A 71,835-nucleotide genomic window follows, 5' to 3' on the forward strand; every position below is an offset into this window, starting at 1 on the left:
CCATACAGTTTAACAGCACAGTTTCCACTCAGAACAAACCTCAACATGGTCGACCAAAGAAGTTGAGTGCACATGCTCAGCGTCATATCCAAAGGTAGTCTTTTGAAAATAGATGTATGAGTGCTACCAGCATTGCTGCAGAGGTTGAAGGCGTGGAGGGTCAGCCTGTCAGTCCTCAGACCATACACACTGCATCAAATGGCTATCGTCCCAGAAGGAATCTTTTTCTAAAGATAAGGCACAAGAAAGCCCGCAAACAGTTTGCTGAAGACAAAACGACTAAGGACATGGATTATTTGTGGCCTTATGAGACCAAGACAAACTAATATTATTCATATGGTGTCAAGGATGTGTGGCGGCAACCAGGTGAGGAGTACAAAGACAAGTGTGTCTTGCCTACAGTCAAACATGGTAGTGGAATGTCATTGTTTGGGGCTGCATGACTGCTGCTGGCACTGGGGAACTACAGTTAATTGAGGTAACCATGAATGCCAACATGTACTGTGATATACTCCAGCAGAGCATGATCCCCTTCCTTCAGAAACTGGGCCACACGACAGTATTCCAACATGATAACAATCCCAAACACACCTCCAAAAAGACCAGTGCCTTGCTAAATAAACTGAGGGTAAAGGTATTTGACTGGCCTGGCATCTGTGGGGCATCCTCAAATGGAAGGTGGAGGAGCTCAAGGTCTCTAACATCCACCAGCTCCATGATGTCATGAACTCCATGCCCCACAGAGTTAAGGTAGTGTTGGAAGATAATGGTGGCCAATGAAAATATTGACACTTTGGGCACAATTTGGACATTCTGACCTAGGGGTGTACTCACTTTTATGAGATACTCTGCGTGTATATACATATACGTATATATGTTTTTTTTTAAATGTGAATATTGTGCTGAAATAAAATATTCATAATCACCTTTGACATTTAATAGAAAACTGACAGCATATAAAAAGATCAGATTTTATCTACAACCAGCCAAAGCAGTACCCAAACTGTTTGGCTTTTTTTTTTTTAAATCTGATTTTGCACTTAAAACATTGGATTTTTTGTGTCAATTCTAACTTTATCAACATATGATTAAGTTTGAAACATATTTTACACCTGCACAAAAAAAAAACAGCTCAAAAAATGTCCATATTTATCCAAATAAAACGTTCAAGTCTATGCATCCATTAGTCACTGAGCTCCTCCTCATCACTGAAGTATGCGCTCTTTTTGATCCGTGGCTTCTTGGAGTCTGACGACGTTGAAGCGTGAGCATTATCCTCTGCCAGCTTCTTCTGTTTTTTCTGTTCTTCCTCAATACAGGCTTGCTGGAGGGCAACAAATAGACAACAAATATGTCAGTGCTGACAGTTTTTCATTTATTTTGAGTCAGACTTTCCATAATGTAACTTTGCAACTCATAATGCAATCCTCTGAATCAAAACTTCTAGATATGTTTAGGTAGATATTTCTTGTCTCTGCATCCTTACCTGAAAAGCTATGGCTTGGCTTAGGCTATCTAGAGCCGGGTCTTCTCCCTCTTCCTCACTTTCTTCTTCTTCTTCTTCTTCACTAAAAGTAAAATAAATAAATAAATAAAAATGTAGATGTACTGTGATATATTCTGTTGCACAAATATATATGTCACAAATTACATACGTTTGCTCGGGCTGTTGAGCCTTTTTCTTCTTTTTCTTTTCTTTCTTCTTCGGAGGTTCCCTCTCTCCCAGCATGTTTTTGGGACATGCGTAGCTCAAATGTCCGGAATCCTGACATGTGCCATTGTGAAAACACAGGAAAACTATCACAATTGCATTTCTAACTTTAGTTAGAAATGTAGTTAGCCACACAGGACCCCCCCAAAAAAGTAGATATTTACTGACCCCACATTCGTAGCATCTACTTTTGTCTGTGTAGTTCCGTCTCCTTATAAATTCTGCTGCTCGTCCATTATCTATGGCAATGCTGGCTTTAACCGTTCTGCCAAATAACTGGGAGGCAAAAATATTTCACTCGCTTGCATCCATTACAGAAACATCGCTGGCAGAAAGCCTCTGGGTTACGCTTAGTGAAAAATCAGTATATAACCTTGCACAGGCTCACCTGTTTGTTGTTCACTGCTCTTGCACAGTTATGAGCCGACTCTCTATCCAGGAAGAGAACAAACGCCACTCCTTTACTCTGCCGAGTGTTTTTATCCTTAACCACCGTGACCCTGAGAGAAACCATCATATTTATTAATACCGGTGAGGAAACGACTGAGGCAGTAAGTGTTACATCGCTTCGAAGCTACCAAATTATTGCATTCTGTTGCATCATTCATTGCTTTAAATGTATAAAATAAAATAAAAAAATACTTACTTTACAACTTTGCCATATTTGCTGAATAGCTGAAATGACACACAGTGATTTGTTTCAGTGAGAGGTTCTTGGATTCAGAGACTGCTGGGGAATTTCACTCTTTTCATGCATAATAAACATATAGCAAGGTCCAAATATACTTAGAAACTGAAGGAGCTGTCACTTTAGCTCACTTTACAGTTATATAATGACTGTAGGCTTAAGGTGCAAACAGCCAGCTGTAATATCAGGGTGTTCACATAGAAAAACTGGTGTGCTAGGTAACATAAAAACACCTGGATGACAACATCGGGGAATAATCATATGACCATTTCTATGATAAAGTAATACCTGTTTAACACATCTACACATCAGACATAGCATTATGTTTGCCTCCCTAATATCGCCTGGTCCTCCTTTTTTGCCAAAACAGCCATGGTGACTTATCAAGCCATGGACTCCACTAGATCCCTGAAGGCGTGCTGTGGTATCTAGCACCAAGATGTTAGCAACAGAACCTTTAAGTCCTGTAAGTTGCGATGTGGCGCCTCCATGGATCAGATTTGTTTGTCCAGCAGATCCCACTTGACACTTGATTAGATTGAGATCTGGGGAATTTGGAGGCCAACTCCTCAAAGCATTCCTTAATCATTTTTGCTTTATGGCAGAGCGCATTATCCTGCTGAAAGAGGCCACAGCTATGAAGGAATACAATTTCCACGAAAGGGTGCACATGATCTGCAACAATGCTTAGGTAGGTGTCAAAGGAACATCCACGTAGATGGTAAGACCCAAGAGTTCCCAGCAGAAATCTCTGTCAGCTTGGCTTCTTTTCATAGTGCATCCTGATGCCAGGTGTTTCCCTGGTAACAAACACAGACCAGACCATCTTCTTCCATTGCTCCATGGTCCAGTTCTGATGCTCACGTCGCCATTGTTGGCGCTTTCTGTGATAAACAGGTCAGCCTGGACACCCTGACTGGTCTGGGGCTGTGCAGCCCCATAGGCAACAAAGTGTGATGCTCTGTGTATTCTGACACCTTTCTATCAGAACCAGCATGAACCGTTTTGGCAGTTTGAGCCACAGCGGCTCATCTGTTAGATCAGGCTTCACTCTTCACGTCCATCAGTGAGCCTTGGCCACCCATGACCCCGTCACTGGTTCACCACTGTTCCTTTCTTGAACTACTTTTGATAGATTATCCAAGTCTAGGATTCACTACAGAATCTAATGAAGATGTTCCCAAACTAAAGCTCAGAATTCACAGCACGCTGTAAAACATGGGGAAGGCAGTATGCATGGCTTCCAGTAGCAATGGGTGACAGAAGATAGAAGGAGCTGGATGAATTCTGAAGAGTACAGAGATATACTTGACAAAATGACATCCTCAAACCCATGCCAAATTTGAGGATGGCACTTTGCACTAAATCTGAAATGTAACCCAAAATATAATGTGCATGCAAACCAGGAATTTTTGAAGGCCGAATGATCTGCCTGAACCAATTAATTAATCTCACCTGAGCATGTACTTTGCTGGCAACAAACCCAAATAGAAAGACCCTCGAACATATGACCAAAGAGAGAAGTGGGGTGTGCCACGAAGGAAGTTAAACTGAAAGCCAAGCTTTCTTTGCTTAAGCCTCTTGACAAAACCTAAAATCCCAGTCAGAGATCACAGGTGTCACAACTGTGGTTATTAACTTTCCCTGTTAAGTCAGGCTTTCTGCTTCAGGCTTTTTATGTGCCTACATAAAAGGAGAGTTGACATGTCATGTGGCTCATCTTCAGTTAATTCCAACAGCTTCATTTACAGACATTATCTGAGGAACAAGTGAGAAACGTCTATAAAGAAATTCAAAGAATAAAACTAGAAAAAGGCATCAGCTGTGTGCAAATAAGTCGAGAGCAAATGCTACAGAAGATCATTTATCTTAATCTCATACATTAATATATTTATTCTACCACCATGTGTACTCTCAGTGCTGCTGTTTATTTCTAATGTAAAAGCTGCACATTCGAGCTCTGAAACTTTAAACTCAATCAACTGACACTGTCCTACAGCCTAATGATGGGGATGTGGAAGTTACTTTTCTTTGTGGCCAGATCAAAGTGAAATATTCTTGGCAATTACAAATATCAGATCATTAATGTATAAAACAAATTCCTTAGACTCTATATCATACTTGCAGAAAACTAAAAAATCAAAAGTATTAATAAAAATATACCACATACAGCCCATTTTAAAACTAAAGTCAGAAAATAACATGCTCTGGACCACATTCACACATGACCATGTGTTTAATTTAGTTCCCATGGTGATCTAAGCAGGCAAAAAGAAAATGCATGGCAAAGCATCACAAAATAGGAAACCCAATTTTTGGTGATGTCCATGACTTTAAATGTCAGGCAGTCATTGCTTGAAAACTATTTCGTATATTAATAAAGTGAAGCGTTTATGTATCTTCTTGTTCTCTTGACAGCTCCCTTTATGAGGTCGCCACAGTGGATTATTTGGTTCCATCTCACCCTATCACTAGCATCCTGCTCTGGATAATCTTTTTCACAATTTTGATGAATCTTCTCTGGTTGACCTTGGGTATTTAAATCATTCACATTTACTACCTCTATCCTGCACCTTCACTGCTAGACCTATCTCCCTTCACACACGTATTCTGTCTTGCTTTTACTGACAGACTTTCATTCCTCTTCCATACAGGTTTTCTTTCATCTTCTCCCTACTCTCACTACAGATCACAATGTCCTCTGCAAACATCATAACCCACGGAGACTCCTGCCTGACCTCATCTGTCTGGCGAGCCCTAATGTAATCCCACCCCCACTTTCACCCATCTATCAACCCTACCACATACCTCACCGCTGTCTCTCTGTCCTTATCCATGTCCTGCAACCAAGCACTCATCCTTCTCTGCCCCTCCTGACTTCCTCATGCAGTATCACAGTTCATATCACATGCTTTCTTCAAAACCACTATGCAACTCCTTCTGACCTTCTCTGTACTTCTAAAAAATACTATCAAAGAATCCGCCGCGTTTTTAGGATTTGTTCTTGAAGCCATACTGCTGCTCACTGATGGTCACCTCTCTTCTTAACCTTCTGTTCAACAACTCTTGAAGATCCAGAGCCCCAGAAACAGGAGCATAAAATAGCTGCAGTTCCTAGACGCCTTTGTCCAATCCCTTGAATGAAAGCTGAAAATCTTTACAACATTTGTTCTTATATTTTTTTAATTTCAAGTTTGTGGTGGTGGCACGGGACAAACACTTAAGAGTTACAGGGACAAACTTACCTTGTGTAGGTCATTGTTGGTGAGAGAGAATGGCAGGTTCGAAACATAGACGGTACTTTTGCTTGGTGCCAAACCCCCGCTCATACTGGACTCAAATAAAACACCCTGAAAGACACATGATGGTCATAAAGCACACAACCAGCAGTTCAGCTTAATACATCCACTATAAACACAGCATTATTCAATTTAACGTTAATTCGAGCAATTGCCTACCTTCACAGTAGTTCTTACCAACACCACACCGTCCGCTAGAATAATGCCAAAGCTGTTAAAAAATGTGGTGTGTAATTTTATTTACACGGAGCAGTTGTTCAGCAAACGGGAAAAAACGCCGTATATTGTGCGTCGCACTTTGATGACGTGAACAACGTAAATAACGACCGTAACTACCGGGAGAAGCTAAGCTAACTGGGCGACAGAGGAAAGTAAGCTCGGTTTGTTATTTTTCAGTTAAATTATTTACCTCTATAGTTTATGTAGATGAAGCCGCAATCTGACGTACATATTAAAGGATTTTGTTGGTGGCCTTAACGATATATTAACTTACTACACAAGCGTGCTGGTGTTTGGTGCATGCATTGAAGCTAGCTAGTTAGCCGTGATAGCAGCCTGGTTTACATCGCAATCAGTTGTAAATTTACCACAAACAGTAGTGATGATTTGTTAATGATAGTGTTTAGTTGCCATCAAGCTGATGGCTATGTTGACTACGTTACTGCGGATCAAATGTACTTTGACATGTCACGTTAGGTCAGTCTTCTTCTTTTGGCTGCTCCCTTTGGGGGTCTCCACATTGAATCATCTGCCTTCATCTTACTTTATCATTAGCATTCTCCTCTGTGACACCAACCCTCCACGTCCTCCTCAACTACATTCATGAATCTTCTCTGTGGTGTTCTTCTTTTACTCCCACCTGGCAGCTCCATTTTCCACATCCTTTGTCCAATATATCCACTATCCTTCCTCTGTACATGTCCAAAAATCTATGCTTTGCCTCTAACTTTGAGAGCTATCCCTCTGATGTACTCTGTCCATCCTGGTTACTCCCAATGAAGATCCTAACACTTTCAACTCTGTCACCTTCAGCTCAGTCTCTTGTCTTTTTGTCAATGCCCCCCCCCCCCATCTCCAAACTACACATGACATCAGTTCTCACAACCATCTCTTTTCACTCTTGCTGCTGTTATTCTATCACAAATCACCCCTGACATTCGTCTCCACCCACTCCAACCTGCATGCACTCTCTTTTTCACCTCCACGTTAGGTCATACAACCTGCACAAAGTAATCTCAGCCTGCTCACTTGCATTTCAGACCATGTGCCCTGTCTTGTCTTTGATGTTTTCTGCTGATGTCTGCTCTGAAGTCTTAACACTTTATATGAACTTTCTTTACAGATTGTTTTGAAGATCTTACATTTCGAGAAGCCCAAAAAGCAAAAAAAAAAATTTTTTTTTTTAAATAAATAAATAAAACAAACAAAAAAGTAAGTTATTAACAATAGACTAAACACTAACACACTAGAGAACACTGATGTGATACTAGTTTAGGGAGATCATATGTAGAACTTGTACCAATATTCAAAACGTTTTATGTATTAGACAAGTTCTTTTTGCAAAAGCTGCTTTTGTGTTGAAGCCTGCACATGTGTGAGGCTAAAAAGGTGCTTCACTTCAGACAGTTTCAGATGAAACATTAGGGAACCATGAGATTCAAGGCATCTAAATAGAACAATGTCATCTGTGTTGGCCCTCAATTTCATGTCAGATGGCTTCTGAGAAAAAGTTCTATTTAATACTTTATTAATATTGCAGCTCGAAGAAGCTAGTCCGACCACACTTGAACAGAGACAGTGCTAGTGATAACAGTATGTTTCACTCTTTGCCCGTTTCAGTGACTTACAGGCGAGAAAGGAGTATACGGGAGGTGTATGATGAGCGCTTTTTAACAGACAGGCCGGTGAGCTCCTCTTTATCACTGCATCCCATTTAATAATTCCCACATGCAAATTATGCCTTATTACTTTTCTTTATTTATCCCTTGACAATTGCTGACTTTTAATTTTAATAATTTTTATTTATTTTTTTGTAGATGGAGAGTGAATAATAAAATAACACCAGGAATCTTTTTAAAGATTTATTTTCAAGTTGCCATAAGCTCTGGCTCAGACTTTTCTTTCACGAAATCTGAACAAGAATAAAAAAAGGTATATGTGTGTGTGTATAGGGTCCATACCCACGGGCGGCTGGAGGGGTTGAGCGAAGAGGCCCCTTTGGGAGGCCAGAAGATGACTACGGCCGTGGTGGCTACGATTATGAAGGAGGTCCCCGCTTTTACCCAAATGGAGGCGGACCCCGGGGTTACCATGAAGATCAGAGGGCTTACCATGGAGATGGCCCTCATTTCCCTGCTGAACGCAGAGCCATTCCACCTTCAAGGAGGGTAAGAGGTTTTTTTTGGTATATTGTAATCAAATAGGTGAACTACATATTTTCAATCAAAAGCAAGCAACCTTGTTCAAAGTCTCTACAGTTTAGATATTTCCCATAATATTGTAAGTTTAAGGAGCCAATCCAAGGACAAAGTAGTTAACAATATAATTTAAGATAATTTGAAACGTATATGTACTATAGGCATCTATTGAACTCTTCTTCTTAGACTTTTAAATTCCATTTATAGGGATTGCGTTGCTCTTTAATTTTTCTGCTTTTTTCCCTATATTACTCTTTAGAGTTTGTGTTTACATTTGAGTTCTAAAATTGTAAGTGTATCTATCCGTCATTTCAGCTAGTTTGTCATTTGTCGCTTATCAGTGGGTTATGTATGCAAAATTAAATACAATGCTTTTTGTCATTTTACACTATTTTTAACCAGATACTGAGTTTTTTTCTGTCTTAAGAGATAACAAATAATATAGAAGTGGCGAATAAAAATGATTTTTTTTTCTCCACATTTTCTTTGTTGTGTAGGAGGACTATCCTTACAGAGTACCCAGGGATGACCCCCACACAGGGCGGCCTTTGGAGTTTGGGTAAACTGTTTGTCTTAAGATTTGTTTTAATATTAGCCTTATCAGCCACATTCTGTATGTATACAGTATTCCATCCATCCTCTTCTGCTTAATCTTATCAGGGTTGCAGTGGGGCTGGAGAATATCTCAGTTAACATAGGGCGAGAGACAGGGTACACCCTGGACAGGTCGCCAATCTGGCACAGTGCTAACACAGAGAGAGACAGACAACCATTCGCACTCACATTCACAGCTATGGGCAATTTAGAGACACCAGTTAACGTAGCCCCACTAATGTGTTCTTGGACTGTGGAAGGAAGCCAGAGTACCCGGCTTCCTCCCACACACAAACACGGGGAGAACATGCAAATTCCACACAGAAAGGCCCCGGCCAGATGGTGGATTTAGACTGTTGCTTATTAAAATGTTTTCATTTTGGACAGCAGGGGACAGTCTTGTTCTATTCACTTGATGTTATGAGGAAGTCATTTGTGTTTAGTTTCTCTGGTTGGACTTGGGGGGGATTTAGGGGGGGATGTGTTTGTAATGTTTGTGTACATACCAGCAATCACGAGTCGTGGTCTGTTTCTGACCCATATTGGCCTGTCTTACTTCATTTCCTTTTCTTGTGGTCTCTGCTGAGCTCTCCAGACTCTTAGTTTACACAACTGTTGGTCTAGCAATGTTGGCTAAACAGTGTCTATATTTAGGCTAAACACTAGGTTTGCAGACATTTAGGTGACAAGTTTACAATATTCTCTCAAAATACTGGTTCAATTCAGTGTGATTTTTGTCTGTTAATAGATAAAGGCACCACAAATTAGCTGTAAATAACATTAACAAATATGAGTCAAAATTTATTTTACCTGTGTGTAATGCTGATGTGTGATAATAGCACATTAAATAGTACTAGGTAGCTTATTTGAACAGTATTAAGAATATTTTAATATCGGGGTACAATTAGTGCGCTAAAGTGTAGTAAAACCCTCAATGTTGCATTTGCATTGTGCATATTTCATTATTAAAAACGACGATAAGGTTTGCCAGTTATATCTGTGCTCTTTGCTATTGCCAAAATAAAAAATATATATGCAGTATAAGTTCATGTTACCTAACTGATGAGTCTGCAGTGTTATGACTTTAACAACAAAGAGCGGAGGTAACTTGCATGTCTATGTTACAATTTGTTCACTTTGTGAAAAGTTGAAGGATTAGCTTTAATTAGTTTAATCCTCCCTGACACTGAGATGTGGTAAGAGACCTGTAGGTATTATGTCGTCACACATGGGTGCATTTTGAAAATGCGCTGTTTGTACAGTAGCAAAATTTATGAACAGTACTTGGGTATAAAGTGTACTCACTGGATAGACCAATCTAGGCAGGCAGAGAGAGAAGAGGGGAAGGTTGAGAGTGATTTTGTTTTCATAGCTGCGTCGGATGCATGGTTGTTGAAGTTGTCTAAAATTCTTGACAAAAGCACAAAACATGTTTTTTCCCATTTTAGGGTTTTGTTATTGCAAAGCAAATATCCTGTATTGCACAGGATGAGCACGCAAAGCGCTTTATATAACATGTCTCATTCATCCATTCATACCCAGTCATGCAAGTATTTTTGTCTGAGGTAAACTGTTTTCTATCTAACATTCACACACATTCATACTCGGATCAGTGCATCAGAGAGCAACTTGGGGTTAGTATCTTGCCCAAGGATATTTGGCATGCAGACTGGGGCACACAGAGACCAAACCACCAGGCTTCCAACCTGCTCTATCTCCTGGACTAAAGCCACCCTTAATACTCATTCTAGTGTAGCCTTAGACCATTTGGATGTTAATTCTGTTTCCTGTCATGTTTTAGATACACAAAATATCTCCTTAATAGGTCGTTACACAACTGATACTAAGAAAAATGCTGCCCTTTATCTTTAGCCAGAAAGCATGTGTCCAGTCAACCTGTTTGAAGTAAGGCTTGGATTTGTGGCTGTTGAAAGAGCTCTATCTCATGTGGTCACTTAGCAGATGTGAATTGCTTTTTGAAGATTTGTGCTTCAGTGAGAAATTCACTCTGTGGCTACGCCGTAAATGTGTCATACACCCTTCTGAACCGTAGCCTGACATGCACCTCCCTAGAAATGTACACATTGTGGTTGATCTACTCAATACCATTGATTTCTCCAATACATCTCCAGCTACTGTTTTGCTGCAGCTTTTTTAATTTAATATATCAGAGAGAGTAACAATCATCACCTCATTATAGGTAATAACATTCATAGCATCAATTAAGTACTCACAAATGTCAGTAAATTTCTGGAGATTGCAGGATGGACATGAGGAATGTTCAAAGAAGTGGAAAATCTTGAGGGACAAACATGTTTGCTCCACTGAAAAATAAAACTGACCACAACAAAGAGTGAAGAACCAGGAGAGGAAAAAGTCCTACCATTTTATTTGTTTTTGTCATGGTTGACACCACATATAAAACACAGAGACAACACACGGTAACTATCACATAATGTTCAGCACACAAGCATAGATGCCGGCAACACCGTCGGCCACTTACATAGGTTATGTTATAGGCTCTACAAAATTTCCCCAAAGAAATCTAAATAAACACAATGTACTACACTGTGTGCTTATCTGCAAACACTAACTTGTGTGTGCGCGTCTCTTTTATTTTTTGTTAATCCCCTCAGTGCCCGTGCACCACCTCCTCATAGCGTTAGAGGCCAAGGCATCTATCCAGCACCCAGAGCGCTCCCAGAGAGTGGGGAAGACACACTAGTACAGGCCATACTAAACCTGGATAGAGGGTAAGAGTGAATTCCTATTAATGACTTTGTATAGCAGACCATGTCAAGCCAATAAAGAAATGTCTTAATTTATTATATATAGCACCTACATTTTTAACCTCGTAAGACCCGAACTCTTTCATTTTTAATTTCTCTTTGCTATTTGGGCTGATTGGGATCTGATGAATGTAAAAACAAATAATTATCAGATTTTTATTTATTTATTTATTTATTTTACCTGATTTTTGTGTCTGAGAAAAATGAGGTCCGCATATGAGGACATTCGTTTTAAATTTTGATAGAACTGTGGCAGTATAATGTTCTCGTAAGTATATATCAGGCCCTTGTTGAGCAAAACTAATCAGCGTTTGCCAAGGGTATTTTGGTCTAGACAACCCAAAAATGTGATCTCCACATATGTGGACGCCAGGTCCTAGGAGGTTAAAGCACCTGTCATAAAAACAAAAAAGCACAGTTGTATTTTAGATATCTGTCAACTTGTTTAAAACTGAAAATTCCTACATCATTTGGGGCATTAAACTAAATTCACAGTTGTTAATACCCAAGTTTTAACACACTGGACTTCTCTAGGAAACCAGGCATAACATTTAAACATTTAAACTTGAATGTTCCGGAATGCAAGTAACTAACTTGGCATCTTATTTTTTTTAAAAAGTAAAAAAAATAATGTGGTTTACTATGTAAATTAGAAAATGAATACATAACAACAATTATATTTTAGCATTAAAAATATAATTTTGATTAAAGAGCTTGCACATAGCGGTGGATTATCTATTATAGAACGTAAAAATTATTTTGTTTATTACCATATTTTAGGGCAGCTGTGGCATAAACCTTATATTGAGTTGTTGTTTAATTAATTTGTTAAGCGCTGAATATAACACACACACTGCCCTTGTTTTCCTTGCTTTGTGACCTCAGCCACTTTCCTGTTGACTCTATTGTCTTAATTAATGCTCATACTGTAAATGATGGTCCTCATTAGGATAAAAAAAAAAAGGAAGTTAAAGCAAGGTGCACTGCCCCTCACTTTCTGGGTCAGATCCACCCCCGTCTCATCATATCTGGTTTCAGAACAGCAAGATGCTCATGGTGAAAACTCACTTTGAAGCATCAAACCTTACTAACCTAAATGGGTGGTTACATCCTGCCTGAGGTGCCACCATCGTCTGACTGTTCAGCTGTTTCGTTGCAGATAGGTGAAGTTACAGTCAGAGAGGGAGTGTTTGATTAGCAACAACAGCTACTGTGATCTTTGAATGAAAATGTTTGGGATGCACGTTTTAAAATATTAAAGGGAACAATAGTGTTCAAGTCAAAAGGGCAGTTTTTGTGGTCTTTTGGGGAAATTATGGTTTTAAAAAGCCTCTCCACAAATACCTCTGCAAACGGATATGGGTAGCATAAATAAAACATAAAACAGGAATTTGTTGCACACAGCAGAATGACCTTACAGTGCTAGGTGGCAGCATTGTTCTGTGTTGGTACATAGAGAGGTGGACCCGTCATTGGACCAATGTAAATTGCTGCTATTAGATTGCAATCAGGAATAACTTTCCTCAGATAATTCACAAAAAAGAAAAAAAAAAAGCTGTCAATGTTTGGACCTTTCAGATTTTGGCAGGGCTCACATTTCCCCTGTTTTCCCCAGGGAGGACAGAGACCACTACAGGAGAAAGGCAGCCCCGTTTCCTCCCCTCAGAGATCGTTCTCCCGTGCGCCGAGAGGTGGCCCGCTCCCCGCACAGCCGCTCTGGCTCCAGCGTCAGCAGCAGAGGATACTCACCAGACAGAGCCAAGAGCCTCCCTTTCCCCTCACAGCAAGGCAAGAGTATGTAGAAATCTTAGTTTCCCCTCCCCTGATGCAGTATGCAGTGCTTTTACTGGCATCACAATATTGATAAGAGTTTAAAACTCCAAAGCAAATTACCATAACATGTGGAGTTAACTTAATAAGTCGGTAACACAGATTAATACAATATAAATTCAATAAAGTGGCACAGCATTAATAAATACTAAAGTAAAAAGGTAATTAGTTCTGGTCTTAACAATCCAGCTGATGGAACAAATTATGTAACAGCACTGCTAAAATGGAGTGGAAAGTGTAGTCACTGCTTCCACTGACAAGTTCTACTCATAAGCCATTTGTTAACTTAACTCAGGAAGAGGACACACAGCCTCTGAGTAAACATTGTTCATTTGGAAAGCTAAATTTTATACTAACTATCCAGAACACAAAAGTAAATAAGGTAATCTGTGAGTGCCTGTAGGCCCTGATTCAAGGTCATGTTTTAAGTTCAGCTCGTAAAATGTGCATTGTTCTGAAATGGATTATATATATTTTTTTCTTCCATCCTTCATTTCTTATTTTACTGTTATTCACTGTCTGTCCATGGCTGTTAACCTGGCTGACCGGCTTTTCAGGTGTGGATGGTCCAGAGGGTCACACGGGTGTTTCTGAGCACCTCTGGGGGGCACTCTTTCCTCAACAGAGTGGACATGACACTTTGGGTCTGTACATTGAGCTATGTAAATAAGCTTAGACTTGGGTGACAGTAAGCTGGGTTGTTGTTCCTTTCTTGCATCCTTGTCATTTTGTGTTCTGTCTTGAGAAGGATGCAGGAACAGAAGACTTCAGGCTTTTTAAATTTCAGTGACTTTAGAGTCGACCCGCCTCTCAAAAAAAAAAAAAGTATTTTACAAAGGAAACTTTTTGACACAGACATTTTTTTCACCCAGGTCTTTTGTAAGTTATATCATGAAAGTAGTTTCTGAATTAGAGTTTAGTACAGACTGCTGTATTGTGATCAATGCCATTTCCACTACCTGTTGCGGAGGTACATTAGCACTTTTCATGGTACCTGCACTTTTATAAAGTAATGTTAAAAATGATTTAAAATGTCAGAGGTGTTCCGATTGAACACATTTTCATCACAGATCATATTTAGTGTTATATTACACTTTAATGACTACAAATACATCTTGTCTGGAAATACGTTTTGATAAGATGACTCTGTGTGGGAACAGTGAATTTTACAGCTTATCTAGAAAGTAGCTGAATAATGTAAGAGCATCATGGATTGCTCTTTGTTTTTTCAGTCCCACCCTCTCACTTGGAATGTTATGGAAAACCAAGTCCACATAATAGATTTCCTGTAAAACCACCAAAAATTATTAAATAACAGTACTGTAAAATGCACAAGTGCTAAAGTATCTCCATGTGCGGTGCATGTTCTTTATTCATTCTTGTCTCTAATCCCTCAAATTCCCCTGTTTCCACCAGTGTTTGTTTTTTCTTTTGGGGGGAGGTTGGTTTTGTTTCTTTTGAGGTCCACTGCCATCTTCAATGCCGGTCATTTTTCTTTTAAATTTCCATTTGATTGGCGCTTTTTCACTCATGAAGTGAGTGCTTAGCAGTTTTCATGGCTAACATGGCAAAATGTTGCCATCTGAATGCATGATTTGAACGAGTTTTAAGAGTAAATATTTTTAGGGAAGCATTAGAGTAGTAGTATGCTCCATAGGTTGCTTTTAGATAAGAAAACCCCATCAATTGTGATGTACTTGGCCGGTGACCTTACGGTTTGGTCTTCCAACAGGGTATGAAGAGACTTATTCTCAGAGCAGGATGATCGGTAAGTACAGTTCAGTATAGCCGATTAGGACTGGATAGACTACGTCTTGTTTGATGAGTTAATAGACAGATTAGCCACTTCTCCTGGATTATATTTCAAACTGTATAGCCATGCATTCCTTTGTTTGTTCAGTGGAAATGAATTAAAAAGTAAGATGAGGTGACATGCAGAGGATTTGTTTCAGATATATTGAAAAGTTACAGTTGTCAAACCTAATCTATTCACAGTCTGCGTAACCTGAGAGAGACAGAGAGGGTTTCTAATGTCTCCAGCAGCCAGCCTTGCTCTCCGTTCTGTCTGCCACTTTGTCAGGCCTCATAAAGATGCCACCAGGTCGTGTGTGCAAGTAGAGGGGAGAGGGTATAGGATGTCTGATGGATATTCCTGAAGCCAAAGCTTCCACTCCGGAGTGTTTTTTGTTTAATTTCTAGGTGCTTGAAGTTTGTTAGTAGAGTTGATTACAAGGCTTTGGACAGCATAGTGTTTTTCTTATAGAAGGAAAGTCAGTAGAGGAAGAAACTCCTCCTCCAATGACTGGAGAGGAGCTGTGCATTCAGCCAATGAGGTTCAGAGCACCGTTGTTTCTTGACTGTTCCAGACCTTCTAGTATAGGTACCTCACTGGATCCTGGAACCAGACTTCCAACACATTTACAAGGCTGCGATCCCCATAAGCAACCCCATACTTACTTTCCAGACCGACTTGCTTGTCTTCTTTCAGTTGAATTTCTGCTTCCCTTGTCGTTTCACCTTTTTCTCATTTCTTATTTTGTTATTCCAAATATCTTTTTTTACTCTAACTTCAGTCTTACTGTTTCTTTTTTGTCACTTTCCAATTTCTATAGACAAAATTCCTGGCCTGTCAAGAGAGGGATCCCCACAGAGTGCAACATCTGTCAAGGTACTGTTTTTCTTGAGGTTTTCATGAAGGATCAAAAACATTAAAGGATTTTTCTAAATTGTGTGTTTTTTTTTTTTTAAATTGTAAGTACAGCAGTGGAGTCTCAGATGTTCTGTGCTTTATTTTGTTTGCATACCATGGTGTCTGCCTATGTCACTGTACAGCAGGATACATCTGGAAGTCCTTAAATTCCATCCTCCTAATAAGTGTTGAATCCTATCAAAGTATGTTAATGGGTTTTAAAGTGGTCCTCATGCAGGGCATAAAAGCCATCGGGCTTCCACTTTGTTTAACTTTGTTGGAAGCGGACTTCAGTTACAAGAATTTGTAATGATACGGGGGAAAGGGCTCAGGTGTCGACAAAAAAAAACAACTTTTTGTGTCAAATGTGGATATTTCTTGATTTTTTTGCTGATAATGTTTTGTTTTGCTGATGTCATCCATCTCCAACTATGCAGAGGAGTGTAAATACAATCAGTTGTGATTAGGCGCAATACATGTGGCTGTGGCCACCCAGAAGTATAGAGGAGAAATCAGTAGCCCGGGTCACAACTTTATCACAAGATCATAACCACAGAGTCATAAGAAGTGCCTGTGTAACTCTGGGATGTATTTACACTGTTTATAACGAACAATAGTTTACTTTTACTTTTAAAGAGCACGTCTAACTGCGTTTGGCAGGCCCTCAGTTTCCTGTTGATGACGCAGGGAATGGGTCTCGTGATTGTGACAAATTAATATGGGGCATCGGGCTCACAGGGAATCGGTATTCAGCAAGATTCAGGTCAACACCTTGTGTGTGTTTGCATGCTCTGGCAACTTAAAAAGGTTTTGCTATTATAGCTGATTGTGTGAGGGTTAAAAATACTTTGTACCAACGTAATTACATTACCTCTTCTAAATGGAGTCTGTGTATGCATGTATGCCAGCAACTGTTTATCTGGATGTCAAAATGATCCCATAATCAAGTTTTTTTTTTTTTTTTTTTTTTGTCAAACCATCTGAATATCACATTGTATACACAAGAGGCCAAATTAAGTACAAGTGGAGGTGTAACTACTTTTATAATCACATGTATTTTGATAGAAATAAATATCTGAATATACAAAATTAGATATTCCCTTCAGCTATTGTGACCAGAATAATTCACAGTATTATTATAGTGAAATATAAATCAATAAGAAAAAAAAACATATGCATTGGTAAAATAGAAACATTTCTTTTTTTAAATATCACAGTTTTAGTCATGGCCCTTAAATATACACAAAATAAAGTAATTGGGTTAAGTGATATATATCCATATCAGATATTTGACACCTCAGCAAGCTCTGCTCTGAAAACCTTTTAACAACAATAATCTTTTCCCTAACATGAAACAGGAAATAATTAAACGATCAAGGACCTGTGCAGTGCACGAAGCTTTTATCACTGGCCTATTTATTATTCAGTCAGCACAGTTAAAAGTTCCACAGTTTTACTGTCTAGACACGCTACAACCATTCAGTTGACTAATGTATGTTATTAGCCTAATGTTCCCGTTTTCTACACACACAAACACAGCTTGAAAGAGTTATTAGGACTAAAAAAGTCAAAATAAAGAGCTTGGCAAACGTTAATACCGTTAACCTTTAGTTATCCAGCTCATATTCGTCCACTTATTTTTCCCCAAGTATGGTGGACTAACTTGCTCACCGTTTTGTTCCTCTCCTCACACCAACAATAGTGCATCTGAAGTGATCTGTTAACCCCTCAGCAGCTCTGGGTCCATCCACCTTTTATGTACAGCTTAAGAAACATGTATGTAGTTTTTACCAAAGGACGTACAGAGTTCAGCTGTTTGGAAGAAAGATGATTTCTTTTATGTTTTGTTATGTTTCAGAATGTTAAGAGTCAGTATTACAGCAGATCTCATCTTGCTGTGACTCTACGTTGTTGCTTTCCTGCCTTCACACATCAAAAAGGGGCCGTGCACAATGTACACAAATGACGCATTTACTTTCTGTGATAAATATTTAGTGATTGCTCAGTCTGAAAAAAAACTAATTTTTATCAGCTTCACTGCTTTGAAAATGACAAACTTAAACTTTATTGCTGACAAGCGTTTATGGCTTGTACATGTGAAGAAGTTAGACATAAATTCACCTTGACATTTAAGTGCCATTTCAAGTGCCGGTCACACTTGATTCAGATGGCAAAGCCAACCATTAGAGGCAAGGAGGGCTCGATTTTTCGTACAAATTCCCAGTGAAGGCGATGTCGTCACGTGGTTGTGTACACATGAAAATAAGCTGAGTAACAAATAACCAGACAATCACCCTCGGGTTTATACACGAGAAATTACAAGATGCAGCATATAAACAAAGTTCTTTCTTCTCCTTCTAATGATCATTTTTGTCAGAACCACCTACCACCACCAAATCAACTGCTGTGATGAGAGTTACTCAGCGCCCCACCCCTCCACACACACATACATGCACACTGGTGCTTCTGCTGCTGTGTTTGATCTAGCCTGTGGTGCATTGTTGTGTGTTCTCGGGGCACAAACCCATAACCTTGGCCAAGATGAAAGGCCTGCGCTGTGCCCCCAGTAAAGCTTTGCACTAATGGTCCTGGTCACTGCCTGCTGTGGGGATTCAACAAACACATAGGCTTTCTGGAGCCATCCCAGACAGGAGACACCAAAGACGGGACCTAAAGAGCACCACCGGCTCTGGCTTCAAGCCAGGGTGGGCAGGGAGGTCATCAGCAGGTTTCATCTCAACACAACAAATTCCTGTTAGATAGAGTGTAATGGTTTACCAGTAAAGGGCACAGATCTGCTGAAGGAAGCAGGAAAAAGTAATACAAATGCTCAAAGCACTGCTATAGAGTGGCATTCAGTCACTGTGATATTTTTAGGAATTCTAGCAGCGTGCATTCAGGAATGGCAGTGTCAGTGGGTTGGCCACTCCACTACTTTAACCTAACAAACAACTGAATATAGGTATGAGAGACTTAGGATGACTGGATGATCAGAGTATGAGCCAGCAGATGAGCATGCTGCAGTGATCAGAAATGTCATAGCTATTGAATTTTGGCCTCTAAAGTTTGATAAGTTTTTTAAAAAGTCACGTGCTGAATAGACTGCGAAGAGCGAGAGCCTGAGGAACTTTGTGATGCTTGCTCAAACTGTAAGCATTTTGAAGAACTAAGCTGTTACATCAGCGTGATGATGTCCAAACTATTACATAGAACAGTATTGAGTCCAGTGCTGTTTCTCCATTTTACAGCCAAGAACAAAATTCAGTTCCACTTCTTTTTCAGAGTTTACCCATTCTGCTGAAACAATAATGTTTTGATTTATTACAGTTAACAGAAGATCTATTTTGAGCCTTATCTTGAGAGCAGAGCACGATTTCCAAGTTAGGCTATGCTTTGCGAGTTGAAATAAAGAGACTCAGACAAGGGATATTTTTCTGCTGAGGTGCAGTAGATGCGATCTTTCATACAAGTCCAAGCATATACATGGGACTTCTCCCAAGCATAGCTTCAGGGAGAGTATTGGAAGGAGGAATAATTGGATGATGCTTTGCACTGTGCTTTTTTTTATTATTATTATTTTAGACCGCACTCGGCTTTGTGATGTACCATCTCCTGTAATTTCTTTCTAGTCATCTAGGGATGAAGTATGACTTAGTTGCCATGGCCTGTTTCCCTTAATGTATGAGTGGACTTTAGTCATGGTTGGGCAGTTCTGCTCCTTGGCCTTCAAACTTTAATAGTATCAGGAAATGAGCAAAAGAAATTGACCACCCATCCAAGTCGGCCTCATTTCTTCCCTTAGATCTCTCTTGTGGCTTTCTCGGTAGTATTTATGGATGCCTTGTTTTCCAATTTGCCCATTAGATGCTTAATCATGGCTTGTCTGGCTGTGATTTCTTTGCTCTGAAGATTCTGTCTTAAACACAGCTAAAATGTGAGTTTTATGGTTTTCCGTGTTATAGATTGGTTCTACTAAACTGCAGGGTTAGTGCTTGGGTAGAAAAGCAACATTAATATTAAGCTACGTTTTGAGTTGTAACAAACATTTTAGACTTTTCTTTTTAGTCTGTCAAAGGCTCTAGCTATATCTTGTGCCTCAGGTATAGATTTCTATACTGCAAATTCTGTGTATATGTTGTTTTTTTTCCACTGAGTCCACTCTGGCCTTTCAGCTTTACTGTATGCCTCATCAACCACATGTCTCCTTCAAAGTTAAAGAGTCAGTAGGTCATGTGGTAGCACAGCATTGACTGTACATCCTTTACAATTCAATGTTGTGTGATTGCTGTAGTAGAGTAGTAGTATGCTTTTTAAAATATTGAATGGTTTTATGATTTCTTGGCATAAATGTTTCATGGCAGTGGTATATACTGTTAGAAATAACCATTCTGCTGCTTTCTTAGTTTTCCTTAAATATCCCTGCAGCTCATACCTTCCTGTTGTTTTCCTTTAGGAGGAAAACCCCCCTCCAGAAGGAGAAAAAGAAGAGCCACTGGTAGCTCCCGTCGTGGAAGAGAGCCAAAAATCTACAGACAATTTTCACGAGCGACGAGCCGTTGCCATCGCAGCCAAAGCTCAGGAGATAGAAAAGGTACTTTTTTTTAATACTTCAAATTTTCACATCATTGCGTTTTTCTGACCCGCCTTTCCACAAGTTCTCTGATTGGGCTGATACAGCATGTTGTCCACTAATCACAGGCCTCATTCTCAAACTAATGCGTATTTTCCTTGGTCATGACAAGTAATTTGCTCTTGATGGCAGGCAAGAACCTTGCATGGCAGCTCTGCCACCAGTTATAGTGTGTGTGTTAATGAGTGAATGTGAAACACATTGTAAAGTACTTTGTAGAAACCTGTGGATAAGTTCAGGCTATTTACAGTTTTCTTGTGCTTCTAGCAAAGAATAAAAGTCAGATTTGGATTTATATCCTATATAGGATTTTAAATTGGTAATCACAATGTATTCCAGGGATGTTTAAACAAATTTGAAGGTGTTCTGTTCTCAGTTGTTCTTTTTGGGAAGGAAAAATCACTGTATGTCCAAACCCTCTCATTAAAAACTGCTAATTTGTCAGACTTTTCTATAAATGTCAACTTTGGCAATGCAGACCACATTCAGTACTCTTGGCACCACATTCCCATGCATATGGTGGCCTTGGGTTCTCTGACTCACATGTGGCATGCTTTACTGGATAGGCACTACTGAAACAGCCACCTATTATGTTCGTAACAGGCAGGAAATTAACTTTGCTGTCTTCCAGTCACAATGCTGAGTACCTACTGCTATCCCCTAAATAATGTCACTGTTGCAGCCACATTTAGAGAAACGGTTAATTATTTGAAAAACGGGAGGCCGGTTTCTGTAGTTGCCAGCATTTTCCTGGTAGCTTCTCTTAATCTTCCATCCTGACTCACTGACTGCATAAACCGCTCATTATACAAAATATCTGCTTAATATCGCACACGGCTCAAGCATGGCCCCCTCGGCGTCTGACTCATCTTTGCAAATGCTCGCACATGAAGCGGTCTGCGCACCGGGGTTTAGAAACATTAGAATGATATACAGGGTACAGGGGACACGTAAATGAAGGCAGCAGCTAAGAACGGCTTATTCGCTGTAAAGAGCCGTGCATAAAATAAACTGAGAGGTCGACCGCTTAACAGAGCTTAAAAACACCCCAGGCTCGAGGTTCCAACTCTGCTCTGTTACCTAATGAAGGCCATTCCTGCACCAGTGAGCACTGCTGGTGGTTTAACTGAGACCATTAAACCTGAGCTAGCTCTGCCCTGGAGCACAGACTGCGCCCTCACATTGAGCTGCAGCACAGAGCCTATAGGCTGTAACAGCATTACTGCTGACGCTGCAGCTTCACGCCTGTTTTATAGCCTGTCTGTGTCTTCTCTCATTTTTTTACAGCAAACTTTATAACGTCTGAGCTATGTGAGCATTATTTCATGTTTCCAAGTATTATGGAAAGTTAGTTTAGAATGATTACAAAGACCCGTGTCAGCAATCTGTAGGTACTTTACTGCCATCATCAGTATTACTCATAATTCTCTGCTATCTTCTAATGTGGTGATTCAAATCTAGGTATACATGTATAATAAACAGTTTGAAATGAAAACGAAGAGGGGATAAAGTATTGCGTTTTCACAGGGATATGAGGTTTCAGTATTTCCTTTCAGGATTTGCGATTCTTAGATAACCATCAGTTTCTATTGACAGCTGCAGCTTTTTGTTTTCCCTGTGCCTTTCTCTGGCTTTTGTGATCTTCAGATCGTCCGTATGTGTAGGTCGTTTGCGATTTGGCAGCTCTTCTCCTCTTCCATGAGAGACTAAACTGTTTATCCCAGAGCTGAGGTCAGAAGATGAGTAATTGAATCAAGATTTTTTTTCTTCTCACATAAAAGAAGGATCATGGACTGAAATAGAAAAGGCTGTATTTTTAAAGCGTCACAGAGAATTGCTTTCACATGATGGTCTTTTACTCTCTGAGGTGGCAGACAAACCGAGCAGTCACTGGAAGCTGTATAAGCACTTGTCTGGTGACCAGTTTTAACGCCCCATTTTGCTCTGACCCACAGCTAAACATACTTAAGCTGTTCTTTCTTTCTTTTTTTGGCTCTGAAATAACAAAGTCACTTTCTCATGTGCTCTTTAAATTAGCAGCAGTATTCCTGTTGGTGTGGGCACTCGTGTTAAGCCATTTGACAAGTGTCAGCCAGATGTTTGGCTTTCTGCACCCAATCTGGTCTAGCCATCTCTTCTGTACACACAGCCACAACTGCACAGAATCCAGAAGCCCCTCAGAAGCTATCCAGGTCATAATCTAAACTTTATTTGCGTGGCTAAGTGAAGCTGGTCTTCTTGACTTATAGTCTGAACCCCCTTTCTGGTTGTCAGAGTTGACTTTGGCCACAGGACAGACTAACCGGTTATAGTGAGTGACAAGGCATGAGAGGCAGTCAAGGGTATTATGTTTTGTTCCTCGTAGACCCAGACTGCTGTACAAAGGGAGTTTTATTTCATTTGTTGAGGGATCTAAATGTATTTGACAGAAAGCCAGACACTTCCAGCCTCTTGAGGGCTTTTTAGGTGCAAAGATGACAGAGCTGGACTGAGGTGCCAACTCTAATGTTTAAAATTTGTTCAGATTCTCTCATTTCTAAAGCCCAGCACGCTCAGGGGCGAGATTTATAAAAAGGATTTGTCCTGCAGGGGTGAACAGCGAGCAAGATGCTCTTTTTCTCAAACAACCCCACCCAAAGTCGAGACGTGCTCCTTTCCTTCCTGGTTGGATAACGGGACGGATTGCAGGAAGAACCTTGTCAGCACATTGTTTAGAAACAGCTCTCCCTGTATTCACAGAAGGTGTAGACCACTCACTGATTGGATCCTTCCTTAGAACGTTTGATAGGTCCACTCTGTTATCAGCTGATGAAAAACCAAAAAGGCCATTGCTCTGTAACTACATTCATTGTGCTGGGGATAGTGGCTGTCGCAGGTCTCCTCTCTATACAGACTGCTTGGGTTATCAGTTGTGTAACATCTTCTGCTCAATTGTTTATTGTGCATGAGGAATGTATAGAAATGCCCAAAGGAGACTGTGTTTTTGAATTTGTTTTGTAGTGTTCCCCACAAATCTCCTGTAAAATGATTTATTGAACATTTCCCATCAGCTGCTTTTGTAAACAAGAGACCTGGATAAGGTTGCATAAGCTGTTTGTACTGTAAATCCCTCATTAGGTTTGTGTATAAAGCTTTAGCAATATCTGAATGGGGTTGGTAGGAAATATGATTTCCCAATGCTGTCCAATTAAAAATGAGTAATTATGTCAGCCTGAAAACACAACAGTTTTTAGAGCCAAGTAAAATCAAAGTTAACCACTGCTCTTTTCTAATTACAGGTATTGGTTTGTTATTACAGGTAATCTGTGTGTTTGAGTTGGCACTGCTCCCGTAGTCAATGTGAAATTAAGCTAATCTAAATTAAGTGAAAGTAATTTAGTTTTTTCCTAGTTTACATCATTACTAAACCGCATGTTAGATCAGGTGTAACAAGCATCTCCTGTAGGCTGTGTTTTACTATTCAAGCAAATGTTAAAACAAGCTGCAAACAAGCTAACGTCTTTCAGCTAGCACACCTTCAATAGGAAAAGATTTATTGAGTAAATGCAAATTTAAGTTATCTGTAACAGTCTTGTGTATATCTGCTCTTGAGACTGTGTTGGGAGACACAGCAAACCTGTCATCCTGGAGGAGTTGGTAATACCTGCAACTAGGGCTGCCACAAACGATTATTTTGATAGTCGACTAGTCACCGATTATTTTTGCAATTAGTTGACTAATCAGGTCATGCATCCATTGGACGTAAAATGTACAGCTTATTGCACCAGCGTGCATCTGCTCTTATATAACTATCATTAGCTTACAGCTTTAAGTGTTTCAGGTATGTGCTAACTAAAAATAAAGACAAGATGATAGTTTATTAAATTTTAATGAAATTTGCAGATTGTTTAGGTGAAGTTTAATAAACTCAGCCGTCTGCTCCTTGCTATCTAAAATGTAACAGGACACCGGAGTATATTCTCCAGCATCTCACACTTCTGATAATCAGTTGTCTGCTTGACGTTTATTCAGCTGTGTAAAAACTATAACTTTAATCTCAGCCAAACCGATTTACTCAGGAACAAATAAAATACTAAAAAAAAGCCAAACAATAACATTTTTAAGTTATCTAAGTGACTTATATATCACTTTTAACCTGAGTAGCGAAAGACGGCGGTGGGTTTGAAAACGATTTGCCGGGAGTCCGGTGTTCTCACGGGCTCTAGTGAGCCTTGCCCCCGGCTAGCTATCGAGCTAGTGGGTAACAGACGTCTCCGAAAACGTCGGAGCGCTTTTGAAAATATGTGGTGTCTTGATAAACTGAGCAGATATTTGAGGTTTACACAGCTACATTCTCGCCTGAAAATATGTTAAACGTTTATTTTGTGACCCAGAAAGAATAATAAGAGTAATATTAAAACTAACTAGCTGCTGCCATTGTTGGAAACTGAGCTGGGCTGCGCTATGAATTCTGGGATAGAGCTACTTCTTCTTCTTCGGGGTTTAACGGCAGCTGGCATCCTTGTACATGCAGTGCTGCCATCTTCTGTTTCAGTCCGTTATTACACTCTTAAATCCTACTACTTATTCCTGCGGCTTTTGTGGTCTTACAAAGCTTCAAACGACGCGTCGACTATTAAATCAGTCGTCGACGATTTTGATAGTCGACGTAATCGTGACTAGTCGACTAATCGTGGCAGCCCTACCTGCAACCACTGTAAGTGCAGGTATCACCTCACCTCATGCTACCCTCCACGTTTAAAACCATTCGTCTTTTGGTGGTTGTCTCATTGTTGCCCCTCTAGTGCACTGCTGGTTAATTTCATTAACACCAAAGTAGCTGACAATGATTAAGAACACCCTCTGCTACTTAACTGACCAGATCAATATCCCAGAAGTCTAAGTGACTTGATGCTATACTGATTAAAAAGTGCTCCTTTAATTTGTATTACACCTCCGTTATTTGTCTTCTGCTGACTGTTCAGCAGAAATGTTTCATTTTTCCTCCCATTTGTGCTCAAAGCATTGTCAGCAAGGGTTTGCAAAAACTCTCATAGTGAAATCAAACTTGGTGGAATAGTACAAAAATAAAAACAGGCAAACTGGTTTGGCTCCAGTTTTCTTTCTTAAAAATTACTGATAATGATAGATAGTGCACTCACAGTGTCCTAGTTTAATGCATACTTTGGAAAGTTCCCATCTGTTGGAGAACAAGGACAATAACTGTGTTTGACAGGCGATCTCTATTTGTGAGCTTTTCTCCAAGCACACTTTCTGTTCTAGTGAAAAATCTATAAATAAGCCAGCGAGTTAGAAAGCCCCGCAGCACAGAAGCCACCGTTGGTATCTGGTGAATGAAACTCTCCCTTCCTCCCTGGCCTAATTTTACACACACAGGCGTGTGGGCATATGTATAAACACACATGTCCACTCATAACCCTTGTCACTGTACATCTCCTTGTATGAGACTGGCACGTACAGTTGAAGCTTGATATAATAGGCAGCTGTATCTGTAGTTAGTCATGGAAGAGAGTTACATACAAATATATATGTAAAAAAGTATTTGAGTATACTGGCAAAAAATAGACCAACATATCATTTTGAGTCTGGAAAAACAACAAAATAAAATAAGCCAAGGAGATGAAAACAAATAGGAACCTAACAATTATTTCACTTGAACAGATTGTCTTGGTTATTGTCTTTTTTTCTTCCCTCCTATACTTATACTTAATGTCCCATACACCACATAATATCTAGCAAAGTTTATGTGGTCGTTAGATTTCAACCTACCCCAACAAACTGTTGAATCAGCTCTCTCCCCCTGTGTTTTTAACCATGGGTGTCAAACATAAGGCCTAGGGGACAGAACCAGCTGAGCAAGACTCCAATCTGGCCCACACATAGCCAAAATTGCCAAAGTATTAGACTTTTAAATGTATTTTTTAAATGTATTTTCATTGGTTTTAAAGATTTGGCTGCTGATAATGACCTCCCCCATGGTCATTCATACTACACCAGGGTAAATAAGTAAAAGATAAACAATGCAACAACAAAAAAGTTCCAGTTTTTCCACTATCTACTACAGAACCTTCATTTTTTACAATGGGTTCACGTTAAATAAAAGGCATTTTATGTAAATTAACAAAATGTTTCTGTTTTAAAATTACAGGACAGTCTTGGCAATGAGCTACTAGAAGTTTGTAATTTTATAGCCCAAAAGGTCATCCTAACAGATGTATTATATTTAATACAGTAGCATTTCTTTATCATGCAAGTCATGATGTTGAGATAGCACTTCTTTTTCTTATGTCAGGGATTAAATGTGTAATTGGCCCACTTAAGATCAAAGGCTGTAAGTAGCGGTCGAAGTTTAAGCTTTCGACTGTCATGAAGTAGTGTGGTAGAGATTAAAGAGCCACATCGAGTTTGTCAGAGGTTGTAGTTATTTTGGCAAAAGTGTAGACAAAGTGGTCATTTAGAAAGGGTATTTGTGTGTGATTTTTAAAATGCATCTTACGTCTCAACTGTATGTATGTCCAAAAACTCAAGAAAATAAGAAATAAAAGCTGCCCTTGTGTTCCTGAATATTTGTGAGAGTGGGAATTCACGACACGCCGTGTTATTTTCCCTCCCTTACAAAATGTAAAATGGGCCCATAAATATTATCTTCAGTTGAGCGGAATGATATTTTCCCCTTCATTCTCAGCTCATTTAAAGGATCATGACTTAAAAGCAAATCTCTGTTTTGGTATTTTGCAAATCAAACCACTCTGTGTGGAAGCACAAGCTCCCTCCATTGTTTTGAGACATTATAGGCTCAGTGTGAAGTGGCGGCTCCCAAACTAGATTCCAGCACCTCCTCTTTGTCCCTCTAACACCTGTTACAAGCCTCCGAGCTACCACTGAAGTGCAGTTTTTACTGCGTCTTTGGGCTACCCTGTCCCATATCAAGTGCCCCTATTAAACTTGAGAGGAAGAGTGTTAATCTTTTGGCTCTGTATGAGGTGTGTTAGCACCAGAGTGATCAGCTTAGGCACAGTGACGCTGGAGTATTTACACCTAGGCGACAGGTAGAGCAGGAAGGAAACAACTCCCCATCCCCTCAATTAAGAGCTTTTCTCTCAAAGCTGTGCCTGGTAACACTTAACATAGCTAAATCTACACTGAAAAAGGGTGGAAATGTCTGCTGAGTGGTTTTTGAAGGTAAAGTTTTCCTCTTGTTTGTCTCTTAGTATTATTTTATTTTATTTCATCTTTTTTCACTCGACCAGGTGTATCGTCAGGACTGCGAGACGTTCGGAATGGTGGTGAAGATGCTGGTGGCTAAAGATCCCAACTTGGAGAAGCAGCTGCAGGTTCCCCTCCGAGAAAACCTCGGGGAGATCCGTGAACGTTGCCTAGAGGACCTCAAACACTTCATCAGCGAGCTGGACGACGTCATCCGGCAGCCTGAAACTTCCACCTGTGACTCAACCAATCCCTCTACATCCCAGTCAGGTCATAAACTTTCAAAGACAGCAGTCAATCACAGCTCATCTTACTGACGCATCAGCCCGACGTGCTGCATTAATGTGAGACAGAGGAGGAAGGCTTGACGGTTTGAAGTCCGGATTGTTCAGCAGCTCAAACCGAAACCATGGAGGTAAGCATGGAGGTCGCCATGGAGAGAGGATATCCTTTGCAGGAATGACCAGTGTTATTTTTGAACGGACCATTTTTACCTTCAAGTTTTCTGTGGGAATTTATCAATCATAAAGAAAATGTTCTGTTAAGTTTTGTCAAAAGAAACACGTTCTTTATTTAAAATTATTCTCGTCTCGCATTGTGAAAATGGTTAACAAGGGGTTTATTATTTAATCTTCTTTTTGATGAGAATATTTTGTGGAGAGCAGAGATTCAGTTCTCCAGCATGTTTTTGTAGTATTTTCAGCTATGTAAATTTTTCTTTTGTAGCAGATATTTGACTTGGTGCTGCTAAATTTACAACAGGTTAACATACTTGTATAAATTTGTACTGTAAAAAAAAAAAAACAGTTAAATTCACTTTCTTTGTCTTGTCTTATTTTGCATTTGAGTCCTATTCTACATTCATCCAACAAACTAGATTTTTTTTTTCATAATCCTTTTACAAAGGTTTCATACCCACAGAAAAATATCCATGTGCTATGAGAGATGTAATCTCAAGACATTTTTAGGATCAGTTTACTGATGTCTCAATGAAAAAAAGCATGTAATTTAAAAAAAAAAAAAAAAAGTAAAACAATTTAGTGCTCTAAAGCCGAGGTCCCCAACCTTTTTTGCGGCACGGATCGGTTTATTTTTACGGACCGGCCTTTAAGGTGTCGTGGATAAATACAACAAAATAAAACCAGTACTGGTACCAAAATAAAAAAATTATCCATAACACACGGGAAAAGACAGGGAAACTGAGGTAACGATAAAAACAATAAATATTAACCATAAAAACCCTGAAAACCATAAATTTCACACCCGAACCTCAACACTCGTGGCCCGGTACCAAACAACTCACGGACCGGTACCAGTCCATGGTCCGCGGGTTGGGGACCGCTGCTCTAAAGTATTTGTAAATCATAATGGTGAATTTAACCTTAGGGATGAAAGATGTTTAAACTGTGAGTCAACGCGTTTTCTATAGCTGTGGTCACAATCGCAAAGACTTCTGTTGCCATGTATGTCAATGGAAAAATGGATGGCGACAGCTAAAGTGCTCATGTTCTTTGAAAGGTCAATTTTATTAAGACAAACTGCACCTCTAGTGTCTTATTAGTCAGCTAGTTGATACTTACTAATATGTTTGTACAATGGAATGCACCCATACAATTTATAGACATAGCTTGCCTAGAAAGCTATAGCCTAGAAAGTTTGGCGGCTGTGTATTCCCTGACCAGTTGATACATGTGGTTGCGGGCTGTGACCAGGTGAAAACGGCGTGCTGTACAAAAACTATGCTTGTGATTGCTTTGCTCTCTAGCAGATTGCAGCAGTTTCTCACATTTTGTTCAGAAAATGCCAGCTTGTCTGTAAATGTTTGCCAATTGTTCTCAGCTGTAGTAAAATTTGGAGAAAGTGCAACACAATCCAGAAACGGGGAACGTTAGCCTTCAAAGTAAAAGTTATGCCTTTCCCTGCAACCATTACATTTCAAAAGTGAAAAAAAAAAAGTTTACTTTGAAAGCAAAAGTTCTCCGCTTCTGGTTTGTATCATACTTTTCAGTTTTAAATAGTTTGCGAGTGTTTGCACACAAGTTGGCATCTTCCATGTAATCTACTGGTGACCATAGCAATCTGCAAGCAACCAAAGCATTCAAGGTTTTTCGTGCAGCGTTGTATAGCTATTGATGACCCAGAGCTATAATGCAATGTCAAAATGCAGTGTCCAGAAACACATGAGCCGGCCTTTTAAGTAGTCTATGGTTGCAATAACACTTTCCAAACTCAAAAACAGAACAGTCAGTTTTGAAGCTTTGAAGAAAAATATTTATTACAAGCGTTTTTACATCACAAAGCATTTTTGCTGATTATTTCAGAGCAATGGTAGTGAACAGCTGGGCTGAATATGGAAAATACTGGTGGGTCTGCCAGTCATTTTAGAAATTGTACACCAATAGTGGAATATATGTGGCACTGTTATTGAATAGCATGGCACGTAACTGAAGAAAGTGGCACTGTCTTGGTTGTTTCTCATAACATATTAAGAGTTCTTTTCACTATTAAAACATTTTTTTAATCATAGACTTCAAGCAAAACAACCATTTTAAACGTGGATATAAAAATACCAGTATTAAAATCTTAACTTAGTATGTACATTTTAATTTTGTATTATGTTTTAAATAATTATTTGGTTAGTTTCTATGTTCTACGTTATTAACCTTTGTGCCACTTTAATACAGAAAAGATACTGCTGCAAAAAATTAAATGAACATAAAACATTATTTTAAAAAGCAAAACTGAATAGCAAAAGCTGAAATTAAAGTTTAACTTCTCCACCGCCAGCTGTACATAATCTGAAGCAAAAGGTGTTCAACTTTATCAGTCCGTGCATTATCTTAGTGCTGAAAATCAGTAAGACCCAGTACTGAGGCCACCTTTGAACACACACGCACACACACACACACACAAAAACTATATGTTGCACATCTTTTTTGTGGTCCTAAGAGTTGAAATTAAAGACTTCTTGTTTCAGTCGATATAGGCCTGAAATACGATATGCATTTTGAATTTGGCCATACACTACACGTTAGTGCTGCCATTCTAATCTCAGATTTGATCTGTGTAAACCACCATACATACTGAAAATCTTGACCGCATTGTTTGGCATTGTGCAGATTCTAAAGTAAATACACTCTGGTGTTTTTAAGAAATTATACAGTTTTTGGACCGTTGACTCTTCTGCCGACCAGTCTGTGGGCCATGGCTCTGGGAAGAAAGGGCCGTGACCCTTGTTGGGTAGTCCTCTGCATAGTAGCGCACAGTAGATCGGGGCTGAGGGATTGGCTGACCTAGAAAATAGCCCTCCTCCTCAGAGTCCGATGATGAGGAAGAGCAAGTAGAGCATGAGTCATCCTCATCTCTGTAGAGCCCCATGAAGTGCTCAACCCGTGGGTCATTATGCATCGAGCTCCCAAGCATATAGTCAGATCGAGTTTGGGGATAAGCCACTGGCAACCTGTGTGAAGGATGTTGCAGGAGCATAGCACCATATGGCGGATTAACAAGACCTTGCTGTTGGGGCTCATACGGCCTCTGCGCCTTCTCCAAAGGCACCATGTGAAGGGCATTGTCTGACCGAGTCTTGCGGCTCCTATGGTGCCTGCCTGACCGGTGGTGGTGCTGCCTGTTGCGCCCTATGTGGCTTGTCAGGCGGATTCTTTCTCTGCCCATCTCATCTGGGCAGTATGCCCTTCTGTGTGGCTTCTCACTCATAGGGTGCTTTCTGATATTGACCTCATATCCATCATTATATCCATTATCCACAGTGTCTTCTGAGAACTTGACCATCTGAGGGGGCCGGGATTGGGACTTGCTTCTCCTCAGAGCTGGAGCATGCACAAAGGTGGCAGGAAGGTCTTCCGAATGTGGAGACAATGAGTGAATGCCACCTTGTGTGTCTCCCCTCAATGTCAGTGCTATTTCTTCCTCGTCTTCTTCATTTCCCTTGTCGAGTTTTAGGTTGAGGGAATTGGCACTGTGATGAAGATGAGAGGAATTAAACGTTCCCATGTTGCTCATCTTTTCACAGTCCTCTGCCACCAAGGGATTCTGCATGGGATGAAGGGTATACACTGAAGGTCTGTCCCTCCCATCTCCATCCACTGATGCACCTAAGGAGGATGAAAAAGGAAGGTCAATTTTGAGCTTTTTTTTTAATAAAACAAAACAATTAAATTCATATAAACAGCAATCTCCTTACCAGTGATATTTGAAAGAGCCAGGGAATCCATGGAGTCTCCAACACTCTTTTCAACATTCCTCAGCTCATCAGCAATACACTCCAAAGAGTCTTCATACCACTGTCTGCTGTCTGCCCAGAAGGCCTGTCTTGTCCCAGACTGGTCCTGATCTTGGTCCAACTCCAATTCTTGGATCTTTCTGGCACTGGCAGGACCTGGGTGGCTCCCATAGGCTGAATCTCCCAGCCCATCCTGCGATTGGGCCCAATACATTTCAGGCAGGTTCTTCTTGCTCATCAGTCCAGGGCTAAGGCTGTTGGCTCGGGATTGACTGGAAGAATGACTCTGGGTGGGACTGGCAGGAGTGGGAGAAGCAATCCCCATAGATGTAGTATCGGGCTTTAGCCAGGGATCAGACATGCTTATTAGCCTGTTTGTGTCACCAGAAAGACTAGGAGATTTTTGGGATGGTTGCTGAAGTTGGTGTACCATCCCGCGGTCACCAAACTTGAGTAGAAGCTGAGTCATATAGTCTTCATGCTGGGCCCACTCTTCTGGATCCTCCTCTCCCCCTGCATCCGGCTCCTCCCTCTCTCGCCAGAACCTCTCCTCATCCAGGCCGAAATGAGCAAGCTTACGCCCTACAATATCAATGTCACCATCGGCGTCTGCTTCACCCTCACCATCTTCATGTTTGTGCTCAAACGAGGGGACGGTGGCAGGAGGATTGAAAAGCTGTGACTGCCTCCATTGTTCAGCTGGCCTGCTGCTCTTCCCCATACGAACACTGCGCCGGGATTCACGTGAACGAGCAGACTGGAATGCAGAATCAGATGAGTCTGAGGCATGAATGTCTTCCCCCTGGCTGCAGGCCTTTGAGCAATAGATGCGACCTTGCTTGGGCAGGAATGGGCAACCCAGCAAGGATGTCTTACACTGAGCACAACAGAAGCACTGGTCAGTGGCATGCCAGTGTACACCTTCATAGGTCATCTGGGCATGGTCAACACCTATATGATATGATTAAAAAAATTAAGTACACAAAAGAATACATCAGTGGGACCTTGTTTTTAGTATAGGGGAATGAAGTGAAAATATAACTTACCAATGTTTTCACCACAGGATTCACAATACTCTGCATACAATGACTCAAAGCACCCACAGCAGTAGGGCCTTCCATCCTTCATGATGTACCGCTGGCCTCCTAGCATTGTCCCACACTCAAAACAGGCAAAGTGCTTCATGTGCCAATGACGACCCTCTGCTTCAGTGCACTCATCTGCAAAGATGATCTAACGGGAAAAGCATATTCTAATGTTAATTATGAGGAATCCTTTTAAAACATTAACAGTACCCAGTATACCATTACTGCCATTTACCTCATCACAGGAAGAACATCGCGGTTTTAGAAGCTCGGCGTGGTGTCTGCCACAGAGGATCTTGCCATTATGGTAGAAATAGATCAGATCCACCAAGAGTTCTTGACACGTGGCACACACGAAGCACGCCGGGTGCCAGCAGGGGTTCGGTCCTGCTCTGGATGCAAAAATTGCCATCTCGCCTCCCTTGATGTCTCCACAGCACTGATAAACACAACAGATAACCCATGAGATTTCAAAGGCGGGAGGGAATACTGAGAGTTCATTGAGAACACAGCCCTGCTTAGGTGATAAATACCCTACCTTGAGAATAAATGTGTGGGGGTAAATAAAGAAACAATTGCATAGAGGAATGACATTTTACAGTACGTGTAAGATACAGTTGATACCCATGACCCGTGCAGGGCAAACAAAGAGATAAATGATATGAGATAGATATTCAAAATATATCATATATCTGCTGACGTTCCATTTGCAGTGATGCTAAGACAAAGAAGGCCAAACAACAGGTTGTCACAGTGCAAATGACAAAGGAGTGTATTTAAAAATGCATCAGTGAATCCTACTTAATGATAATCCTCAATGAAAGGTAATCTTTTCATGGCAACACAGCTTGCTATTAAAAAAAGATTGCACATGTAAATCTGACTAGCATCTTCCCGAGTTACAACACTTTGCAAGTAGGTAAATGTGTTCATTTAAAAAAAGAAAACACGAATCTAGCCCTGCTTTACCAACGGAAGATTAGAGGACAAGCTCAAACTTATTTGGCTTTCTCTGGATTTCAATCAGCGGCTGTTTACTCTGCAATGAAACCCTCAATTATTCATTAGACATTACTGAGGAAGTGGGCAGCGTTTTTGTCCTGTAATCTTAAAACAGAAAGCACTCGCCTTGGTTCTAAGTGGGAGACTCATATGACTCCGCAGAGATGGCCCGAGCATGTCTGAACGTAGAGTCTTTATATAACTAGGCAGAGTTATGAGACACCCATAGGCAGCATGGGATTGCGTGCCCAGCTGTTAACCATTATTATACAAGGGTGAACAGAAAGGGGCCTTGGATATGGGGGTGTTGCCTGTCACTGAAAGTCAGGCACCAGGAAACTGGAGCCTGACAAAGTGTATGTCCAAATGTCTTCATGATATATCTTTGAATCGCATGTGCAGTAGAAGCATGGCTGTCTGACTTAGAGGGTGACAACAGCTTGCAGAGGCTGAGTGAATACACATGCATTTCCGATGTGCCTAACCACATGCGCGTGTCCGCTGGTCATCATGTTAGTCGGTTCAGTATCTGCGACCTTGCATCCCCATGTTAGCAACTGTTTTCAGATGGTGACAGACTTCATCTGCCTGTCTGGGGGAATACACACGGCCGCATTTCATCTGTTCTTCTTGGATACCCGACAGAGGATGTGGCTCACTTGCTTGTCAGGGCTGAATTTGGCGGAAGCCACACAATACTAATATTTACGTCTGCTGCACTGAAGGGAAGTTTTTCAGAAATTTGATCAAGGATGGTTTGACTGGCACTAAATGTTATGCATCGCTAAATGAGCGGTATAAAATAAGAGATTGGGCTTTAGGATTGTTGCCATTTTTGTTGTTTGCTCCTTGTGACTTCAGCCGGAAAATGGAGCCAAGGTGGCTCTTTTCCCAAAAGTCCAACTTTCCAAAAAATATTTACAAATAATCATGAAACAAATTGGCCTGTCCACATAAAGGCAAAAAAAAAAAAAAAAAGCCATCTCCACATCGCCATAAAGTCTTACAACCAGCTGCATATACTGTAAACAAACAGTAAATTTGGAATTATATACCACATAGTGTGACTGCTTTGGAAAAAAACTGGATTTGAAGACTATGGTAAGAATGACTTATTAACCTTTGGATTCTTGTTGCAGTCTGTCACGCTGGGATATAGTGGGGCAGGAGGAAATTGGCTGATTTCCTCATGAAAAACTAGCTTGTCTACTTGGTTTAAACACGATCCTCCCAATTTCCTTGTTTCCTCTCTCGCCCTACCTAACAAGGAAGTTTATGTCGATGATTAAAGCCGCTACACTAGCCAATCAGGTTGTTCTTTGGGTTGCCAGGCATTTGGATTGGATAGAGGATGTTAGTAGCACATGATATAAATAACTTAAGACCCACCAGTTGGTTTCCCTGTAAATTATTACCACGTGGCTATGTGAGTGTTAAGTGATGCTAGGTCTTTTTGTGCACTTACAGCATGCGGGTATATGTGTGGTTATGAGTATTCATGTGTAGCACCTACATTTTCACAGCGGGTGTGTTGCAGAGCTCGGGGTAGGACTTTGGGTGTTCCTCTCCCCAGGGCCTCTCTCTTCCTCTGAGTGCTAAACATGTGGAGCTCCCTCTTTTCTTCCTCTGTTAGAGAGTGGCAGTAACGCACCTGTTGATAAAAGGAAAAAAAAAAGAAGAAAGAAACAAAAAGGTCAATTTAGATGAGGAAGATGAGAAACGGCATCTTGAGACCTCCAGCAATTACTGCTGATGTTTTGGCTTTCATCTTTTCATGCACCTTTGGGGAAAATTATCACAGTGAGTCCATATGTGGCTGGAAAAGGGTTTAATTAATGTCAATCCTTCTCAAGGTTGCGTTGAAAGGATGACATGAGCAATACACAAACCCTTCCTCTGTGTTTAGAGCGGGTGATGAAGGTTCGGATAAAAAGGACCAGAACTGTCCTAACAACCAGCTCGGTTGTTCTCTAAACAACAGTAAACGATGTGTGAGCTCATACGCGCTCACACACACAGATGCACACGCTCACTGCCTTCCATGCGCACAAAGTGCTTATCCCTTCTAACCACAGTTACGCAAGGAATCCTCGGGCAGTTTGCTTCCACAACCACCAGGTCTGCCAACAAACATCATAAAACCACTCAGTCAAACATTGTTTGTGTGTACCTATTCTGTGCATAGAGACCACCTATGTCAGTGGACCCCTTCCCTCCCCCATGCTGGTGATAACACTCGACCATATCGCCTAATGTAAACTCTATTAACACAGATGTGAAAGGGGTGCTGGTTTACACACCATAAAGCCATGTAGAAGAGGCTGGCTTGTGCTTTACTGTCACATTAGGGGTTTTTTGGTTTTGGGTTGTTTTTTTTTTAAACCAGGGTTGAGGGAATGTAGCCCTTGTTTCAGCTTAACTATAAAAAGAACAGCAAGATTGTGTGAGATTTACTCAACTGCTGGATTTGGTTTATGAAAACACCTGAAAATAGAAAAAAAATGCTGCAAACAGAAGTGTTTTTGGGGAGACAATAATGTGATTAAACTGCTGCGGAAGTGAGAAGCTAACAGTAAACGGCTAATAGCATACATGTGTCTATAGTATTAGATAAATCCTCTGCTTCTTTTAAGCTTGTTTCAGAGTAATCCTTGAGATGTTTTGGTTTCTGTCACTTCCGCAACTGTTCCGTCACCTTATCGTCTCTCTAAAGACACTTCCGTCATGGCTTTTTTTTTCAACTTCTGTTGCATGCTTTTTTTTATTCCCTTTATGTTTTATTCAACTTTTTGTGTTTACTTTTTTTTCAACAGCTGTTGTATTTTGTGGGCTTTTGCACCATTTGTGTATTTGCTTGTGTTTTCCTAAGCTGCACTGCATTTGACCTCTCAGGATCACCTTTAGAATTGTGTGTAAAAAAAAAACAAACAAAAAAACAAAAAACAAAAACAAACAACCCCCCCCCCCCCCCCCCCAAAAAAAAAAAATCAGCTGTAACACATTCAAAAATCTTCTTAGACTGAACTACGTTATAAGAAAATGCCAGAAAAAGGCAACTTTTTTAAAGCAATAGTCACACATGAATGTTAGTTTCATCGTATCTTGGCTGAGCTCCGTATTTCCTCTTCAGTTCTCATATGTTCTGTCTCTTTTCTATAAAGATCTCTACCTCGTTGTCATGCGGCGGCAGCTGGTATAGGAGCTGTCTGATTCTGTGCTTCTCTCCTGGGCTGTTGACGTATGGCACCTTGTCTTCTGGCAGGCAGGCGAAATACATCTGGACCTGGAGATGGAGACATGTAAATGGAATTTTGTCAAGTCACCAGCAGATTGTTTTCTTCAAGAGGAAACAAAAGACGAGGAGTTTTTCCTCTTTCTTCTATTCAGGTGAAGGATATCAGTGGAGAATGACTGCACACACAGCAACGCTCCTTTTTTTGTGACACTCCCAGCCAAACATGTCAACCCCTCTCCAGTCACAGGCGCCCGACTGTTAAATCTCTCCACATAAAAGGGAGACAGCAAAGGGACTGTAAATGTTAATGTTTGCCTTGGTTAATTTCCCCTGACAGGAGCAATGGAAACACGAACAAACTTTTGTTTGTTGGTGTGCAGTGCCGTGAAGAAAATATAGGAAAATATGCGAGACCGCAGCAATTTCTAACTGAAATGGGATGAATGCGTTCACCGTAATTACACTACTGGATGCAAAAAAATTTTTTTTAAAAATCCACAGCTAGATGTTGAGTTGAGCATGCACCACTACTAATCTGCTATTAGGGCATAGGGAATGCACTGTGCACATAACCTTGTTTGAACTAAACTAAAAGCATGCTATCAACTTGCAGGTTTTCACAAAAAAAATAAAATAAAAAATTCCTTTGTCAGCTAAAATTTGGACGTTTGTACCCATTCAAAGACAACACTGGGAGACATAGCAGTGAGACAAAAAGCAAGTGTGTGTTTTTCATAATGGTCAAATTAAGTAATTTGGGAATTAAGGTCCTACCTGTTCAGGCCTGAGTCCTGGTGGCACCCACGCATACTCTTCCAACGCACATCCGGAGTCATCATCTGAGGTGGAGCTCCTCTGGAAGCCCACAGATATCTTCCCCATCTTCCCCCCAGTGCGAGTTTCCATCTCAGGGCCTCGGGGTAAAGGACGCTCCCCTCTGTCACCGCGCTCCAGGTTCATCACACACGGGTGCTGCAAGCAAACAAAGAAGGATTAGGAGTCATAAAGAACAGACCCAGCCTTTCATTCATATATGCTTTTTAGCCCTCCTCTGTTTGCTTCATATACTTTCTCTAATTACACACAAAGTTCTGGCTTTTACCTTCTTGGCACCAGTTGGCTGGGATACTGCTGATCTGGGATTTTTTTTGCACTTACCGTAAAGTCCTCCGAATTTCTTAAAAGCCTCCAATCCACCAATTAGTTTTAATCTCTGTTTCTTCTCCTTTCTCAACAAGATAATTGCTCTTATCCCAGCGCTGTTTTTAGAGTTTAACATAATGGCTAGAAAAATACGAGAAGAGCAAAGAGCAAACAGAGAAGAAAGGACAAGCTCTCCGTGGCATATCACAGAATCCTTCCACGATTCAAACCTCTTGAGTCATGCTCAAAAATAGCTAATATGTTATTTTCCATCCATTAGTGTACTTTATCAGGCTTCCTTTGTTTATTCCATTACAGGATCATGCTGGAAGAGTGAAAATTGTCCATCTTCAAAGGATACTCGAGACAAACTCTGATGAAAGATTTATAATGGAAAAATCATACCAGGCTCTCTCTCCCCCCCCCCAATATGGTAAGTATGCAGGACACAGTTTGCAATAAGCAGTTTAAAAAAGTCTGCCATTTCTTTTTAAGTGGAGATGTATACACCATGATACATTTACTTGACTTGTCCCCATTGCAACATCAACAAAAGGTAGATACCAGCGAGAGATGGAAAGAAAGCACTGGAAAACTATGTCATTCTTATGACATAGTTTATAAATGAAGTGGTTGTGATACGATCACCTGTAAGTTCACAAATCAAGCACTGAAGCGGATCGGATGTCAAGCTAGGCGAAGAACAGATACAGAGATTGCAGAACTTGATTTACTGGGTTGACGTGTGTTGTGCATAATAAACCATTTCAGGATCACTTTACTGTCAGTAAAAAGAGGCTTGGTTTAATCTAAGCTAGTAATACTCTGACATAACAAGACGCAGCTGAAATTTCCATCTGTTAGCCACGAGGCATCTGTTGGTCTTATCCTCTATGCTAGCGAGGCTTGAAGCCTATCAAGCAGCTGTAAGGATGCCCACGTGCGGTGATCACTGCATGGAGTTTATAGTGACGTTCAAAATAATTCAAAAATAACAATAAATGATTTAGTGGTGTGGAGAACTGCATGCGCCCACTCGACTGCGGTGTGACTCCGCTGTCAGCCGCCTTTCAAGCAGCTTTTGTTGTTTCTCTGTACAAACTGATAACAGTCGTACATGACTGGAGGTCAATCCATCTTGTTGTTGTGTGTCTCCCACCTTTATCAACCTGATAACACAGCTTTGGTCTCGAAGGTGTCGAAAACAGCTTCTCTTCTGGCCCTGCCCTCTTTGACATGCAAATCCAGACCAGAATAGGGCTTGTTTGGGGTAAAGCAGTCAGAAATCTTACACCGGCCCACCTCGCTGGATTGATTGTTCACAAAAGAGCAGCACCATTGGGGACATTATAGTCTTGATAGGTGCCATTGGCCAAAATATTGAGTTTTAACTATGCCTGTAGAACTTGCAAACTTACTCAGACAACAATTTGTGCAGTGTGATACCCAGTCACTTGTGGACTGGGCAAAAATGATTAGAGTGGGAGGTAGTGGTTAAGGACTGTTAGGAACTGTTGAACTCTGTCAAAGAAACAAGCAAAGACAGAAAAAAAACGCAACCACAAGAATGAGTTTCCCCTTCAAAAGGTTAACTATCAGCTGCAACTGAATTCACAATGCAAAGTGGAGAGCCTGGGGAGTGAGGTGAGCAGGCTGGCAGGGTTTCCTCCACCACAATCCAACCCCCCTAAGAAGACAGGTATTAACATACCCATAATTAGCATACAGTTGAATAAAGCCCAGGGCTTCAAAACTTGAAATTTACAGATTACAAATGGTGTTTAAGGTCTAAACCACAGCTCTTATCACAGGACAAAGGGTTTTTTGAGTGTCGCTTTGTTCCTCAGTGACTAATCTATCAGGTTTTATGGTAGAATAGATAATGTTATCACTCAGAAGCTTTTCTTTACTTGTTCTGCTTTATCTCTACTAACCTAGTTAAGACCAGTAAGTAGATGTAGATGAGTAATTCTTATTATAAAGATTGTTTAATGCCACTAAATTAGTAATAATATAGTTGTTTCTGAATTGGTTTGAAGGCCTGAGGGCTAAAACCTAAAACCTTAAATATCACTGTCTGTGTGGGTTTTTTTTTTTTTTAATACACCTTTGTATGAAGCAGCAGGTACCCATTATTTTCATAATAAGATGAGCACTGTCGGACATTCCTATCATGTAAGTAAAATAAAGCAGAAAATGCCTTCTTTTAAAGACACTAAAACCAGAAAACGGGTGAAACATTGAGGTGCTCGTATTACAGTCAGTTTGACATTAGCTGATCGGTTTGAAGGTGGCTTGCTTATGGTTTAGCAGCTCTAACACTTTCCGTCTGCCCTGCGGCTCTCCTGCTTCTCATCCCACTAACAGGAGAAAAAGGTGACTGCGGATTCCTGAGCCAACATACGCAGCAACTCACATTTCACCATGTCACCTCTTGGCAATAACACAATGACTGCCTTTGTGGAAAACAAAAACAAAAAAAAAAATGTCCACCTATTCGGCTGAATCCAGCAGCAGGGTCACAACGAAGACGTCACAGGAGGAGGTTAAACAGGCTAAACTTTAAAAAAAAGAAGAAGACATTTAAAGAATCACATCATTGGGGATGTGTAAACAGGGGCCAGATGTAGCCAGCTAACTTAACCATGTGTGACTCTCCCACTTATCTGACCGTTTTATGGGGGTACTCCGTCATCGAGTGAGTCAAATGTTATTTTCAAATGAAGTAAAAGGAAGAGTTCCCAACAACAGTTAAAGCTTAGTTACCTGCAGTTCATATAATGGTCTATAAGTATTAGAATAAAAATAAATAAACAAAAAAGAAGGGTTTTTTTTCTGAATCCTGTAAGATTTAATTTAGGAAAACAATTAGATTGTGGAGTTCAAAGGCTGAGGTCACTGCTCTTTGACTGCTAAAGAGTGTTATTTTAAAGCCAAATGGGTGTCAGGGGGTGCAGAGGAGATTAACACAGTCGGGAGTAAGACCACCTGCACAGCCTCTCAAAAAAACTGTACACACCGCTTCAAGATGTTAAAATAAGACATGTTTTTAAAATACAAAGCATACACACACACACAGGTTCCTCCTAAGTGTGCGTAATGGCTGGACCTGTGGAAGAATTTTCCACCAGCAGAGGTTCAAACGTGTTTGCAAGTTTCAGTAAGTTTCGCCTACTCATCCACTTTTCTCTTACCTCCAGGAACAGCATCTCCCTTTCCACCCTTTGCATAAAGCCCTCATTCACTTCCAGATTTCCCTGGTCGCGCAGCTCTGGCTACATGTCTGCTGCATCAAGCCCAGTGGATCCACGTTCTAATCAGATCCAGATCCCACTCAGTCAGGAAGTGTCCCACGCCAAAGTCTCAGCCTTTGAAAGTCAACATCAGCTATGATGAGAGCCTAAGAGGAGGATAGCTCTCACTCCGGAGCAGGATAGCAACTCAGTTAGGAATCCAAAATTTTTAAGGTCCAGTGAGCGATGAGTGAGGCTAGGGAGGGCGACGTCTCTATCTGTAGTGTCTCTGATCCCACTGTGAGAGTGTGCTCTTGGGGCAGCCAAGCCTTGTCAGCCCCTCCCTCATTCCCCCTGCCTGCCACTACACTTCAATCACTCACACAACACACACAAACACACACACACACACACACACACACCCTTCAGAGTCAACACCCCCTTCCCTATCTCTACACCCCTTTCCCCTGACACCAAGCCCTCCACCCTGCACCCCCCCCCTCCCCCTCTCCTAGACTAGCTGAAGGATTCCTGAGAGCCAGATGACATGTTCACTCTCCTCTCTCACACTTTCTCTTTGTCTCTATCAGTCTGTCCTGTCTTTCCAAAACATCTTGTACTGCAAGCCACACAACTGTTCATGTTGGCCTGCCACTTTCAACTTTCAGAGTAACTGTTCAACTTCAAAAGTGATTTCTATTTTTTTTTTAATATATAGCATTTTGAAATACTGACATATGTTTATGATGAACTCCCTTCCTCTTCACTTTCCAGTTAGGGATTAAAATTCTATTTATAATGCGAGTGGCTGCTCGCTTTCAACGTGGTTCCTGGGGTCATCCTCTTTGATGCATCTCATGCCATTTGCTCTAATAATGTTGCATTAATTTGTCCTCATCTGCTGATTAGATCATGTGGTGGGTAATCGGTTCTAGGTCCAGCTGCTCCACTATCTCATCAAAAAAAACAAACAAAAAACAACTTACGCTCAAAAAAGGAGGAAATTAAGGGTACTTTAAAGGTTTGATTGTAAATGCTACTTGATGAAAATGAGGCATCACTGATAAAAGAAATCTGAGATAAATTATGGTACATTTAAACAGCTAATTTAAACTTATGATGACCTATTTTGGCCACTAGGGGCAGCAATGGCAAACTGTAAATCCAACTAATGTACAATACTAATCCTGGAGAACTATTAAATAGGGTAGAACAAGACTTCAAAGACTATATAGTTTATAATAGGTGAGTAAGTATCTTGTTTAGAGAGGTAGTATCCAACATCATTCATTTTACCATCATCCATCCATCATTTATTTAATCACATTACTAAGGTTATCTGTAAAAGTGTGCCATCTGTTGTAAATGTCCAGTCAACATATCATGAAATTATGGGGATGGTTGTAAGTCATTTTTGTAGCATTTTATTTGTTAATATTAATCGAGAGCACCCTGAATTGATTTTAGCACATTTACAGCCATTGCAACACACTAGATCCTTTCTTTTTTAAGCCATTCTGTTGACTGTTGTGCTGCCATGCTCAAGATCATTGCCTTGCTACATGAGCCAACTTGGGCCGAGCTCTAGCTGTTTGACAGAGATTTAACGCTCGAACACTTTGATATACAGAGGAGTTCATGGTCCAATCAGTGACTGCAGGGTGCCCAAGACCTGTGGCTGCAAAACAAGCCCAAATCATCACCCCTCCACCACCCTGCCTCAAAACAGGTATGAAGTTTTTAAGCTGATATGATGTGAATGGTTTTCTCCAAACATGGTGCTGTGCATTAAAGTCAGGCATCTCTTTGGTCTTGTCTGTTTAAAGGACATCGTTCTAGAAGTCTCCTGGTTTTTTCAGATGCAACTTTCCAAAACCAAGCCATGCTGCCATGGTCTTTTTAGAATAAAGCGTCGTTCTCCTGGCAGCCCTTTCAAGCAATCCATACCTGTTCTGTGTTCTTCTAATTGTACTGACTTGAACTTTAACAACTGAGGCCTGTGGAGCCTAATCGGTTTCTCTGACCACTACATGGTCTGAACTTGGGGTGAGCCTGCTGGGATGTCCACTCCTGGGAGGACTGTGGCACACCTGAATATTCAAGACCAGCAAACTGGCAAAACCTTTGGTCTAACTCCTATCTACAGAAGCTGCTAAAAACCAAAATAATAAAATTAAAAAGATGCTTTAAAAGGTTTTTAAACCTGACTTGACTTCCTGAGCTCCTATAAATGATCCACTTTCACATACAATGATTCATGTGACCCACTGTTTATATAAAAATACTGATAATAGCAACTTTGGGTCTTTGTTTGCCAACATATCGACACCTGACACACTCTGTGTTTGGAGGTGTTCAGTCATTTAAAAGCAGCTTGTCCATTAGACAGCTCCTTGGGTCTTGTTTGTGTTTCACCAGTTAAATGTTGACCTTGCTTCCCCTCAAGTCTCAACTCATCCATCTCAGGATATTCTCACGCAGAGGATCTGTCGGGCTCAGCCCATCACGGACATTACCAAGAAAAAGGGGTCCCCTCCATCCTCATCTCTCACTCCACAATGATGTTATTGTCAAATGATACTTCACTTTAAGAAACTCCCAACAATCTGGCAGAACCAGGTGTAAAGAGCTCAGATCTACAATGACACCCGAAGGTGACACTTGCATTAGTAGAGATCAAATGTGAAAAGTTACACTTATTGTTCCATCGTGGAAAAAATAACGCATGAAGCCAACGAAAAAGAACAATCTGTATGCAAAGAGAATTCGCTGAGATGAGCCTAGGGAAGTTTGATGTGATTATTTGGACAAGCTCGCCATCATCCGTCATTGTGAAAGGCTGAAAAGCAGCAATGGCTTCATTTAAAGAGTCAAAAATGAATAATGAGTTTACTCGATTGTCCAGCAGACAAAGACGCCTTCTCCTCTGGCGACCCCGAAAAAGTTGCTTGTGGAGAGGGCAAAAGAGCTGTTTGTCACATGTCGGATTACCTGTTACAAATGAGAAATGACTCAGTTAGCTAATTAGCTTAGGAAAGTGAGATAGAGAATGGGGATCTCTGTGTGCTTAGAGATGGGACTGTCTATGTGCGTTGCCAGCACGGCCTTCTTTCCTGGCATACCAACGCATATTTGAAATTGAGAGAAGAGACAGCGGAGCCTGGCAGTCCAGTTAGAGGGTAAACCTTTCAGAAAAGCTCTTAAGTTTTCCAGGAGTCTTGGCACTGCACTGCGAAAGCCACTTTGTGTTTAACCCTCAGAGAGATGTGCATTAAGTTTCCTAAGATATTTATCTGGATATGCATTTCAAAAGGTTGGCAAATCTTATTCCAGGTAGACAGGTAGAGAAGGGAACCTATTTTTGTGATAGACAGCAACTTAATTCAGATAATGAAACCAGCCAATGAGCGGGTGAGGAATGCTCCTGGCTGAATGGAGGACAGGTCCGAGAATGAGCGTCTTTATACCAGACAATAGGCAAATATCTGCTTTTCAGACGGGGCCTGGGCTTGTGGCCAGAGACCTATGGTTCTTAAGAAAACATAAAAAGGACAGTTGACCTTACTGTCTCCTCTGCCTTTTCCTAGAGAGAAACAAGGGTCTGACAGAGCAGAAAGACTCAGAAATCCTTTTTAATTCAGATTTATTAATCTTACAGGTGTTGGTTTGCTTATCTGTTGTAAATTTAAAGAAACATGATGATAGAGACATTAAAAGTTGCTTTATTCTTCTTGGCTTTTTAATCTTAACAGCAAACCTCATACAAACCTGAACTTTATCTCATTAAGATTATCCTGTAGTTTTATTGCTTGACGATATATTTTTAATGGGTGTAAGTCATTATGAGGCAAATATTTCACATTTTAGGTCTCTGCAAAGCGATTAGACATGTGCAGAATAGATGATGTTTAGGCTTCATTCACATGTCTTAGGCTAATGACTAGCATCTTGCTAATGGAGAGTTTATGCAGCGACATTTGACCCCAGGGCTTAGTGCATGAGCACAGATGCGTGAAAATCACACACAGCTGGGATTTTGTTAAAAACAGACCATTTTTAATGTTGTAAAATGCAAGTACTCAGTGTTATTCTGCATTCGGTTGCTTTTTCAAAAACAGCTAAAAACAGAACTTAATCCCAGCTTGTTCAACAACAGGTAAAAACTTCTGATTTTAAATGAGAAGTGACTGGAGCACGGGTTCTTGATTCCTTTTTACACAGCCTTGGCTGATATCCAGTAACATTACTGGCTCAAAATATCGGTCTAAATTCAGTAAAGTCCAAAGCAATTTGGACAGAAACCTTTTGATCAGGTCTCAAAGGACTTTGTGAGCAGAGTTTTATTTCCTTGGCATAAGCTTCGGACTGTGGTTCAGACAAGATCTCCTGGCCTTTTCTAAACTTGAAATCCAAGAGTCTAGACTACACATAAGCTGCACACAAATGCACACACACACACACAGCACACTTACTTGCGCTTTCTGGCTGCACTTTTTTTTTTTAAATTTCTCTATCTCTTGGAACACAGCTTGGCTGGCAATCCAGACTTTTCCTGACCTTTATTGTAGAGGGAAGGGTTACAAAGCAAACGATGCTCCATTCCAGCAGTGATCTTCTCCATTCTCATTTATAACAGTCATTCACACCTGCAGTCTGTCAGCTTTGTTTCAACCCCAAGGGGCAACACTTTACCTGATCCCTTAGAATGCTAATACAAGGAGGAAATCGCCCCCTGGTTGCTCAAAACCGAAATCAACAAGGACAGTGGCATGTCTCAACATGCTGCAGGACAGGTTGTCATAAAAGCTCAAGCAGATCATTCCTGATGTTAAAGTAGCGTAAAGTGCAAATACATGATGAAATACACCAGATTGTGCAAACAGTTCTCCAGGATTAAAGAAAACATATGCTTTTAAGCAAGAACTAGTATGTCTTCCAAAGGTTATTGTCTTCAGTGGCAACTTTCAGTGCTAATCTATGTCCGTTGCATTAACTACTCCCTATTCTGATAAGGAAACGGCTCAGACAGTTTGCTTTTAAATAAGTGCTTTGCACTATTCAAACTGATGCCTTAAGCAAGGCTAGTGTCTGCTAACCGATTACCTAAAGATCCTGACACAACAAGCAATACTGCAGACCTAGAAACTGACAGCCACAGACAGAAAGAGGTACTTTCAGCTGCTTGATGGATCTGAATGTTTGATTTGGCACACAATTTTACGCTATATGCCCCCCATTTACCCAGGTTTGGGACCAGCACTATAGATCCTATAGGAGTACACTAGCTGGTGGGATCCATGAGGCTAGGTTTGTGTCTATACAGACAAATGCACCTACTTATGAAAATCAAAACTTTCTTTTGTTTTTTTTAAATGAAGAAACTTCTTGTCTTATATTACTGGGAATATAACTCAGTTATCAACATCAACACCCATGGGACAAACCTCTCTTACTTAAATCTGACTTGAAAAATACAGTTTTCAGAAGTGTTTAGCTTCAGCCACATGTACCCTTACTCACACTGAGACCTGCGTTAATTCACATCCATTACATTTTACTGATTTCTACATTCAGCCCTATTCACGCTGACAGACGCCTCACAGCAGCCTTTCACACCAGGAAATGGGATCTTTAGCCCTCGCTAACAAGGGCCACCAGCCCGACTTGCTGCTGCAAATCAGGTCTGTGGAAGTGTGGAGAAGCTTGGAGGTTTTTGCCACATCAGTGTTAATATTCCTTGACACTCCCCGGTTGAGTGTAATTTACGTTTAAAGTCATAAAACCCTCTGCTGAGATTTGTTAACCACTCCAGGGTGTTACCTACACACCTCTGGGGCAACAGAGGGGGTAATAAAAGTGCTATAAAATGCAAGGGTTTGTCAGATGTCATTGGAGCTTTGGTAGGCACTGGGTTTGGAAGCTACACTTTTCTTGTCTTAGTCTTACTTTTGCCAACTATAATTCAAAATTGGAAATTCTTCAAGTTCTTCAAGATGTTCTGATTTGGAGTATAGGAGTGTTGCTTGATATGTGACTCAAGCACATGTCGTTACCGACAGATTAAACTACTGTAAACTACAACACTGAAAGTTTGACACCGGCTTAAGAAAAGCAGTATACAATGTACACAGTGCTTTTCCTGTAGTTTTTACAGTTGCATTCAGCACGTTTCAGATACATTTTAGCTGCCAAATCTAATGAAAATGTCCCAATTTTAGTCCCATTTAGGCCGCACAGGTGGGCTTTAGCTGTATAATAACAACCTTTTAAATGTGATGAGTCTGTCTTAAATAAGAGAGTACTTTTACACTCCATTGCAATGACGAACTAGAACATCAATGAGAAACAATGGAAAAATGGGAATACATCTGGAAGCCAAACATGTTGTCATCCTAGTGCTGCATGTGTGCGTGCATGCTGAAGAGAAGAGAGAGAAAAGAGTCTTGTGCCTCCCGTCCAGCTCTAATTTGATATTGTTAAGTGATGTATTCCTTCTTTAATAAAAGCCAGGCTAGAAGATATTTTAACCGAGGCTTTGAGAGGAGTGTGTGTGGGTTGGAATTATTTTTTTAAAAAAAGAAAAGAGGCAGATATGCAGATATTTATAACTATAACAGAACAGAGGTGAGTGAGTGACTGCTGATGAAGATGAAAAATGTCAAGAACCACGTTATCTCGTACTTGTTAACAGGAGAAATGGGCTGCTGATTTGCTTCACTTGAATGGCTAGAAAAAGCCGGGCCTTTCTGATTAGACTTCTACAAAATATTGTTAGAGGGAGATAAAAGCTGCTCTTTTGAGGGAAAAAGTCACAAAGAAACTGCTTATAGCCCAGATACTGTACTTAAGGATGACAAACTACAACAGAAAAAGGACCCAACATATCTTGCTCTTGGAAACACAGAAATGAGAGTCCAACCATCCAGCTGCGTTGGCTCGAAGTAGGCCCTTTTATTATTTTTGCTGATCTCCTCTACGTTGACTTAAGTCAGCATTGTTATTGCTGTTACAAAAAGTCCCTCTCTCTCGCTGCAAGTATCCATTTGACTGATTTACAGTGTGTCACATGTTTCAGCCAAAGGAAACAGATAAATCAGGGCTTTTAATGAGCTATGCCACTCAAAGTGAGATGCAAGTATTTCCTAATGAAAATAAAATTAAAAATAACAAGAAGGAGGGAGATGTAAATGTAAAAACAGTCACATCTGATGACACATCCTGCAAGACAACCTACGGAGTTGCATCACATTTACTATGGGAAAGCTGTTGGCGTGTGCATGCGTGTGTGTCTGTGTGTGTGCACAAGTCCCCCATGAAGTCAGTATAAGAGATAGATGTGGGCCAGGGATTGGGGTTGTGTACACAGAGGCTTAATGACAGGACCCTGAAGGGATGGCACATCAGTCAAGCAGAACAGACCAACACACACACACACACAAACGCACACACATAAACCGGCTGCGCGTTATAATGCTGGCACCCTCGCTTTCCCATAATTTAGCGGTGGAAACGCAAGAGCTGGGAAAGACGGGTCTGACCAAGTTTGCAGCCCCGGGCACTTTGTCACACTCGGCCTGCAGTCTGGCCTGCACTACAAGCTGCTTGTAGTTGGGAGAAGGGTGTGTATGTGAAACCATACAGCAGAGCTTTTAGTTTCACTGCGCATTCCAAAGCCCCGTTCGTGCAGATTTCTACTAGAGATTTTGAAAGGAGACTGATAAAAGAACAGCTGAGCGACGGCAACTTGACCCGGCACGGCAACGCAAACATTCTGACGGCAAGTTTGGGTTGCACGGGGGCGCCAGATATCGAGGCTGTGTGCTATATGAAAGTGGCTTTGAGCTGTGTGCTTCAATAAAGTTGCTATCACAGGGAAAGTGGCGTGACTGGTCATTTTGTAAGATTGCTTCTCTCTCCTTCTACTACCCAGCAACTGCAGTTGAATTTGGTCAGGCAGACCATGTTGGCATTCCACACTGACCCTCGAGTAGCGGGCCTGAGGTTCATGGGTAAACAGACGCACCGTTTGGTGGGCTTTGGAGCCTGTCTCACCCTCTCCCTGTCTGCTTCTCTCTTTAAACCCCCCCGCCCCTCGTCTTTCTTCTCAGCCGGGCATATCCTCAGTTGGCCTCTCTGTTAATTCAGACCTACCTGACAGTTCTGACTAAAACCTTCTGGGTTTACTATCAGTCCCGCTCAGCAATGGGCTTTGCTCTCTAAACACACAACGAAGACTAATCTGCAACAGATGGGAGACGAACTGGGAAGGAAGTAGCATAAAAGGATATAGAGCATATTTGTACCCCTCTGAACCAAACGATAGGGTTTCAGCGAACTTCCAGGCAAAGCCCAAGGAGGGTTGTAATGATGTGCACAGCGGCGGCTCCCAGGGGCTTAACAGCACGTATTACTTGGGGATATGAGCTGTCCATCCACAACCAGATGTCTGAAAGGCCCCGAGGGTGGAAAGGGTGGGGGGTGGTCCTGGGGGTTTCCTCTACAACACTCCAAAAGATGCATGTAAAGTCTCAAATAATTAAAAACAAATGCAAAACACACAAATGCAACGATACATAGCCGTATGCACACACAAACAGGGCCCCACATGTTGTTTTCCACGGTTGGTTGATTTGAGATAATGAACCCCTCTTTTTCTCCCCCCTCAGTTTACTGTCTGGTTTTGGAGGTCATTCGTGTAAACACAAGAGACATTTATTTACCACCTCATTAATGCAAGTGGTAATTTAACCCCATTTTCACAGGCGGAAAAAAAAGGAACAGATGGATCTCACAACACAGAAATGCAGACAAATCACTGTTTGGATTTGTTTTGTGAAGAGCACTTGGAAAACCCCCAAAGCTTTCATCAGCTAACCTCTCTGGATGAAAATCTGGTACATTCTCCGTGTCTTGGAGGAGAAATTGTCCCGGCAGAAGGATACACCACAGCTTGATTGCTTGCCACAAAACACAAAGGCAGCTAGGGGCTTATTATGTAAGATGGGAAAGTCATTTAAGATGAAGCTGCGTTCCTATACAACTTTGAATGGTAACGAATGTACATTGGCCTCTTTTTCTCCCCACTTGAGAGCAGCAGAGAGAGGATGCAAACCGACAAACACCTCCAGGTCTCCAAAACAAAATTGGAAGGGCTATAATGTTAAACTCCAAATCAGGGGGCCACTAATGATGCCTATGTCCATCTCCATATACAGCCTGCTGTGAACAGAAGTGAAGTGATTGTCAAAAATATTAATTAGAGATGTTTCGAACATTTAATACTGAAAGTTGTGACTCTACAAGTCCTCAAGCAAAAGCAGAATCCACAGCTTTTTGGTAAATTTGGTGATAGTGCTGTAATTTTCCCCACCCTCATTTATATCGCATTTATCACAACAGGCCATTTCCTGAGTCTGGGTGGCATCAGATTGGATGGAGCCATTTCCCCTCTGAATGAATTAGAGGGCTGCTGGTCCTCTGGGATCGTGTCAGGCAACATGGAGATGCAGCGACAGATAGGGTACGTCCCCACAGACTTCTGCAGAGACAGGCGACCACCCAATGTAATGATAACTAAATGTTTCATCATATAAATCACAAGAAATTTGCCAGCTCGTGTTTTTCGCAACGCATTAAACCATCTCGTTTGGTACATCTGCTCCTGTTTTGTGAAGCTGGCTGACAGTGATTAGTTCGTGGGCCTGGAAGAGTCACAAGAAGATCGTGTGCAACGTGAAAGAGAGGTGAAATGCTAAAGAGAGCGAGGCAAGGGAAGAGAGGAGGAGGAAAATTCTGTGAAGGCAGGGGAGAGGAGCAGGCTGTCCCTGATTAGGTCTGAGTTGAGACATTCAACTCGGTCTTAGCCTCGGGAACACAATGTCAAACACACGAGACCAATTTGGGGAAAGAGGGGCTGAAGCTGAGCCACGTTTGCTGATGCACGCTCTGAAACAGCAAGCCCAGACTCACAAATAAGAAGATTTCCTGAACACTGACCTGAAACCATGTAACTGTTATGTTTCTGACATAGCTCTCTCCTTTAAATAACACTCTTTTCTTGCAAGTGTTCCTAAATAACGGCTTTGTGTATCCAACAGCCAAAACCGAGAGCGGGAGTTGCCAGTTTGGCTTGGATGCACAGTGTGTTAACTCTGAAAGTTTCTAAAAAACGAACTTTAATATTATCCATAGGATGATCTCAGTCTCTTTTTTTCTTTTTCTTTTTTTTTTTTGTTACTGAGGCAAAAACATGAAGCCACAAAACATCAAACTGTGAAACATGATCACCAAAATTGGAAGAGGTTTTCCCATCATAACAGCAATGCTACGTGATTGATGTCGCCCTCAACAACCAACAAGAGCCCAGAATCTAAGGAAGAGACCTTTTTATGTTTTTCCCAATCAAAAACAAAACTGAAAGCTATCATTTGTGTTCTGCCTCAGGGTGGTCATTTGAATGGGGAATAATTACGTGGTTTTTGCAGCAAAATCTCGTCTTCCTATACGAGACTCTCCTTCTATCTATACTGTTTACCTCTCACTTGGGCTTTAAAGCCTTTCAATTATTATCATCTAATAATCATCACCTTTAATGTCTCGCTAACTGCCGAGGCTGGCGACTGGCAGTGTCTGGGCAGGTGTGTGTGTGGCTTTAATCATCATCAAATAGAGCTGTGTGTATAGGTAATTAACTTGGTGCCAAATTGACTCTCACTCACAGGCACGAGTCGGGAACTCTAAACACACCTCAGCTTTGCGTACCTTAGCAAGCGCTGCGGGCAACTTCATTTCAGCTCCGCTGCATGTTTTGACACAGAGTTGAGCTCAGTTCCCTCTCCGAGTCCATTACTCAGCGTCTGATATTCCTCTAAGCCCCGAATTACTTTTCCTCTCCGCAAGCTGACCATAATACAAGGCTTGTGGAGCCAGTGCGGCCTGCAGGGTTTGGTCTGAAACCACTTAACGAGCACAAGGATCACGATTAGTGTTTGTAGATCGAGGATTGCTGTCTCAGCCCCCACATGAACATGAATGACCTGACCGATGCCGATGCCTGACAGGCATTTCAATCACATGTACTTAAAAAACAAAAAACAAAACAAATAATGGTTAATTTAACAATCTGCTAGTCTCTGGATTAACCGTTCAGTATCCAAAATGTCAGGAAAAAGCACAGAAAGTCTTATTTCTGTTGCTCGCATAGCTTTGAAACATTCAAGGAAAGGTCTGTTCTTCATTGTTCCCTGTGCTGTTGCTCCAGCTCAGTAATTGGACCTTCACTGTTTGGCCCTCTGCACACAACTACAGGGGATAGCTGCTTGGCAAGCATATGTGTGTATACACGTGTGTGTTTGTGTGTCTGTGTGTGTGTCTGTTTTCTGAGGTTTGGAATGATTTACACAACCCCACACTCGATTAATTCCAGTATGACAGAACAAACTTGCCTGTGTGTACGCATGTTGGTCTTAGGCTGAGAGAGGTGCACAGACTGAACAGTGTTGCCTTACTAATAGGTCGCTCAGTTTTTTTTTTCTGTCTCTCGCACTCTTAACACACATATACAAACACACACACGCCGTTCACATTTGTGCTTATGTTTCTTATTAGGTTACATTTATTTAATCTTATGCCAATCTTTCCTCCAAGTTAAACACTGGGACACAAGACGGGTGTAAAGTCTGCGCAACCCCCCCGAAGATGTTAGCCCAGTAGCAAACCATCCTAGTATACACTATTATGTTTATAAAAGTATGGATTTTAAATGGGATGCCCTTCTCTAAAAGTTACCTAATGACCATGAAAGAGGTTTTCTTGCAACTTCTTGGACTGAATTTTTTAAGTTCCCACAAAAAAGTGTGAAAAACAGCACATCCTGAGCTCTTCATGCAGCTTTACTGCTGTGATCAGTTGAGGTGTTTAAGCCAGTGGTTCTAAATCCAGAACACCCTTGTCGCTGAGTAAGAAAGGTTTTCCAGGACAGTGTCCAACAATATCAAAACAATCTCCAGGCTGGATTTCCTCTCTGGCACTCAAACCCCACTGGAGAATGAGAATCTGGGTTGCATGTGAGAAGAAAATGAAGAAGTGTAGGACGAAGTTTTGTGTTTCTAATCAAGAGACACCGCTCTGAAAAATGAATCTGTCAAGCTAGAGGCTGTCCACAAACAACAAGCCGCCGAGGCTTTCGTGAAAGCGGAACAAACAAGAAGTCGAGGATTCATTCATAATCTAATCCGCCTCTCCTGCCAAAGCGAGACATGGATTTTTACTCCATGGAGTCATTCTTGTCTTTGAATAAAGCCTAAAAGGTCATCTCCTTTGCATCTGCTTCATAACCTGCCATCTGATTCACATCCTCCTCAGCTAGAAGGCTTCCTTACTCCCCTCATTGTGATATGTTAAAACAAAATTAACCTTTTAGCCCCATTTTTGTTTTGTTTTGGCAAAAGAATTCCATTAAACCTCCCCGTTAAAGGCACAAACTCCTCTAAATGCTGATTTTTTCCTCCCCCCCCTTGCTCTTTGTTTATCCTGATTGCATAAAAAAACCCCAGAAAAAAACAAAACAAAAAAAAACAACAGCTCTCTGCATCACTAAAAATGATCATCTCTTACTACCTGAGCTACCTGAACTGATAAAGTGAACATCAGATGATAACAGCTGATTTCAGTGCCAGCCCACATCAGCTGATAGCTCAGCTGAAACATATCCAAATGGAAAGTAGGGCAAGCTAATGAAGCTGCTTTAATCTACCTAAATACAGCTGTTGCTGGTTCTGCAAGCCGCTTTACAACCCACCTTTTGCGACTTAGCCACATGTTGTCACTGATACTTGAGCTTTTTTTCTTCAGTGAGTGTCTTGCTGCTGCTCTTAAGGACAGAAGATACCACCAATAAAATTACTGCAGCTGGTAATTGTCTTCTGAGGTCTGACATTAGTTTAAGTTGTAAAAACACAACTTGTAAAAATGAGGATTAATGTTTTAATGGTTTCTCATGTTTCATACTACGTCTGTGCTGGGCGACGGCCAAAAGTGCAAGTCATGGTTGCAGCAAACTTGTAAAAGATCAAATTAAATGTTGGTACATTTTACAACCATTAAACACAAGTCATGCTCCCTACCTCCAGCTGCATATTCAGAAAATTAGTGAAAAGAGGATTTCAAAAGCTATTCTTTTGAACAAACACAAGACAAACCACAGTGTTCAGCATCTATATGAAGGAATCAGTGTCATGTCCCGCAGCCCGCTGAAGTCAAGCCAAAACATACCGATCATTTCAGCTACTGCCTGACTCGACTCTCCCATGTGGTCCAAATGGCTGACCAATTAACAGCAGCTTAACTCCTGAGTCCAAACAGCTATCTCTCTTTCTCACACACACACACACACACGCACGCACACACGAACACATAAGCAGAAAAGCGGATGCACACAAGCATACAAAGTAATGGACATGCTGATCCACAAGCACTTAGACCCAGTACCACACACAGACAAGGACACACACACAGATACGTACTCATTAACAAAGGCTTAGCATAGCAGCGCGTATACCCCCAGCAAAGTGGAGCACAGTCTGCCTGACTGGCCTCCCACAGAGGGGGAATACACCTCAGTCACCTGATCCTCGGTTGCTCTGATCCTGGATCAACTAACTTTGGGGGCAGTTAACAAGAAGGCTTTATGGGCCGGAGAGCATTTCTGGTAGAGAGTGTTGCTTCAAAATATCCCATTTAAGAGTCTGAATTTAGACTACAGTGTAGATATGTCATTACTCTACTTTACAAGATTTCTCATATGCAAAAACCAGAATTAGACCCACAAGTCTACTGCTCTCACTGCAGCATCTTAGCAATCTCTCTCACCACTAGGTGCCACCACTGGCTTTATTACCTTAACACGTTACTATAGGACTTACAGTCGCGGTTTTAACTATATTTTATGCACTCTGAGTTAAAAGTCTTAAGCCAAGGGAGAGTAAACATGTTCATCTTGTAACAAATTGACTCCAGTGAAAGGGCTGATTAAAGTCTGATGTGGGGCTGAGTATGAAAGAAATGCCTGACTTTGTCAATTGTTTAGCGCGGTTGGAGTGATGTGGCTTCACTCTGTCGTGTGTGTGGATTTTGGGCTGCGGTGTGTCACAACAGATGTACTTCAGAGGAGTTTTGGGAACTTGCAAAGAGAGGGAAAAGGAGCAGTCAGAACGAGAGAGAAAGCGATGGAGCCCACCTGAGTGACAAGAGGCAGCCATACATCTGGAAACCAAAATGAAAACCTCCACTAAAGCGCGTCTTTACGCCTGCACATTTTCCAAGTTAAAATCCCCCACCCTGGTTCACAGATTCCCCCCCATTTTTTTTTCTCTTTTGGGGAAAAAATGCCACAGTGCTTCAACGAAGTCTTTTCTTTTTGTTCTCGCCTGTTTGGCCATGAAGTAAACTGAGAGACAGGTAATCGCTTTTGGTTCTTGTTGACGCAGAAACCATGACTTCACAGTACTATCGAGAACGCGCACATCACAGTTTACAGAACAAAATGAATTACCGGGTCAAACACTCACCTTTAGAGGAGCAACAACTCGATGCGGGGCAGCCTGAATATTCCTTTTATCAAAATATAATCACGACTGTGGAGGCATTCGTGCTGGCCGCAAACCGCAAACGCACAACTCCGTCCCGTTCCGCGTCCCGGATCAGCTCAGTGATGATGTTTTCAGTGCATGATCGTGAGTACAGAGAGAGATAATCAGAAGAAGTCTCACCAGGGCTGAGCGCTGCGCAGCTCTGGCATCAAGTTAAGAGCGTCCAGCAATGACATTAGCGCTGCACTGCGCCTATTGGCTGGGCTGCCCACCCCCTATTCCTCTCCCTCACTCCTCCATACAGAAACGCACACACGCCCCCTCCCTCTGCTAGAAAGTATACTGTATACCTCCAAGCTATGAGTTTATGGGTATGTTTAGGAAATTAAAAAAAGATCACCATTATCTCATACAATAAATGTGGAAAGCGCCATAAAGGATGAGAAGGCCACCACAAACTCACAAGTGATTACCATACAAACAGCCTTTGAGGAACAGAGCAGCAACTGTGCGGTAAAATGCTCTTGCGTTCACCTCTTCTTCATAATTTATGACTTTTACAAGAATATTTGATAGAACAGACTCCCACACCGACCCAACCCCAGTTTCCTTTCCTGTCTGTGGCGTGTATGGCACAGTATATCACACGCTCCATGCGGGAAAGCAGTAGCCTCATGAAACTCAAAACTGACCGTCTGCAGTGATGTGTGGAAGTGTTAGGCACTGCGCAGCCCAGAATGAAAGCATGTATGTTCAGAAGCTCTTCTTCTAAATGCAGACTCAAACCAATATTCGTCCACTTTAATTAATATAAAATTATACACATTTAAAAACATCTTTTATACATGATGTCATTTTTTGTAACCCGCCACAGTCCCACACTTTTCGCTTAATCAGAGGTTCCCTGTTATAGTTCACTTCAGTTTTACTCACAATTAATCAGTTACCTCATATATTTGTTCTTAATTCAAAAACCCCTCTTAAATTTTTATCTTTTGCTGTTGTTACTGTTTTTTCTGTATTTATACCTGTATTTGCTATCATGATTTTTCTCAGACTTCTTTCTACTGCTCATCACATGTTTACCCAAGCAATCGTCTTTCTTCCTGTATACTTTGGGTCACCTTCTGATGTTTTAAACGGGGCTATATAATAATAGATAAAAGTGACTTGACTTGACAAGAGGTGTTATCTCCATCAGCACCTTACTGATGTTCACACCTGAGTGCTCAGCATCCCACTGGTTAATTTATGAGGTTTTGCTTAGATGGAAGTATGTAGGTGTATGATAAAAGAGCAAGGCAGCACTAAATGTTCTAGATAAAGAACAGTGCTCTGCTGTCCCGGCTGTAACAGTTAGCATCCGCACTGACACAACTTTATCAAGTCACTTCTTTGGAACCTAGGGAAACACAAAAGCTTTGAATTGTAAGACACAGAAACACAAAATTTCTGTATATGTTTAGAATATGTTCTTATGGTAGACACTAAACACAGTGGGGGAAATAATTATTTGATCCGCTGCTGAATTTGTAAGTTTGCTCACTTACAAAAAGATGAACAGTCTGTAAAAAAAAACTTATATGGTATGTATATATATATATATATATAAATTGATCTGTATGTCATTGAGTAAAACAAGTATTTAATTCCTTACAGCCCAGCCAGACTTCTGATTCCCACAGACTGGCTGTGTACACATGTGGCACACAGATCACAATCAATCATTAAATCAATTACAGATACTCTTGATCTTAACTCGTTATGTGTATACAGCAAAACTGTCCATAAATCAATTTCTTCCATTCCAACCTCTCCACCACCATGGGAAAGATCAAAGAGCTGTCAAAGAAAGTCAGAGACAAGATTGTGGACCTGCACAAGGCCAGAAAGGGCTACAAGACCATCAGCTTGGTGAGAAGGTGATAACTGGTGGTGTGATGATTCAGAAATGGAAGAAGTCAAGCATGGAGATGGAAACCTTATGATTTGGCTGCTTTTCTGCTAATGGTATAAAACGTATACACCCCATTGAGGGGCCAATGGATGGGTTCATGTATCATTAACTCTTGGACAAAAGCCTCCTTCTCTCAGCCAGAACCCTGAAGATGGGTCGTGGATGGGTCTTCCAGCATGACCATGATGATGAAGGAGTACATTAAGGTCATGGAGTAGTCTAGAGAGTCCATAAGTCAGTCCTATAGAATATCTGTGGAAGTTGCCAAAGGGCAGCCACAAAACCCAAAGGATTTAGAGTTTAAATAAAGAGGAATGGCCCAAATCCTTCCTGAGATGTGTGCAAACCTAGTGACTAACTGCAAGAAACTATTCAATTTATACAAAAACACAATATGGTTTTTCTGGATTTTTGGTTGATATTCTGTCATTGTCCATTAAGATAAAACTAGCATAAAATTTAAAGGCTTTTTATTTCTTTGTAAGTGAGCAAACTTACAAACTCAGCAGGTGATTAAATGATTATTTCCCCCACTGTATATCCAAGCATCCATTTTCTGTTGCAGGACTTTAGATATATTTATATAATTACTATACTATAATCAACTGCAGCAGGATGCCGTTGCATCACAGCAAGAATCACCTGGTCATCGCCTGGTCATTTGGAATCTTTCTGTGTGGCATTTGCATGTTTTTTTCTGTGCCTTTGGGTTTCCTCTGGGTGCTCCCACAATCCAAACAAATGCATATTAGGTTAATTGGCCATTCTAAATTAATCATAGGTGTGAATGTGTTAGCCCAAGATGGCCCAGTGACCTGCCCAGGGTTTACACTCCCCCACGATGTGTAAAACTGGTGCTATAGTTTAAACAAAATGCCTACTAGCAAGTCAGAAATCACCATATGTGCCTTTTGATATAATTTTTTTGCTTCATGGTTTACAAAACCATGTGTCTTAGACACAGAAATGGATTAACGTCAAGAAATAATTTGTTGAGCTGTGTGGTTGGATTGAATTTAGTCCACTGCCGTGGCGTCGGGGGAGAGAGGATAGCTGTTTGAATGTCGGTGAAGTTGGCAGTGTGACAGGCAGAGCGGGTCAAACAGTATGGCTTATTGTCCCTGCCAGCCAGTAAGTCAGCCCACACAGAGAGGGACCCATGGACGCCCTTGTTCACCCTGCTGGCTGCTGCTCTGACACTCTGACAGCTTGATTTACAACTTATATTCACATTTCATATTTTTGACTTTGAGACTTATAATGAGCTCAGCTATGGAGAAAGTCTGAATTCACAGATCGCCACTGATGAAAATGGGCCCTGGCAACAGTTTTACTTTGTTTCTGCCAAGAATGATGCACCAGAAGTGAAGTGAGGCAGAAACAACTTTTTTGCCTAAATGACTGAGCACAACTGGAGCTTTGCCCACCTCAACTTTTAATGTGGAAATCTGATCATTTAGTGCGTCCTGATTGCTCTCTTTGCCACCTGTTCTGCTCACCTCAATGCAGCATAGAGCCGGCCTCTGTGCTTTGGCTCGGCTCTTTGTGCTCGCACACAGACATCTGTAACATTAGGCCTGTTTACAGGAGACACAGAAAGAGGGAGAGGGGGTATAAAAGGTAAGCCTATAGGCCTACACATGCAGCCAGAGAGGAAGCGAGGATCAGCGCAGTGGGGAGAGCACAAAAGGCACAGTAAATCCTGCCCCCCGTCACCTTGTGGTGCGCGGAAATACAGCAGAGTGGATGAAAGTGTCAGAGTCAGGCACAGCATGTTTAACATCTCTGATCCCATCTTTTCACTCCCTCCATTCTCCTATTCTTCTGGTTTCTCCATGGAACGCTGCATTAAAAACAGTCCACACTGATGTGGGACTGCGCACTTTGTGATGGTAGCTTGAGTGTCACAACCAATGAGCGAATAACAAACTGCTGCACAGAGGAGTTATCTTCCTATCAGCAGATCTGGTTTTCAGAGAGTGTAAAAGTACATCTGATATGAACCCCATCAGGCTTATCTGTGATGCAGCGCTGTATTTATCATATTAGCAGGACTGGGGAAACCCAATGGTTTTGCTTCACTGCGTTTAAATAGGGAGACTAGTATATATGTGTGAAAGTAGCAAAGCTAAAACTTCAACTGGCCTGAAACATGAGATCTGGTCATTAAAAACAATGGAAATCTACACACCGTGTCCTTAATGTGACTAATGAATTTCTGCATTTATGTGACATTTAACCCCGTGAAACTGTGTCAGAAAGATGAGCCACTTTGTGCCTGGGTCAAACCTGGAAACCTACAAACACCAACTAGTCCTCCTGTAAAACCAGATATTTGGTTTTGAAAACATTGGGTATCAGAAATGCTTCATGTAGCTGGTAAAATAAGCAAAATATACATAAAAAACAAAAAAACAAAACAATATTCTTTCCTGATCACAGCTATTGGCTGCTTCTTTCTTTGACCTTGTATAACCCAGTTCCAAAAGGACCTTTGTGAGAATGAGGAAAGTGTTTCCAGATTTGGCTTAAAGGGGAATTGTCAATCAAGCCGTGGGAATCAAGTATGCATTTCGTAACGCTTCAACTATCCCCAGAATAAGTGCACAGAAATGACCTCTGAATCATCCTCCACCTTTGCTGTTCAGAGTGCCTAAAAAAACCTCAAGGCAGAGTCAGTTTTCTTCTTAACTGAAAAGCAAACGGAGATCTGCTTTTACACAATAGATTTAACAGTACATACGTGCAGGTCTAGTCAGTTACTGTCACTCAGGTTTATCTCCGTGTAACCATGTTTTCTTTCCACCCTGTCATTTGCCTATCTGCCTGTGTCATCTCTGTCTTTACCACGGGCAGTCAGCGGGGAGTGGGGAGCTCTGTTGTCACTGTGCTGCCATCAGGTCCTGCTGTTCACTCAAGTCAGAGAAGGTTCAGTAACTGGCCTTTCCTGTTTAAGTAACGGTGAAATCTAATTTAGGCAACACAGCTCAATCATAGCTCATGAAAGCACAAAGACAAGAATAAAAACATTTTGTATTTTCAGATGAGTAAAGCCTCTAGCTAATGGCAACCAGCATCCAGCCACATTAATTCAAGTGCAATTCATGTACACATTACTCCGATGAAACCTCCTCTACACTGTTAACGTGACAACAATGCTCGGGCCCATGGTGCATTCCATTTGAGAATGGGAATTTCTGAGTTCTCAGTCTGAATTTTCAAGTCAGATTTTCAACTCATGGCTCATTTTTACTTGCCACATGGGTCTCTTTGGTGATGCTTTTGCACAAAGCATCGTATAATTTGCACCAGAGGGCACGAATACCCGCTGTAGTATTCTCCTGAATGATAGGGATAGCCACTCAGACAAAACCTACACATCAGCCCTGGTATAGAAGGAGAAGTCAAAACCAGAAGCAAAGCAGAGCAAAGAGATTCCAGAAGCTGAGTTGCACAACTGGTCAAATTAACACCTAAAAGCAGCGTGCACCAGCAGATGTGTGTTATGGTGCGGTTCGTAAGGGTGAGAACGGCAAGCATGAATGGGGGCATCAGAAAGTCAGAGCAGCCCCACCAAGTCCGACTTTGTAATTCAAAGTGGTGACAGTGTATTCACAAGGTAGTCCCACATGTTTGATTTGATATATTTTTACACCAAGTAATCGCCTGAAATCTTGTTTTTTTCCTTCATTTTTCAACTTTACTATTAGAATACGGTCATCACTCGCAGAAAAACAGGAGCTTCTCATGGCTAATTGAGTTTACCTCCAAATCCATGTCAAACTTGGCCTCCCATGTTAAAACATAAAATAAAAGCTAATGCAGCGGTTCCCCTGTCTACCTGAAAAAAGAAGCTGACACCGAAATGCTAAACATATCAGTTCCTCATCACAAAGTTTTCCCTCAAAAAACCAAGTCATACCGGGCTTCCCATGTTAAAACACACATTTTTAAAGAAACATATTTTCAGCCTAATTAAACAAAAATTAATAAATAAATGGGTCTGTATAACTCTTTTGTGACAGATGCGTAGAGGATACATTTTCTACTAGTACTGTATCACCTTGTTCTGTGTTCAGTTTTACTAAACAATACAGACAGAGAAAAAAAAGATTCTTCTTTTCAGTTTCTTTGATGAGTATATTCCTAATTTTAGGCGTTTTGTTTTTTGGCTTGTCAACTTTAGCTTCCCATTTAATGCAAGACTGAATAATATAACCTGCTATTAGCTTGTTAGCGCTAGCTCTCCAGCTCTGCCTTTGTGTCCAAATGTGGTCATGTCCATTTTACAAACAACTAAAGCCTTTGAAACAACATTCCACAAAATGGCTACATCCGTGTGTTTTTTTTAAAATGCCGGGACGATAAAATTAACTGTTTTTAAAGAGAAATACAAAACTAAGAATGACAGGTGGTCCTTTGTTTGTGAACTCAGGTCTGACACGAGAAGGTTAACCAACTAATTCAACTAATTCAGGTATTTTTATGAGAGGAAAAGCTAAAAGTGAATAGAGTGGAACAGAGCTTTTCCTCATTTCTAAAATTCCTGTCACCTTTGAGAGGTAATTGTTGAATGAGGTAAATCAACAGTCAGTGCCCTCCTACAGGGATACATAGAGATACACAGTTTCCTGACTCACTCGTGTGTGTGTGTGTGTGTGTGTTTTCTCACAGGTGTGTAATAGCAAGTGAGCACACTGGTTAAATGTTAATCTCATTAAGTGGATGTGTTGTTCATAGCTCAAGGCACATTTAGTTTCTCCCCGCACACAAGCAAAACGTCCTTAATTAGACTGTAACATCACATCAGGCATGCTACCTCCAACCTGTGCAGGACCTCCAGCAGCTACCATAGCTGGCATACCTTAGCACTTTGTCAGGCACTTGAACCACGAGAGCCAAACTGTTCAATTCTTGAGTCTTTGACCATATTAGGGCGAGTGGTTGTTAAGTTCAGCTCAAATGAATTGAAGTCACCACATCATTGCTTGCAGCTTCCTGTTGCCCCCACTCCCTTCTCCCGAACACAATTACTGGACCTGACAGTCAATGCTTGGCCAAAACACCCAAATTAGCTTACATAAAGGATTTAATGGTGGCGTTTAAGGCAGGCCGTGCATGGAAGTACATGTCTGTAATGAAGTCTGCTGTGTTATAATGTAAATAAGAGATGCTATCACTGAATAATGAAGTATTGAAATGCTTTATAAATTGCTGTCCAACACATCTGGTTTTGGATTTGTCTTTCTGGGAAAAATAATCCAGTGTGAGATAAACTGGACAGATATCATCAGACCTGTCAATCCTTCCTGTACAATAGTACGCATTCCCATCAGCTACATTGTAAGTGTGCAATTAGATTCAGAATGTAGATCCTTAACTTGAAAGTGTACATAAATAAAAAGAGGATCAGCACTGGGTGATTTACATGACCCTGAGGTGCCTTTTCCCTCTCGGGCAATAGCACCTGATCTTTATTTATTTTGTTTTATTTCTTTCTTTCTTTCTTTCTTTTTTAAATGGGATAAGCTTTAATTTTGTTGAAAAAATTAAGGAAATTAAAAATGATGTGCTACAATCTAAGCTAATGCATTTTTAGGTTGGTTAATGATGTCTGTCCCATTTCATAAAGAAGAAGGTAATTAAAGAAAAAAAATTATTGTTTACAAAAAACCCTAAAATGCTCTTCCTGGTGTTTGTTTTGTTTAATTTACTGAATGGCCCAGACTAGAAGCATAGGGCTGTAATTGTGGTCAGAAGCTCTTTGGTGCCCTCCTTTCCTGGACTGCTACCCTGTGGGCTACACTGTAAGATGATGAAACTTATCAGCAGTGTTGGTCATCCTCAGGAGTGGATCACTGAGATGGGTCATAGGAGGAGCAGACTCCAGCTGTAAGTTAATGAGGTTTACGAACATCATGAGTAAACTCAGTACGACAGAAAAGTACAGTCACATAAAAAAGTACACTCTGTGACTCAGTAGAACCACCTTTAGCAACAATAACTTGAAACAGTTGTTTTCTTTAGGACTTTATCAGTCTCTCTCATTGTTGTGGAGGAATTCTGACCTACTCTTCTTTACAGCTTGGTGTCATTTCATTGCAATTTGAAGGCATTCATTTATGCACAACTCTCTTAAGGTCCCATCACAATTTTCAGTTGGGTTGAGATCTGGACTGGGCCATTGCTTTTTTATCTATTCTGTTGTAGATTTGCTGCTGTGTTCGGGATCATTGTCGTATTGCATGATCCAGATTTGGCCGAGCTTTAGCCGTTAGACAGATAGCCTCACATTTGACTCTAGAATACTTTGGTATATAAAGAAGTTGATGGTTGACTCAGTGACTACTAACCTCCTGGAACAAGCTCAGATTATCTCCCCTCCATCAGCTTGTTTAATAGCTGGTATGAGCTGTTTGTGCTAATATGTTCTGATTGGTTTTCTCTAAATGTAACGCTGTGCATTTCCAGTTTGGTCTCATCTGACCAAAGGACGTTGCTCCAGAAATCTTTCAATTTGTTCAGATGCAAATTTATCAAACCTAAGCCATGCTGCCATGTTTGTGTTCTACTCTTGTCTGATTCAGGTTTGTGACCATCTAAAGGTTGATCTAAACGCGCCATCTACTCTTAAGTCAATAGATTTTAAAGTGATTACCTCACTCTTTTGGGTTAATACTAAACCTTTCCTATATGATGCTGTCTAATCGTTAAGCCTTTGCCAACCCAATGACCATACATGATCAACTCCCCATTGCAGGAAAATAGCTTGTGAACTTTTAATGATAAAAGCTAAACAAAGCTAAAGCCTGTGCAAATGTCCAACTTCTTGGTTAAGAGCAGATATTTTGACACAGTCAAAAAGTAATGGTGTTATTTGCGTTTCACCTTATTAGGTTAACAGATGAAGCATTCTTTAAAAGAAAAACATTATTTTGAGCTATACATCTATAATAATGCAGATATGTGAGGGACACAAACTATACATATAAACAGATCGACAACTAGAAGACAGAAAGACGTGGGGGCCTCAGTGGTATGTGGCAGTCATACAACTGTGGAACGGTAGTGTTTACATACAAAAACATTATGTGTCTTAAACGTTCACCTGCAGTAGAGGTGGAATATTCCTATGTATGCAGGAAAAGGGGTTTTGCCTGCTTGTGCACCTTTTTGAAAGTATCTTAAGTACTGGGCAAGCCTCCCTCCTCTTTCTGCTCTCCCCTTCTCAAGGCTCTGGCTATAGGGAGGAAGTGTGTGACAGCACGTAGCTCCTGGGCCATACTGAGGAATTTCTTTTACACACATGCATACACACACAAAATCCAGGGGATATATCAGCCAAGGGCAAGACCGGAGATCAGAGGGAGGGTGAAAGCGAGGAGGGAGAGGAGCATAAGGGACTGTGAAGAAGGAAGGAAAGGAGAGGAGAAAAGAGACCTTGGACTGTGCTCTCGACTTGGGAGGCCAGGGAGAACAAATGTCTTTGACAGTCCAGAAATGAATTTTCCTGTCGTTACAACTACAGCCAAATATGTCAAACCCTCCCTACAGTCCCCAGACCACAACACGTCAAAGAGAGATAAAATATAGGAACACAAAATTTTGTAAAAACTCTTTGAAGGTTCCCTAACTGAGGTGTCCTGGAGAACTGTCCTTTCATTGCAGATTAAGTTTTCACTTCCAGACTGCTGCTTAAAAAAAGAAAAAAAGAAAAGTGTTATCATATTTTACATCAATGACTCATCAAGGAAGTTGCCATAATAAGTCTCGAAGCCTTTCAGAACACTCATTTTATATACGATGAGGTTTTACAGCTTTGTACTCTTTGTTCCTGAACAGTTCAACATTTTGGGAAACTTAGTCTCATTTGTGCTGACTTGACATGTTCTCAGCCTAGGACATCAAATACTGCCGGCATGCCACTAAAGTCACAGAGATTTGCATAAAGCACCTTTTGGCATCTGTGCATTGATGTACCAGCCACCACAGCACTGGATGCAAATAAATAACAGTCCACTTTAAGAGCAAAACATCTATGTTGAGAAGTTTCAGGGCCTTGATTATCCTCTGCTGTGGACAGATGGACACGAACAGCTGAGGACACCACGGCTGAGTAATCATTCCTGTTATACTTCTCTGAAGTCTGCTGCCTGGAGTGCATGCGTAGTTGGTGTATGATAATGTAAAGTGTCCTCACAGTCTCAAAAAATTGGCAGGCACATGGACATCTGGACAAACCCTTGTGCTCAAATAGTGAACACGTCACTCAGACCCAAACAGACCCAAGCAGATTGGCGGAGGCGGAAATTATAATACCCGTTTAAGTCTCCTGTTTGAGAGCGTTGTAGGTTTTTCTTTTGTGCACTTTGTTTACTTAGCTTTCCACTCTCTTTTTACTTTGGTTTGCTAGTTAGCCACACCATTACTATAATGAATAGTTTTAGAAACTAAACTACTTGGTTAAGAAAAGTCTCTGATTGGGATACAAATATTCATAAACTTCAATGAGCACATTAAAAAAACAAAAAATCTTTAAGTAAGTGGTTTTTAGAAGGGTCCATAGGAGATGAGCGGTTAGTGAGACTTGTCTTACTGTTGCCTACACCTGGTGTGTCAAAGGACAACTTGCGTCTTTGACAAAACATCAGTATTTGATACCCCTGAAAGTGTTAAATGCCCATGTCTGTACATTAAACCTAAAATTACAACTAGCCATTAGTCAGCTTAGGCCTCAGTCACACAGGCCTAGAGACCAATCACCAACTGCCACCAACTTGGAGTTGCAAAGAGTGTACTGCACTGAGCACCTGCTTGTGATTACTTTGGTCACTAGCAGATAGCCACAGTCACTGGTGGTTTGTGTGGAAGATAGTGACTTGTTTGGAAACAGTCACGGTCTAACCATCCAGCAGCAGTTAAACTTCTGAAAATACAACGCAACCTGGAAATGGGGCTGTATTTGCAGCCAAATTGGTGTCTTCCATACAAATTACAGTTACTGGTTGATGAAGAAGTCACAAGGAGGCCTATAGTGCACCATCCTACTTGTGGTTTTCCCCAGCGACTACCAGAAACCGCTCGCCAACCTGTCAAGGAATTAAGATTTTTACCAACGATTGGAGTTGCAAGTGGTTGCCAATTGGTCTCTAGACCTAACATCAAGATCCAAAGCCATCTTAACTACTTCCCACTTTCCCATCTTTGCACTAAACTAAGCTTTTTAAGTAGTAGCTTCATTTATTTATTTTATTTTTTTGTACAGAATGTAACAGTTTGATCTTAGCTAACTTGGCCTAAAGGAGTGAGTAGTACAACCGTTTTCATCTTTGCATTTGCAGCGAAGAATTTATTTTTCAAACTTGTCTCATATCACCCTTCAAACATAAACCCAGAGCCTTTAGAGGTGAGAACCTGGCTCTGATAGACCAGTGAAACCCAATAAGAAACACATGTTACACACATGAACCGCCACCGATGTATGAATGAGCATGCCTACCCAGACTTATTCAAAGAAACTCATAGCAGTGTTATGTTTCAGATGATATATGCACAGAATGTATACATGCAGGACATAATCAGTGATCGGCACCTCATAACATAAAGGTTATGATATATGCAGTGATGATGCAATGCTGAGTTTCATGCTTTCTCCTCAAACTACACCCAGTGAAACGTGTATGTGGTTCAACAGAAAACCACTCTCCCACAGGCTTAAGAACGAAAACAAGTGCAGATTTTGGCCAGATAATGTGGTCATTATTTGCTTGGAGAAGAAACAAAACACTCTCTGGCAGTAAAATTTTGTCTGGCATTTTCACGGAGCCCTGTGTCAAATCATATTGATTTAATATGCATGGTTTGGATTTCAGCAGTTTAGATTGATGCATCTTTTTCTACATTATGTCTGTTGCTCACTGTTGCTCGATGTCGGTTCTGTTTAGAGCTCTGTGGTTTGAACCTGAGTTGGTCTGGCTCCATTGTCAGAAAGCACAGTTGCAAAACACAATCCAGATACACCAGAAAAATAATGCATTAATACTTTTATCAACACAATCATGTAAGGATAGCAGGAATGTCCACTCTTTGACTTCCAACAATCATTAAAAAAAACAAACAAACCAAAAAACCAAATGAGCTCAAGATAGAAGAAAAACGTATAACCAAAGAAGTTGCTTGATTTCCTTAAGGCTTCTATGAGCTTGACTTGGGAGTTTAACATTGGTTTGACTCATACTAGTCCATAGAAGCCTCCACAAGAATACTTTTCACCATAAAAGACATAAAAAGACATAAAAGACATAAAAACTAACATAGTAGAAGACAAGCTTTGAACAGTCTTCAGTCTTTTGCTGTTTTTCCACTAATTTCAGGCTGTTATTCAATCAGAGAGATTTGTGTAAAGTTCTTGCTGTAATATACTGGTTGCTCTGTCACCCTTCATTGGGCTCACAGGCTTCTTGTGACACATAAGCAGCCACAATGTTTAAATTAAATTGTGTAAACCATTGTTTTACTGCTTAACTTTTCAATGAACATTTAAAAAATGTAGAGAGTAGAAGCCAACTGGTGTAAAATCACATCAGTCTGTGGCTTGGTTTTCCTCCAGACTTCCCTCAGTCTTTTGAGTCACCAACCACCACTGGTCCAGACACAGCACAAAAAATACAACTTGAAGGGAGCTGCACTTTGAGTTACAAAGCAAAACATCAGCCTGTTGTATTTAGCTTGACAACTAGAGCGTCACATATTACAGTCTCGCAATGTAAGACATCCTGGCCTCACTCTATGTTCACTACATGGAATGTTCCTGCACTCAGGTGAGTATGGTGCAGCTGGGTTTATCCATTCACCATGTGTTCGGGTGTGGATGTGTTTTGGTGTGGGTCTCGGGGCCCTGGAGGCTCATATGCGCAACACGTGCCGGGGAGGTTCTGTCATCACCTCTGTGAAAAGAGTGGAAAGAAAGAAGGGAAGAGCAGAGACAGACCGAGAGGAAAATCTGGGGAGGAGAGGGCTATAAAAAGAGAAGGAACGAGAGGGTAGGACATGCAGTGTGCATGCGAGAGGCTAAAAGTCTCTGGGGTGGGATGTGAGAAAGCTCTCTCTGTTGGGTTTAGCCCTTTTTACAGAAATTTTGGCTTGTGTCCACTGAACATGCCTCGTGGGCCTGCTCCATCTATCATTCTGTCTCTAACACTTTCTCGTCCTTCTCTCGCTCCATCTTTCATCCATCTCTCAGAATTATTGAAAGCAGCAGTGAGTCAAATCCGAGCACTCTAATCACATTATTGGCCGAGCGCAATAAACAGAATTTTTTTTTATTTTGATAGATTTTGATATACATCGTTTTTACTTAATCAGTCACTCTACAGCTGTACAGAGGATGTTGAGTGACATGCAGTGAAATACAGCACTTACTTATAGTTATTGTAGACCCCGTTCTCTCTTTGCATATAATCAGCAACAATTCCAGTACTTGATAAATATGATTAAGACCAACTTCTTTTTTGGTTCGCTAAAGAAAGTCTTACACAGTGACTCACCAAGTTAAATATCGTCCACACTTCCTGCAAAGTGATAACAGCTCAGCAGAGCACGCACACAATTTCGCAAACAGTGCAAACTAAACGCTGTGGCTGATGGTAAAGTGTGTCAGTGCTGTAACGCTACACCTGCCCGAGATCCCCTGAGTCTGCTGCTGGGTGTAGAATAACAGACAGGTGGGATCAGGTGTGTGCACAGAGAAGAAACAGAGCAATGAGAAGGCGAGAGAGAGAGACTGTTAGGAGTGCTGTTTTTAATTCACCTGCAGTCCCTCAGTGCATCTCCAGACAAAGTGTAAGCAAAGATGCAAAAAGATGCAACCGTCAGGAATATGTGTGTTCGTGCAATCTTATCAATGTTCACAAGCCTTACTCAGTTGGTGTTACGCCACCAGTTTACATTTCACTTCTCCCTTGTGTATAGAAATTACGATTTACCAGTTGTTATTTTAGGCCAGCATGCTCAGTGTTCAGTTAACTTAGTCACCAGGGTGGAGTACCCCTAGTGCTGGTCCCAAGCCTGAATAAATGGGGAGTCATGCGCCAGGAAAGGCATTGTAAGATCTTTGCCAAATCAAGAATGTGGATCACCAAGAATGTTTGGCAAAGACAGAGGAGGAGGAGGAGGAGGAGGAGGATGTGTTCAGAGGCAGTGAGAGAGGAGGAAAGGTAGGAGTGTAATGATGACAGTAGGAACTTTGTGGATGTCGTGAAGAAGGACATGCTGAGAGTTGGTGTGACAGAAAAGGATGAAAGGGATAGGGCAGATGAAGAGGAGCAGTCCAAAGAAGAATAAGACATTGTTCATTGCTCTGTTATATCATAAATGATTACTCATAACTGATAACTCATTTTTATGATCATACATCAAACCAAACTGTTCTTAAATTGTGTGACGTACTTCAGAAGTTTTTGCTTTGCAGTACATTCAGTCCCTCTACCTGATCTGCGCTGCTGCTTGCCATACCACATTAAAGTCTAATGAGGCTTTTAGTCACGAGAATGGTGCCGTGCCCCCCTCAAGCTGATATTTACAGGTTGCCTGAACAGCCACTGATCTCTCCATCTAATCACATCTCTGCATCATTAATGGGGGCTTTTAATGCAAACGCAATCCATGAACGCTGACGCACGCATGCAGGCACTTAGTCAAAAACAATCACGCACACATTTATGCATATGGGACACCACCATAGATTTCTCCAGCCGAGCACACCACCATCTCTAAAAATATGTAAACAAGGCGATGACCAGGAGGCTTAGTGTCGTCTTCTGCTTTTTGGTTATTTAGCTGATGGTGCTCCTTTTTTTATGGGAGGACTGTGTTGTCAGAGAGCTGGTGTTTTGAGTGGGTATGAATTTATGTAACTTTGAAGCGAGAGCAGAGTAGAGCAAATGACTACATGGAGGAGAGAGATATATCAAAATATACAAAGGGAAAGTTGGCAAGAGAAAGCTCATGAAACCAAATTAACCCACTGATTCTAACATAAATCCGGTAAGCTTCTGCATCTGCACCACACCTGGTTTCAGGATCCCTGTAGTGTGTGTGCATGTGTGTGCGTGTTATGATGATATGCCAAAGCAACTTGCTGTGTTCTTGCTAGCTATGACTCACCGTTACTGCCGCACCAGGCTGCAGCCTTGGCATCACACACACTCAGCCACCATGGCAGCCAACTCCCACAGAGTGTGCGTGTGTGTGTGTGTTGTGAGGGAAAACGAGCAAAAAAAGAGGAAAGGAAAAGAATTTACATGGAGAAAAAATACAAATACTAATGAAAAATATGTTTTTTTTTCTTCTCTACAGGTCACGTCTTTCATTTTGGTTAGTCCTTTTTAAGGAACCTTTAAAATCATTTGAAGGAACATAACCATCTGTGTGCAGCAGCAGGGAGGACAGGAATAGAGATTAAATCTGCTGCTGAGTCTCCAAGGACCAAAGCCATC

At 41.0% G+C, this 71,835-nt stretch overlaps 3 protein-coding genes across 5 annotated transcripts; 1 reads left to right on the forward strand and 2 right to left on the reverse strand.

Annotated features, from left to right (window-relative positions):
• Positions 1-908: 908 nt before the first annotated feature.
• On the reverse strand, positions 909-8,080 carry zcrb1 (zinc finger CCHC-type and RNA binding motif 1). 2 transcript variants are annotated; one of them, XM_063501405.2, is made up of 8 exons: positions 7,879-8,080; positions 5,645-5,734; positions 2,358-2,386; positions 2,100-2,211; positions 1,880-1,987; positions 1,656-1,765; positions 1,487-1,568; positions 909-1,324 (listed from the first exon to the last, which is right to left on the reverse strand). In XM_063501405.2, the coding sequence occupies exons 1-8, from the start codon at positions 8,044-8,046 to the stop codon at positions 1,184-1,186; spliced, it is 840 nt and encodes a 279-aa protein (XP_063357475.1). In that variant the 5' UTR covers positions 8,047-8,080; the 3' UTR covers positions 909-1,183. The 2 variants fall into 2 exon arrangements, with proteins under 2 accessions (XP_063357475.1, XP_063357474.1); XM_063501404.1 differs by lacking the exon at positions 7,879-8,080 and adding an exon at positions 5,858-5,999 and having other exon boundaries at positions 911-1,324; positions 5,645-5,749.
• A 6,373-nt stretch (positions 8,081-14,453) lies between these two features.
• Positions 14,454-28,669, forward strand: pphln1 (periphilin 1). Its single transcript, XM_063501406.1, has 4 exons — positions 14,454-15,096; positions 15,941-15,996; positions 20,471-20,608; positions 27,898-28,669. The coding sequence occupies exons 1-4, from the start codon at positions 15,090-15,092 to the stop codon at positions 28,168-28,170; spliced, it is 474 nt and encodes a 157-aa protein (XP_063357476.1). The 5' UTR covers positions 14,454-15,089; the 3' UTR covers positions 28,171-28,669.
• Positions 28,670-30,101: 1,432 nt separating this feature from the next.
• prickle1b (prickle homolog 1b) lies at positions 30,102-56,574 on the reverse strand. Of its 2 annotated transcripts, none has more exons than XM_063460168.1 (8): positions 56,362-56,574; positions 38,193-38,390; positions 37,353-37,466; positions 35,697-35,834; positions 33,417-33,620; positions 33,143-33,329; positions 32,058-33,047; positions 30,102-31,968 (listed from the first exon to the last, which is right to left on the reverse strand). In XM_063460168.1, the coding sequence occupies exons 2-8, from the start codon at positions 38,376-38,378 to the stop codon at positions 31,001-31,003; spliced, it is 2,787 nt and encodes a 928-aa protein (XP_063316238.1). In that variant the 5' UTR covers positions 38,379-38,390; positions 56,362-56,574; the 3' UTR covers positions 30,102-31,000. The 2 variants fall into 2 exon arrangements, with proteins under 2 accessions (XP_063316238.1, XP_063316237.1); XM_063460167.1 differs by lacking the exon at positions 56,362-56,574 and adding an exon at positions 41,756-42,082.
• Positions 56,575-71,835: the final 15,261 nt, after the last annotated feature.

The sequence above is a fragment of the Pelmatolapia mariae genome, linkage group LG17, assembly GCF_036321145.2.
Source record: "Pelmatolapia mariae isolate MD_Pm_ZW linkage group LG17, Pm_UMD_F_2, whole genome shotgun sequence".
Classification (NCBI taxonomy): domain Eukaryota; kingdom Metazoa; phylum Chordata; class Actinopteri; order Cichliformes; family Cichlidae; genus Pelmatolapia; species Pelmatolapia mariae.

Bases quoted from the DNA above. Each gene is read 5' to 3' on its own strand.
- zcrb1 (XM_063501405.2), bottom strand. From the start codon at position 8,046: ATGAGGGCCATCTCCATGGTAAGCCCTCTGATCTTCATGGTAACCCCG. The intron at 2,212-2,357 runs GTAAGTATTTTT...GGTTTCTCTCAG, and splicing joins AAATATGGCAAAGTTGTAAA to GGTCACGGTGGTTAAGGATA. The intron at 1,569-1,655 runs GTATGTAATTTG...TTTTACTTTTAG, and splicing joins GCTCAACAGCCCGAGCAAAC to TGAAGAAGAAGAAGAAGAAG.
- prickle1b (XM_063460167.1), bottom strand. From the start codon at position 41,791: ATGCAAAGGGTGGAAAGGGAGATGCTGTTCCTGGAG. The intron at 38,391-41,755 runs GTAAGAGAAAAG...GTTTGCTTGCAG, and splicing joins GGGAGATGCTGTTCCTGGAG to CACCCGTGTGTGATGAACCT. The intron at 33,621-35,696 runs GTAGGTGCTACA...TGTGTTTATCAG, and splicing joins AACACACCCGCTGTGAAAAT to TGCTGTGGAGACATCAAGGG.
- pphln1 (XM_063501406.1), top strand. The intron at 15,997-20,470 runs GTACTGTTTTTC...GTTTTCCTTTAG, and splicing joins AGAGTGCAACATCTGTCAAG to GAGGAAAACCCCCCTCCAGA. The intron at 20,609-27,897 runs GTACTTTTTTTT...TCACTCGACCAG, and splicing joins AAGCTCAGGAGATAGAAAAG to GTGTATCGTCAGGACTGCGA.